This window comes from Cetorhinus maximus, chromosome 10 (genome assembly GCF_964194155.1).
Source record: "Cetorhinus maximus chromosome 10, sCetMax3.hap1.1, whole genome shotgun sequence".
Taxonomy (NCBI): domain Eukaryota; kingdom Metazoa; phylum Chordata; class Chondrichthyes; order Lamniformes; family Cetorhinidae; genus Cetorhinus; species Cetorhinus maximus.
The window spans coordinates 96,274,873-96,346,961 of record NC_135888.1 but is presented as its reverse complement, the minus strand read 5'-3'; the positions used below and the strand labels follow the sequence as shown (position 1 = coordinate 96,346,961).

At 43.2% G+C, this 72,089-nt stretch overlaps 1 long non-coding RNA gene across 3 annotated transcripts; it reads right to left on the bottom strand.

The window, feature by feature from the left end:
• Positions 1 to 46,792: 46,792 nt before the first annotated feature.
• LOC144685854 (uncharacterized) lies at positions 46,793 to 70,665 on the bottom strand. 3 transcript variants are annotated; one of them, XR_013577795.1, is made up of 6 exons: positions 70,492 to 70,665; positions 66,179 to 66,270; positions 65,906 to 66,060; positions 65,420 to 65,513; positions 61,051 to 61,234; positions 46,793 to 46,883 (listed from the first exon to the last, which is right to left on the bottom strand). It is a non-coding gene; the product is annotated as an uncharacterized LOC144685854 (long non-coding RNA). The 3 variants fall into 3 exon arrangements; XR_013577794.1 differs by lacking the exon at positions 46,793 to 46,883 and having other exon boundaries at positions 58,913 to 61,234; XR_013577796.1 differs by lacking the exons at positions 46,793 to 46,883; positions 61,051 to 61,234 and adding an exon at positions 64,351 to 65,155.
• Positions 70,666 to 72,089: the final 1,424 nt, after the last annotated feature.

Sequence of the window (72,089 nt, the reverse complement as noted above, 5' to 3'; positions counted from 1 at the left end):
TGAACAATGGGGGAGACTGGTCCAAACCGGGATGACGACATTGCAGGGGCTGTGAGCACCTCCAGCAGTGACTGCTCCATGACCAGCTTTAGCAAGGAGATTGTACAACATGCCGAGTCATCCAACTGTTCTGCAGTCCACTAAGACATTCATTAGTTTCTACCCCCTTAATCCGCACGTGCTTTTGCGCTATCTTCAACCATAGGGCAGCCTATGCCACCCTTCCCAAGGTCGCCTCAATTTGCCCCCCCAACGCACCTCAATGAGCAACCCTCGCGAGTGCTCCACATTACTGTGTACTCACCTCTGAGTTCCTCTGAAAGTGCAGCCCGCCAAGTGCACGCCTTTTATATGCTGTTGTGAAACATGTTGGTGTGCCATCACGCCGACATCGGTGGACGGGGTGGGGGCTGGAGGAACGAGTCCTGTGGGCTGGCCTTATAATGATATGCAGATGTATTACAATGACGTTCCCAAAATCCGATGTTGGGAAATGCGGCCCACCATTGACTGGCTGAGTGGATGATCGTAAACTGGTTTCACGACATCGTGAAACTGGTTTTTAAGCCTTCTCAGCATGTCGTCCACTCACACCATTGAACACGCTTGACACCAGGGGGCACGGAGAATTCCGCCCTTTAGCTTGCTGAATGTCAAGAATTGAAGAAGATACAAAGAGGTATCATTAACTGCTTTGTTTCACTACTTCTATAGATGCAAGAATAATATATTATGTAACCACAATAGGTACAATGACATGGTTTCACAATGACAACAGCACAGTGTTTGCTATCTGTGTTCAGCACAGAGCCTTCAGCACAGTGAGCTGTGGCATTTTGATGCAGCCTCCTAATTTAAATGGAACTTCTGAGTTTGGTGTTGAATGTGTAGTGGGCGTGGGGCATGGCATGATCGCAACTGGTGTAATTAAAAGACCAATCCAAAATTGGATATTAGATGCATTAGGAGTTTGAATCAAGAGAGGGTGCGGTCTCAGAATGGATGCAGGATGCTCAATTTTTGCTTCTCGGATTAATAATGCATCACTTGATGCATTGCTGTTTGCAGTGAAAAGTCAAAGTGAGATAATCTTCCTCAAGAGCAGGAGGAAGAAGCTTGTTTTTGCAACAAAGAAGGCATGGCTGGCAGTTGAGGAAACCAGCAGCAGGAGCATTGTGGCTTGCTCTTGATATCAGTGCAGGAAGTGCTTTAATAAGTCCCTTCACCACTGATGAACAGTGGCAGAAGTGTGTACCATCTACAAGATGCACTGCAGAAACTCACCAAGGCTCCTTTGACAGCTTGGGCTGACAAGTGGCAAGTAACATTTGCGCCAGTGCCAGGCAATGACCATCACCAACAGGAGAGAATCTAACCATTGCCCTTTGACATTCAATGGCATTAGCATTGCTGAATCCCCCACTATCAACATCCTGGGGTGGTGGGGGGGGTTACCATTGACCAGAAACTGAACTGGACTAGCCATATATAAATACTGTGCCAATGAGAGCAGGTCAGGGGCTAGGAATCCTGCAACGAGTAACTCGCCTCCTGACTCCCCAAAGCCTGTCCACCATCAGAGGTGCAGACATTAGGACCTCTCAGTACCTGGTGACAATTAAATATCAATGACCCACATGTCCACAACATCATGTTGGTTTGATTTCAGCAGTTTCATGATGATGGGTTGCAATATTCTTGTCAGTACTAATTGATATCTTTTTTCTCTTCATATGTACAGCAACAGTCAGTGGATCTTGTGAATGATGAATCCTCAGAGGAGCTGATTCTTTCTGAGGATGCACCATCACAGGAGTTATACTTACCATACACTATCATTTTACATAATATAATTTAGTTTAAAATTGCATCATATGTCATGATATATTTATTAATTGTAGTTCAGGTATTTGCCTATTATGTATTCCACTAGCTCTTTTAGTAAGGTTTTAGATGTGATTATACAATCTCTTTGCTTAAGTGTTGCTTAAGCGCCAGGTTGAAATATTCAATGTTTTTTCCCTGTATTGGGTCCATCTTTCACGGAATGAGCTGGCTCTGGCATCTAGATTGTGCTTTCAAGTTGGCAGCATAATCTTCTGATTCACTGGATGTCTCTCCCATTTTTTTCTGGTTGGCATTTTATATATATTTATCAATAGTGTTCCTGTTAAACTAAGGCCAGGATATTTCGGATGGTGGGGTTTCCCATCCTGCCATCCAAAGAGTTGGCGGGGAACACGTCCCTGCCGATACTGCCTGTCTCACAGTGATTTCACGCTCGAATGAGCACTTAGTGGCTGCAGGCAGGACTTCCGCTCCTCATTTGGGAGGAAGTCCCACCTTAGAGAGCCGCCGGCCAATCTGATTGACCGGCAGCTCTCTGGTCCCTGCAGTGGCAGAAGCTGCGGTAGACAGAAGTGGAACTTCATGAATTCGACAGACCTAAGTCCTGGAAGTGCATGAAAAGGTGAGTTTTCGGAATCTGAGAGTGGGAAGGGTAGGGAAGGTCTGGGGGTTGGATTTTGCCAGATTGGGGTGTCAGGGGAAAGGCTGGCGGTTGGTGGGGTGGGGGGGGGTCCAGAGGCCACTGGACCTTATAGGGGGAGCCTGAAGTTAGAAGGGAGCTTCTGATGGAGGCGCCCCCTCCCCCCAACCTTCCCGCCCAAGACCTAAACCCAATCGTTTTCTGGCTTCCCCCCACATCCAGGAAACCCTCCCGCCAGCCTAAAAATTGAAGCTGGGTAGGAAATGGCTCTTAAGTTGTCAATAATTGGCCACACAAGGGCCTCAGCTGGAGCAAGGGTGGGCAGCCCATCCAAAGCCTCGCCTGCCCCAGCGTAAAATTGCTGAGAGGTCGGGAACCCAGCGGGAAATCCATTCATCCTATTTCATGCTCCCCGCCACCTAAAAACCCACCGGCCGGGGAGTGTGGAATTCAGGCCTAAGTTTTTGAGAATTTGGAACTGTCACAACCCTGTTTTACTCCTCCCTTTGCTCATCTGAAATCTATTGATTTCTTTCCTAAAGCTTCCTTACATTTGCAATCTCTGAAAAGAACCTTTCCTTATTGTCCTCACTTCTTTCAAATGATTGCTCTTTGTGCCTCTCATTGACTGAATGATTTTTTCAAACAATCAATCCAATTACACTTTTCCATGGAAACAATCAACAATCTTTGTGTATGCTGAGGAAAGCTTGACTCTGTTTAATGGATCTTCTCAGCCTCTTGTTTCTTCATCTTTGTAAGTCTCTGTTTCTTGATCAATTTTACATTGAGTACAAAAGTTTTAGCTAGTCTTAGAGTGTCAAACACTAGAATTTTAATTACATTTACATGGATCCATTAATAAATTTGTTTTTCCTTGATTTATAAGTTAAATTTCAGTAAAACGATTGCTGGAAAAATGCTAAGGATTTGTTGCTCATGTTGTAGCAATGCTGTCCAGGCCAACGAATCACTGATTATGTTTCTTTTTGAAATTTAAGCCCTTCATATATTTGGAGCATTCTGAAACACTGCAAAAACCTAGCTTAAATAATTGGATTAAGATACTTACTCCAAACAGATCGATTAATCAGCCTTTGTACCAAGTTAAATGCTATCAAACATCCCATTGTCTGGTACATGTTCTTATTTGTTGCTTCAGTACAGATATGAGAGTGTTTCCAGTTGTTTTAATCAGCATCTGCCCTGTGTCAATGTCATTCTAAAATGAAGTTAGCTGCATCTTATCAAAATTAACAAAGTCCATTCTATCTTTATACTGTTGCAGATTCCAATGTTCCTGTCTTGTGATAGAAGACCCCACTCTGCACAGTCTGTTCAAACAGTTCAAAAAAAATCAGAGAGCACACTTTTCGCCCCATATTTTAACTCATATAACCAGAATGTAATTTACTTAACTAATGGGCATGATGATACAGTGAATTCAGTCAGTAGCTGATTATCACCACCACTGTAGTAAGTTGCTAGTTCTGAGCTCTCCTCTTTACATGTAGAAGTTCAAATATAGACTTAACTCAGACATGTGCAAGTGTGATTATTAGAAATTACATTAGGCTATGAAGCCTCCTGTTTGCCTTATAGGGTTTCAGTACAAATTCTCCAGGAACTGAGAAGCCTTGGGCTATGATCGTATCAGTCATACTGGGATTATGCTGGTTAGTGTCTATGAGCATTGGCATACAAAAATGCAAAACCAATGGTCCATCAGGCCTGCTCCATGGTCATGATAGCCAGAGCATCATAACTAAGCACTTCCTTTCTTCTTCCCTTCCCCAGTTTCTGCCCTCGCCATTCCCCCTCCCCCCACAACCATGTAATCTCTTAGGAGGGCTAGAGTACAGAGGGGTCAGTGGGATGTGTAAACTGTGAACTGGCACCAGAAAATGGCTATGAAATGTGCTGGATTGATAGTTAATCCCCAATTAGTTAAATAATATCCTTCAGAAAAGGAAACCTGCCACCTCTATCTGGTCTGGCCTATACGTGATTTCAAACCCACACTACATGATTGACTATTAATGCTTTAGAGGCAATTAGGGAAGACCATGGCCCATGAATAAACTAAACAACTCCACTCCCATAAGCCTTTTGTGGCACCTTTTGTGATATTTTTCATCAGCTTTCATCTAAGAGATGCACTTGAACAGTAGAAATACATATTTAGCTATATGTTTAGACGGTTGGAGTATAAGAGCAAGGAGGTTTTGCTGCAATTATGTAGGGTTTTCACGAGACCCCACCTGGAATTCTGTGCACATTGATTTCCTTAACTAGGGAAGGATATACATACTTTGGAGGTGGTGTAACAAAGATTCACTAGATTGATTCCTGGGATGACAGGGTTGTCCTATAAGGACACATTGAATAGAATGGGCCTATATTCTCTGGAGATTAGAAGAATGATATATGATATCATTAAAATATATAAAATTCTTAAGGGACTTTTCAGTATAGGTGCTGGTAGGCTATTTACCCTTTCTAGAGAGTCTAGAACTAGTGGTCATAGTCTCAGGATAATGGGTTGACCCATTCTCAGGACTCATGAGGAGAAATTTCTTCAGTTAGATGGTTATGAATTTTTGGGATTCTTGATTGCAGACAGCTGTGGATGCTCAGTCAATCAGTATATTTAAGAATAAGATCAATAATTTTTTTGGCAACAAGGAAATGAAGGGAAATAAGAGATATGGGGATAGGACAGGAAAGCTGTAGAAGTTCTCCTATTTCTTATGTCCTTCTGTACCCTGGGGAAACATAGGTTGGACTTTTACATGGAGGTAGTGGCCTTGCCACCTTAACTCAAACCCCCTCCGCCCATCACCACCCCCAACCGGCTGAAAAGTCAGGGGAGCGCCTGCTGCTGCTTGGCCAGGTCGCCCTTCAACCATTTTCTGGTTGTGGGCCCTTAAGTTGGCTCAAGGCAGGATTTCTGCCCCATCTGGAAGGAAATCCCATCCCCAAGAGCTGTCGGCCAATCAAATGGCAGATTCCAAAGAAGAGTCACCATGGACTTTGTAACAATTTAATCCCTTACTGGCACAGGATCGGACAAAACAATGAAAGTTCCATTATGAAGCAACTTTATTATGAGATGTAAAATTCAGGCAGCGATGAACAACATGAGCCATATACTTCCTGTGTCAAAACCGTACAGAGGAGCGCCATTCTTCTCTCATTTTGGTCTTCAGTTCTTCTTGCTTCTTTCTTCTTGTTCTTATGTCTTCTTTCTTCTGTTCCTTCTCCACTTACCAGACACCGGACAGAGAGCCTTTTATTATGCTGGAGTTTCTCCAGCAAACACCCCTGAGACTGCAAACTAGATTGTCCCTGTTTGGTCCACTACACAAGCAGGCAGTTTTTGTCCAATTATAGGTGAGTTCACATGAACAGCACTCACCTGTGCATGAGCACAAACAGTCATTCCTTAGTAATAACATACAGCTTCTGTAACTTCATTATCTCACATTACTAAACTAATACAAGCAGGTTTAAAGCATGACAATTTCACCTGATTCTTTCACTATGTAGATAAATGCACAGCCAAAAATACATGATTCTGACAAACTGGACTTAAAGGTAAGCCAAGGTTTTGCTGGGACCAGGCTGGGAATCCCTGGTGATGGGATGGGGGTAGTTTTTCAGGGCGGAGGGGTGGAATGCAAGGAGTGGGAACTATCTTGAGGGCATCCAACGTTGGCACAGGGTCCCCTCCATCTGCAAAAAGGTCACCAGGCGTGGCGAGGGCACCTCCCACTGTGGGTAAACTCCCAGCGTAGTGGCAGGAGGCCCTTGCGTGTGCATTAATTGACCATTAATTAATTCCCTTAAGAACTAATTCCCTTAAGAAAGTCCCTTAAGAATTGGCCATTAATTAAAAGTGACAGACATGGTGCTGCCACCATGGTGCCTAATTTTACATCCCCTCCCCAGCTAACCTACCGTTTAGGGGCTGTGGGGGAGTAAAATTCCAGCCATAAAATCAGAAAAGAGTGGGTTGGCTAGCATTCACTTTAGTGTTTATTGTTTTAAAATTTAAAATGTTGTCTTGTTGGAGATGATCATTGCCTGGCACTTGTGTGGCATGAATGTTACTTGTCACTTGTCAGCCCGAACCTGGATATTGTCCAGGGCTTGCTGCATATGGACATGGACTGCAGCCTTCCAGCTGCTTTTCCCTCACCTGAACTTCTGTTGTTAAGTTACACAGTTAAATTAAACAAAAGAACCTTCCAACCAAGGGTCCACCCTTTTTGCCTTCAACACAACTCTTTGCTTCTGCAACCCTATGAATAATTCATATTGCTAACAGAGTTTTATGACTCTTTCTCCAGACTCCCTTGCTCAATTCCTAGCTTAGAGATTGGTCGTTCATTGTTCAAGTTTTTTCACTATCAACTTGGACCTCGCAAGATAAACACAAGTTAGATTTAAGTGTAATTAACTTCAAGCTTTTTTGAATTGCATCATTGGTTTCGCAATCAGATGCCTCCATTTTTCTACAGTTAAAACTTTGATTCCTAACTAAAAGTTATATTCTAAAACATATGAATTATGAACTAGATATTCATAACAGTTATCATGTTCTCAGATGGGTACTGCTTGCAAGGTATGGTCTGCTTTTGAAGTTGAAGGAGGAAGAACTAAGATAATCATGGCCAAACCAGACAGCATTAAAACAATGAGGAACCTCAGTAATCAGTTGCGCTCCGAAGTCCTTTGCGGCAGTCATCGAGGAGTCCTCTGATTGACGGTCATCCTGGTGCTATCCTCCACGTATTTCTGCCTCCAAACTGCTAGGGTTTCCCTCTGAGGATATCCAAGTTGAGGCTTTTTTGTATGGAAAGATTTTGCATGGCAATGAGCCACTATACATTGCTGATATTGATCGGAAAAAATGCTTTTGACGGACTGAGTAGAGAAAGCCTAGTACATAAGTGGCCAAGTCTGTATTAATAGAAAACTTTCCATGCCTTTTGAATTTAATACCAGAGAGTGTCACAGCCGTGTCCTTTCATAATCTTATTCTTGACAGGCGTTGACTGTATCTTGGTCAAAAACAGAAAAAATGTTGCTGTGGGACCAGCCAAGGTAAAGTCTATGTGGACAGATCTGGACATTTGCACCAATACAAATGGCCTTGACTGAAACTATGGGCACCTTCACAAAGCCCTGTTGACCCTTAAATAAGGGGCATTTAGCCTTAGCCTTCAGGGCATCTGGGACAAAAAGAAAGTGCAATTGCTAGGACATAATATAATTCCAGTTATCTTCATAACTCTTGAAAATCCATCCAAGACAGTGGAATCAGTGACATAATCACTCACTTGGATAGCATGATTTTTAAAAATTCATTGGCAGGATGTGGAAGTTGTTGTGGTCAGCAGTAACTGGCCATCCCTAATTGCCTTGGGAAGGTAGTGGAGGGTTGTCTTTTTCAGCTGCTGCAGTCTGAGGATTCCCACGGTGCTGTTAGGGAGGGAGGTCCAGGATTTTGACCCAGTAACGATGAGGATTGTTTTCCTGACTGCCCTAGGCACATTGTACTTGCATGTTTTACAATGAACTCTCTATCCCATATATGGAAATCAAATATAAAACACAATTTTAAAGTACAGCTCTACTACACATTTTTATGTCTATATTAAAATATGGCTCACGAATATGAGTATGCATCAAAGTAATGAACTGGCAGATTTATAGATTTTATTTTATATTAATTCAAACACTGCTAAAAGCCTGAAAATAAAATCTTAAACAAGACTGTACACATCCTGACCAATTAACCACCACTGACCTGGTTGTTTGATTGTCACGAACTCTGGTATGGACACCTCATGCTCCATTCCAAGTCTGACCCTTCCCAGAGCATTTACCACCAAAGTACCACCAATATAGGAGGAGAGGCCACAAGGCAAATCCAGACTAAGAAGGGATGACAGCATAAAAGTGCTCCCTAACAGCAAGGATTTTACAGTCAATGAGACACAAGTGAGAGCCCTGAGCCCTAATGACTGGAAGAAGACGGAAAAGCCCTGAGATGACAAAACCTGCCACTAACTATGTAGGACACGTGAGCCAGAGCACACTGCAGAGTTTCTCCCAAACAGTTAAACCGTGAAAGCATCCTTTTTAAACCCTGTTGGTAGAGACATTGCGCTTCATTGTAATTGTCCTCTGCGGCTCTTTGGGGAAACATTTTTTTTTAATTCATTCGTGAGAGTCGCTAGGCCAGCATTTGTTGCCCATCCTTAATTGCCCTTGAGAAGGTGGTGGTGAGCTGCCGTCTTGAACTGCTACAGCCCAGGTGGTGTAGGTACACACACAGTGCTGTTAGGAAGGGAGTTCTAGGGTTTTAACTCAGTGACAGTGAAAGAGCAGCAATATATTTCCAAGTCAGGATGGTATGTGGTTTGGAAGGGAACTTGCAGGTTGTGATGTTCCTATGTGTTTGCTGCCCTTGTCCTTTGAGGTGGAGAGGGTTTTGAAAGTGCAGTCGAAGGAGAATTCACAAGTTATGGCAGTGCATCTTGTAGATGATGCACACTGCTGCTATTGTGCCCCAGTGGTGGAGGCCATGGTTGTTTAAGGGGATGGGGTGTTTATCTGTCCTGGTTTGTCCTGGATTGTCCTCATCCAGGGAAATGGAGGGTATTCCATTATGCTCCTGACTTGTGCCTTTTGATGACAGACAGGCTATGAGAAGTCAGCAGATGAGTTTGGTGCAACATAATTCCCAATCTCTGACCTGCTCTCATAGCCACAATATTTATATGGCTGGTTTAGTTCAGTTCCTTGTCAATGGTAACTCTCAGGGTGTTGATGGTCGGTGGGTGCATCAATAGTAATGCTGTTGAACATCAAAGGGAGATGAGAGTTAGATTCTCTCTTGTTGGAGATGGTCATTGCCTGTGTAGCATGAATGTTACTTGCCACTGATCGGTCCAGGCCTGAACATTATCCAGGTCTTGCTGCATGTGGACACAGGCTGCTTCAGTATCTGAAAGGATGCAAATGCTCTGAACATTGTGCAATCATCAATGACTCTTCTGACCTTATGTTGGGGGGAAGGTTATTGATAAAGCAGCTGAAGATGGTTGCGCCTAGGACACTACCCTGAGGAACTCCTGGAGTGATGGCCTGGGCTGAGATGATTGGCCTTCAACAACCACAACCATCTTCCTTTGTGCTAGGTATGACTCCAACCGGTGGAGAGTTTACCCCCTGATTCCCATTGATTTTTATTTTGCTAGGGCTCTTTGCTGTGACACCCAGTCAGACGCTGCCTTGATGGCAGGGGCAGTCATTTCCATCTCCCCTTTTGAATTCAGCTCTTTTGTCCATTCTTGGACATGGCTGTAATGAGGTCTGGAGCCTAATGATCCTCGTGGAACCCAAACTAAGCATTGGTGAGCAGGTAATTGCTGAGCCACTTGGTAGCACTGTCAACTACCCCTTCCACCACTCTGCTGCTGATTGAGAATAGGCTGATGGGGTGGTAATTGGCCAGTTTGGATTTGTCCTGCTTTTTGTGGACAGGACATACCTGGGTAATTTTCCACATTGTTGTGAAGATCCAAGTGTTGTAGCTGAACTTGAATATCTTACCTAGGGGTGCAGCTAGTTTTGAAGCACAAGTCTTCAGTACTATAGGTGAGATGTTGTCAGGGCGCATAGCCTTTGTGGGGGCCATTATTCATGGCATCAAGAGGCACAGCCTGTCACCCAGAAATCAACTGTTGAAGTGATTTTCTTTCTTGAAGAGATCAAGGAAGGAGGAATTTTGAATTGTGACAGACTTTTTGCAAATTTCGTGTTGACATACATGATCTTTTGTATGTTGTCAGTTATAAGTCAACCACCTGGCAAGCATTCTTTAGTTTTGGTTGCAGGCCACCTAGCTGAAGGAAGCCTGGAGATAGAAACTGTGAAGAAGTGAACAGCAAAGCACCTCAGTAACTTTCTTAGTAAATGTCAGAAAAATATCATGTACATGAGACTTGCCTAGAGGAACAAAAACTTGAAGGTGAGACACTTTAGCTATGATTTAACACAGAGCAGTCAGGAATGCATCAGTGTTAATTTGTGAAGCATTTGAAAATCAAATGAGTTTCTAGGCACATGTGATATTTGAGAACAATTCTGTATTTATTACTCCACAATTTATGGCTTCACCAAAAGCAAGCGGCCTCTTTTATTTCTTTCCCCAGGGAAGAAAAGACCATGAGATCATAAACCAAAATTAGTATCAACAAATTTATGCTTACATTCCTGAAACTGAGTCTGTAGTTTATGTTTCCAAAGCACTTCCTGCCTATTTCAACCAGCTGGCTAACCATTTTTGATATCATGAAGATGGATTTTTCTCGTTATTTTCATTTTAAATGAAAAAAAGGTGAAGGATCAAGGCAAAAACAAAATTAACTTCTTCCTCTTTTTGCACGTTTTGGGTGGGCAACTGACTGGCTTAGAGCAAGTTAAAACTGTGGGTTCAGGATGAGTTGCAAAGAGGGATTGGGTCTATTCGTGGGTGGATACAGGGAGAATTCAAGGCAGTAGAAACCATGCCTTGTCTTGTGAAACCAGAAGAAGCATTCTTTTTGATTTACATTAGAAGGCCTCCTCTTCTTCCTTGCCAAGTTTTACTGAGCAGGCCATCCATGACAGGCACCCCGCTCAGTTGGCAGCTGAAATGCGTTACAGACAGGGAGAGATGTAGGATAATTACCCCCTTTTCTCACACCTTGGCTGATTGCAACAAGATGTATTTTTGAGATGGAGTGTTTTAACTCTTTGAGTGCTGTGACTTTAAAGAACAGACAAGAAACAGGCTTTCTTTAAGTTTAAATCAAAAGGGTAAATGCTTATTTCTCAAAACACCTGAAATGTAATTGCAACAAACACTCACTCCTCACACATACCATGTACATATACACACAAGAAAAGATGAGTTCTAAAGTTGTAACATGCACTTAACTTACTTAAATGAGTAAAAGAAACAGGTCACTTCTTTAAATGGTCCTTAAGATGGTAGTTAAAAATATTGCAGGCATGAAGGATTTTCGCTTGGTTCCCTGAAGACAATGGAGGTTGGAAGTTTCTGGCTTTTCAATCAAAATTATGGTCAAACTCCTGTAGTGAAGAAACATAATTTTGCAGGTAAAACAAATTAGCAGCACTTCACTGCCTGAGAAGACTTTCTTTTTGAGGCAGGGACCAATCTAATGCGGGACGAGACATGGCTTCCCTCTGGTCTTCATATCCTAGGCTGACTCACTGGGCTGCCCTTGTGGATTAATAAGATATTGGCTATTTCCAGACAGTTTCAGTCAGGTCACAACAGTATTGATATATTCCATTATCTACAGACTAGGTTGATGGAAGATGTTGACACACAATGGAGAATGAATGATATCCCATCAACATTCCAGCCAGGAATGGATGCCTGTATTTGAAACCTCATCTTCATGGGGCCAGCAAATCTAACAGTCATTGTTACTTTAAGTCTCTTCAAGCGAAATGGAGAGGGTGGTCTTCGGCACTTGGGAAGGCCATTTACATTTTAATGACTTTCTAGAGACATGTCCAGACATGAAGTTAGTCCTTGTTTGGAGTCCATCTTGCCAAGGTACAGTGCCCATATTCCATGCTGCTTTTTAAAAGTAAAGTGTCCATCTTCCAAAAAGCTTTTACGGGCATATGATGTGACCGTGACAAATGTCATCAGGATCCTATGGACGTTATAGGACCTGATTAGCATCTGTAAATGAGGCTCCCACCTGAGGCAGGTTAGCACCTTTGTGATAATAAAAGAGACCAATTAAGATGGTAGTGGATGGGAATTGAGTGAGAACAAAAAGATATGTTTTTGCATAGGTATTCCAATTGTGCAACTGTGCCATTCCCAGAATGGGTTAACATTACCTCCCGCCTGCCAATAATATTTGTTGTGTGTATCCACATGTAAATTGGTAGACAATAAAATCCAATGCTTAACTTTAAAAAAAAAATGAATAATAGGCAAAATGGGATGTGAATTATTCCATTTAGGTAATTAGCCTGAGGTTTCAATGGAATTATATCAGGTTAATGATAGCATAAATTCCACATCCCAGGGAATGAAGCTCTTTCTGTCCCCATTTGCAAATACTTAAGACATTCAAATATAAGTTTGAAGTAGACTACTGCATAAACTCAAAACTGAATATCTTTTGGGGATAATATATTCTAAAATTTAATTGGAGCAGAACATGAAATATTCTGTACTCGGGGAAACCCCCTGGGAGTGGGATTGAAGTTGGAAAACATCAATTTTTGTGACGCATTATTTATTGACATTGAGAAAGAATTTTATGAGCTTTGAAGGTGCTATGGCAAGGGTCAATGCAGAAAATACTGAACAATATGGAATGGAAACTCTGCTGCAGCATAAATTTATATCACAGTTATTCATCACAAAGTAAATGAAAAAAAAACCTCTGAGGCAGTGTTTGCTGTACTGCAATAACAATAACTTGTACATGTACAGTAGTTTAAAATTAAAAGCATTCTTCACAGAGCATGAAATGGATTCAGAATCTTAGTGGGAGCGTTAAAAGAATCATAGAATAGCTACAACACAGGACAAGGCCATTCAGCCTGTTGTGTACTTGCCAGCTCTCTGTTAAAGTTACTCAGATAGTCCAACTCACCAGTGTTTTCCCCATAGGCCTGTAATTATTTTCCCTTCAGATAATTATCCAATTTCCTTTTGAAAGCTATGATTGAATCTGCCTCCACCACAGTCTAAAGGTAGTGCATTTTAGATCCTAACCACCCACTGCTCTATGAGAGACAGTTGAAAAAAATGGGATTTTAACAGCGTTTTAAAGGTGTAGAGAGGAACAAAGAGATGTAGATTCAAGGAAGAAATTCCAGAGTAGGCCTAAAATAGCTGACGGTTTAACCACAATGATAGAAGATGGGGTTGGGGGTGTTATGGATGGTGGGGCTGGGAAGATGAAATGATAGTAAAGTCAGGGGACCAAAGGGCATGAGGGAGTTTCCTTTGTGATGGATATAGGGCTTCAATTTCAGCCCTGGGCCAAATAGGATGTTGAGAATGTGAAGGCTCTTGTTTAACCTGAGGAAGCAGCCAGGGAAGTGTCGCATCAATTGTAATAATAGAATCATAGAAATTGGGCCCATCGGGTCTGTGCACGTGAAAAAGTGCTAGCTACACCAATCCTAACTTTCAGCTCTTGGTCTGTCATCTTGTAGGTTATGGCACTTCAACTGCATATTCAAGTACCTTTAAAACATAATGATCGTCTCTACCATCCTTTCAGGCAATGGGTTTGAGATCTCCACCACTCTCTGGATGAAAAATGTTCTCCCCAATTTGCCTCCAGTCTTCCTACAAATTATTTAAAATCTATGCTCCCTGCTTTTGACCTCTGTTAAGCAAAATAGGTCCTTCCTATCAACTCTATGTAGGCCCCTCATAATTTTATACATCTCACTTAAATCTTCCCTCAGCCACTTGTATTCCAAAGAAAACAACTCCAGTCTATTCAATCTTTCCTCACAGCTAAAATTCCCTAATCCTCGCAACACCCTCATAAATCTCTGTATTCTCTCTAGTCCGATCAGATCCTTCCTGCAATGTAGTATGTAGAACTGGATAGTACTTTAACAGCGGCTTATCTAATGTTTTATAAAGTTCTAGCATGATATCTCTGCTCTCATATTCTATGCCCCAGATAATAAAGGAAAGTATCCTATATGCCTTCTTAGCCATCTTAACTGCATGTCCTGTTACTTCAGGGACTTATGGACATATACTCCATTATCCCTCTGTTCCTCTACACTTCTCTGTATTCTATTATTTATTGTGGATTCCCTAGCCTCGTTTGCCTCCCAAAAATGCATTACCTCATGCTTCTCTGGATTTAATTCCATTTACCAATATTTTTTGCCCACATTACCAATCCATTGATATCTTCCTGCATTCTACAGCTTCTTTCCTCACCATCAAACAAACAGTCAATCTTTGGATTATCCGTAAACTTTTAATCATACCGCCTACACATTTGTCTAAATCATTGATACATACCATGAAAAGCAAGGGACCTAGGACTGAGTCTTCCAGTTCATAAAACCACCCATCAACTGTTACCCTTTGCTTCCTGTCAGAGCCAATTTTGGATCCAACTTGCCACTTTCCCTTGGATCCCATGCACTTTTACTTTTCTGACCACTCTATCATATGAAACCTTGTCAAAAGCATTGCGAAAATCAATATAGACTTCATGAAGCACATTACCCTCATTGACCATCCTTGTTACCACTTCAAAAAATAAAGTCTAGTTAGAGATAAGCTCTCCTTAACAAATCCATGCTGATGCTCCCTAACTAATTGGTGCTTTTCTATGACAATTAGTACTGTTGGACATATTTTTTCCAATAATTTCCCCACCAGCAGTGTGTAGTGGGCTAGCCATATAAATACTGTGGCTACAAGAGCAGGTCAGAGGCTAGGAATCCTGCAGTGAATAATTCACCTCCTGACTCCCCAAAGTTTGTCCACCATCTGCAAGGTCCAAGTCAGGAGTGTGATGGAATACTCTCCACTTGCCTGGATGAGTGCAGCTCCCGCAACACTCAAGAAGCTTGACACCATCCAGGACAAAGCAGCCTGCTTGATTGACACCCCATCCACAAACATTCACTCCTCCACCATTGACACACAGCAGCAGCGAATACCATCTACAAGGCTCCTTAGGCAGCACCTTCCAAACCCATGACCACTACCACCTAGAAGGACAAGGGCAGCGGATAGATGGGAACACCACCACCTGCAAGTTCCCCTCCAAGTCACTCACCATCCTGACTTGGAAATATATTGCCATTCCTTCAATGTTGCTGGGTCAAAATCCTGGAACTCCCTCCCTAACAGCACTGTGGGCGTACCTACACCACATGGACTGCAGCGGTTCAAGAAGACAGCTCACCACCACCTTCTCAAGGGAACCTAAAGATGGGCAATAAATGCAGGCCTAGCCAGCGGTTCAAGAAGACAGTGCACCATCTCCTTGTCAAGGGCAATTAGGGATGGGCAATAAATGCTGGCCTAGCCAGTGACGCCCACAACCCATGAAGAATTTTTTTTTAAAGCACAGTTAGGCTGATTGGCCTGCAATTTCTTGGTCTATCCCTTCCTCCCTTTTTAAACAATGGTACAACATTACCAGGTCCTCGGCACTATACCTGCAATCAGAGAGGGCTGGGAAATGATGGTCAGAGTCTTCGCTATTTCCTCCCTTCATTCTCTTAACAGCCTGGGATACATTTCATCCATGCCTGGCAATTTATCCACTTTCAATAATACTATTTCCTCTCTCACTATACTCATCCCACCCTATATTTCACATTCCTCTTCCTCAACTACTATGTCTGCATTGTGTTCCTCTACTGTGAAGACAGAGGCAAAGTATTCATTAAGAACCTTTCCTGTTTTCCTTGCCAATATTTTTGTGTGCCCGCTCTTTGCTTTCCAAATGTCATTTTTAACATCATCCCTGCACGTTCTGCACTTATCTAAATTTGTGCAGTATTGAACTCTTGAAATAGTATTATTGAAAGTGGATAAATTGCCAGGCATGGATGAAATGTATCCCAGGCTGCTAAGAGAATGAAGGGAGGAAATAGCGAAGACTCTGACCATCATTTCCCAGCCCTCTAACATGTGCTTTCCCTTTTAGTCTCATCCTACAATGTATGCTCCTAGAAATCCAAGGCGCTCTGGATTTGTGAGTTCCACATCTTTTACTTTGAGGGAACATATTTGTTCTGAATCCTCACTATCTCCATCTTGAACACCTCCTCCTTCTTTGCCACATGTAAAGTGCAGCCATGCGCACACCTGTCAGTGCTTCCAGTCCAGGACTGCCAGAAGACATGGCCCCATAAGGCAAAAAGACTGCAGCCTCCTGATTCAGTGACATGTTCCTAGAATGTTTTTTCAATGCTGTGGAGGGCTGCTGTAATGTCCTGTACCTCTACTCTGGCCACAGGAGGTCCAGCAACCTCACCACTCCGGCTTGGTAGGCAATGGCAGTGGTGATCACTGCCAATGTTGCACAGAGGAGGTTGGCCATCCAGTGCAGATAGAGGATGAATGATTTCATCAGTGCCGCCAGGTAAGACAGCCATCTTATCACTCTAAACACACACACCCCACAAGGCCATCACACATTCACTGGCATCTCAGTCACTGCTAGCTCAAGCGACATCAACACTCACTCTCTCACACACACCCTCAAATCTTCATCTGGCCTCACCTCCTCTGGAGACTGCCTCCTCAGCCCTCACCATCTTGAGGCCACTTGCACAGATTAACATGCGCCCCCACACACACCCTGGTTCCCAAGTACAGTACTCGTCCTGCAGCCGCTTCCCTTGCCTGAGGACATTTCTCTCCCTTCCTCAAGCAAGCCCTAGCCCTGAAGCTGCCGAAAAGCCAACCCACATTATGGCTTGTCTAGTAGGTGGAGACCAGCCAGTGAGCCCCACTAAAACTGATGTGGTGCTGCCTGTGAAGCCTGGTGAGTGGTGCCTGAAACAAGGTAGGCAAACAAACCTCAAAGTCCCGAGCGAAGTGCCGCCCACCAAGTACACATCTTATAAATGCTGTTGTGAAACACACTGGCGTGCAACCTTGCTGACGTGCTCAGATGATCCAGCATGGGGGGATGATTCCAGCAAGCTGGGCTTATAATGATATGCAGATGTATTACAATGAGCTTCCTGATGTCCGACGGCGGGAAACAAGGCCCACCATTGACGGGCAGAGCAGATGTTTGCAAACTGGTTTCACGATGTCATGAAACCAATTTTTGGCCTTCTCACTGTATTGTCCCCTCATCCCGCCAAACACGCCCAACGGCAGCGGGCATGTAAAATTCTGCCCCTAGTCTATCTTTGTCCTTTTCTATAACTATACTAAATCTAAGTAAAATATGATCACTACAAACAAAATGGTCTCCCACTGATACCCTTTTTACCCACCCAGTCAAATTCCAGGGAACTAAATCCAAAACTGCCCGTTTTCTTGTCGGACAAGATAGAATCAGCATAAAAGGTATAGAGGATGTAGATTTATTAAAATGCAATAAGGAGAATATTTTTAGCTAGTACGTAAGAAGTCCAACAAGAAAAGGGGCAATTCTGGATTCAGTTTTCTAGAATGAAATTGAGCAGGTGAAAAGGATATCAGTGGAAGAGCATTTTGTTTGCAGTTATCACAATTTATTTAGATTTAGTGTATACTGATTCGGTCCTGTTTAATATCGACATAATCAAAATCCTGTCCTATTGCTGTACTTCTGTTTTTGTGTTTCTCAGAAATTTGGCTACATCTTCTATCTATTTGCTCTTCTACTCTCTTTAACTCATTGGGTACCTATAGTATGCTCCCAGTAGCGTGATTGCCTCTTTTTTGTCCTTCAGTTCAACCCATATTGCCTGTGTTGATGATCTTTCTACCATCTTTTATCCATATAAAGAAACTGGATCTTTAACCAATATTGTGACACCCCTTTTTATCCCCCTTCCCCCTTTTCATTGCATCTGAAAACCCTGTAACCAGGAAATTTGAGCTGCCATTCCTGCTCTTCTTTAAGCTGTGTTTCAGTAATAGCTATATCATACTTACAAGTGTCAGTTCATTTGCCTAATTAGCTAGACTCCTTGCTTTGACTTACATTCCATTAATCCCTGAATGACTCCTTTGTTGTCTATTTTCAAAACTTTGTTTCCTACACTATCCATACTCGTTTACTAAATTTCTGCCTTCCATTTCCAGCATGGCTTCCCTTCCTCCTGAATCTATGGTTAGATTCTTATCCCCCTGCCTAACTTAAATCCTCCCCAAAAGCACTAGCAAACCTCCCTATGATGATATTGGTTTTGTTCCTTTTGAGGTGCAATCTATCTGGCTTGTCACAACTCCTCCACAACTGGTCCAATGTCCTAGGAAACTAAAGCACTCCCTCCTGCACAATCTTTCCAGTCACACATTCATCTGCTCTATCCTCCGATTTCTGTACTCATTAGTGCAAGGCAGTAGAAGTATTCTGAGGGTTACTACCTTTCAGGTTATGCTTACTAATTTTTCTCAGCTCCCTAAAATCTGTCTCCAGGACCTCATCTCTATTTCTTCCTATGCAACTGATACTGAAATGGACCTTTATGTCTGGCTGTTCACCTTTCCGCCTCAGAATGCTCTGCAGCCATTCAAGTGATATCCTTGACCCTGGAACCAGGAGGCAACATACCATCCTATAGTAACGTCTGCAGCCGTAAAAATGCCCACCTGTTTCCCTATCAAATCCCCTATCGCTATTGCTTTTCTGAACTTCCTCCTCCCCTCTTGTACACCTGAGCCATGCATGGCACTGTGGACTTGACTCTGGCTGTAAAGCCCACAGGAATCATCATTTTCACCAGTGTTCAGGACTGAATACCAGTTAGAGAGCAAAATGGACTCAGGGTCTCCTGTTCTACCTGCCTGGTCCTCTTCGTCTGTCTGGCTGTCACCCATTCCCTCCCTGCTTGCACACTCTTAAACTGAGGGGTGATCATCTCTCGACTTACGCTATTCATATAGATCTAAGTATATTGGAAGCACTGTAGTGATGCCAGCCACTGCTCAAGCTCTTCCAGCTGATGACACTGGCCGGGATTTTCCAACCCCGTCATGTTGGGACCCATCATGGGAGATTTGGTGGCCCAGCCAAAAGTCCATTGACTTTCGGTGGGATTGGACAATCCCAGAGGCGGGTGAGGCCAGCAAATCCCATCCACTGTGTCCAGGATATGACAAGCATCCTGGGATATTGCACAGAATGTGCATTTGATGACACTGAGGTGCCCTGCCATGCCTCTAATTACAATCCAAACATACCAGAAATAAAGTTAATAGTGTCACTGATCTGGAGAAGGGAATGGAGATTTTCATGGGAGCTTGAAAACCATAGTCCTGCTTTTAACTCAGGATCGGAATTGGGCAGGCTGAGCAGCAAGCTAGCATAATGTCATCACAATACCAAAATGTCAGCTGGACCACACTGCCTTGGCAATACCCTAAGTGCATTAATCTGCAGTCGAGCCTTCATGGGTTTGAGCACGCAGAAGTCACTGGCTGTGAGCAACACAAGGGTCCCCACATAAGCAACAATAGCCTTTCACTAGCCTTGCCAAGGCTACTCACTGTACCTAATATGAGTAATAGATTAGGAAACCATCTTATAAGAAAGGAACTATGGGTTGACACTGAGTAAGAAATGAATTGAAGGCAATTCTTGAATTGGGAATTTAATTCATCACCTTTATCACATTTAGCACCTTGGCCTGCAATGTAGTTTCATAGCAGTTTCTGGAACTACATTTTTCACTTATTCATTCTGTGGGCATTGCTGGCAAGCATAGAATTTATTTCCCATCCCCTGTTAGCCTTGAGCTGGTGGTGATGAACCACCTTCTTGAACCATGCAGTCTGTGTGGTGAAGGTCCTGCTAAGTCCTGGTAGGTAGGGAGTTCCACAGTTTTGATCTAGCGATGATGCAGGATTTCCAAGTCAGAATGGTGTGTGACTTAGAGGGGGACTGGAGGTAGGAATGTGCCTGCTGCCCTTATCTTTCTCAGTAGCAGAGGTCACAGATTTTGGAGGCGCTGTTGAAGAAGCCTTAGTGCATCTGTTAAGGATATGAATGGGGTGCCAATCAAGCAGGCTGCTTTGTCCTGGATGATGTCAAACTTCTTGTTGGATCTGCACACATTCAGGCAGGTGGAGAGTATTCCATCACACTCATGTAGCTAGTGGAAAGGCTTCGGGAGTCATGTCAGTAACTTAGTACAGAATGCTCAGCCTCTGACCTATCCTTGTAGAGTTATAACAAAATTCCATTCAGCCACTGGGAATAAGATTCTAGTTGCCAGTGATCTGCCACAGAAGGGCTCACATAAAATCAAGAAGTTACCACATTCTTCATAGAGAGTTAACTGAATATTCTTCAGCCTCTCTGTTCTGCTGTGCCATACGCATTGCATTCTGGCTGATGTTGACCTTTCTAAATGACCCCCAAGATCTGCAATCCTCCAATCTGTGCCATGACATTGAGTTGACTGACCTGCCTGGATTTCTCATAAAGTGGGGGAGGTTTGGAAATGCTGCTGCAACTACAACTTTCTCTAGTTTGTCCTGCAATGAACTGAAGCCCTTGGAGTTGTTGGTGCACAGCAGAGCAGGAGGTTCCAGGTATCCCAGGCATGTGTTGCATGTCTTGGGGGAAATCACACAGCAGCACCAAATGCATTCTTCTCTTCATGACAGAACCTCTGAGATCATCATCAACACACTTTCCAGCCTGCGACTGACAAATCTTGTATTTTCCCTCAGCTACATCAGTTTCTACTACATCCTTGTGACTCACCACATGGGGATTCTCAGCTAAACCATTGGTAGTCCCTTTTGTGGATGTCACTGGGCTGATGAGTGCATGGGATAGGGTGAATGATAGCGACGGTGAGTGGCCACCTACATTGGCATAGGTAGAGGGGGTTGCTCTTCAGCATCCTTCATATCTATCTCCTGGCTTGTCACCCTCAAAGGGAAGAACAGTGCTGTTAAACTAGCTGTTTGAGCAGCATTCTGTCTTGGTTGGCTACTTTGTGGATCTTCTATAATGAAACTAGTAGCTGGTGAACAGATTGAAGAATATATAGAAATATTAAATAAGAAAAGTTTTACATTCCCACACACACACCAAAGGCTGTCATATCTCCAACCCCAACTCCCAGAGTTGAATTAAATCATTTCCAGTGTTTTCTCCTCTTGTAGCAGATTGGTACAAATTCTCCCCCAGTGGCCTATAGCTCCCTGGCATGATGTGCTGTCTTCCCCTGCAGGAGAAATATGTTAAATTTATTGGGTACTGCAGTCTTCAGACCCTTCAGTTACAATCTGTCAGGATTTGTGGAATGGCTGCTATAACATTAGGCGATAGAAAGCAAGAACCTAAAATGAGAGACTCCAATGAGTAACTATAGGATTTGAAAATTGATATCACTTACAAGTCTTACTTATTCTGTAATAATAAACAAGGTGCTACACGATACCCCAAGCAGCATTGCTTGACTGTAGTTCTACAAAATATGCTTCTCTGTGTTTCAGTAAGGTACTTTATTATTTAGCTGGCTGTACACTTATCTTTGCTGACCTTGTGAAGGCATTAGACTAGTTCCAACATTGTAAGTAATCCTGGTGATTATGGAGGTCCCATCCACAGCTGTCCACATGTGCCACATTTCGGTATGTGATTGCCTCTTTTGTTTCTTTCTCTAATTTGGCAGAGCAGCACTTCCACATTGGACTCTAAGAAGGTAAGATGCTCTCCTTTTCACTTCTGCTGCAGCAGTCATTTTATTTCCTCTTGCAAAAGTTTGCATATTCATTTAATTGCATGCTGTCCCTTAAAAGCATATGGAAATTACGTCAGGGGATTATCAGCTGGTCCATCAAGCCTATCCTATACAGTAAAGGTGAAACTGAGCATCATGATCCCCAATGCCCCTTATCCAATAGCAACCACATCATTCCCTGGAAGGAACTATAAATGACAACATTACACCTTTGTTCCACTCCTTTCCAGAATATCAGGCTTAGGATTTCCCCTGCTACATTATGGAAACCATTACTTCCTAACAGTTTCAGACAAGGGAAAAGTCCATCTAACCCACCCATTCACAGCATTTCATAAGTGTCAGCCATGGCTCCATTGGTAGTACTCTTGCCTCAGTTGGTTGTACTCTTGCCTCTAAGTCAGAAAGTTGTGAATTCAAGTCCCAATCCAGCATCTAGGCTGACACTCTAATGCAGTACTGAGGGAGTGCTGCACAGTTGGTGATGTTGTCTTTGAAATGAGGTGTTAAACTAAAGCCCTGTCTGCTTTCCCATGCGGATACAAAAGATTACATGGTTCCATTCAAAGAATGGCATCATGGCCAATATTTATCCTGTCGGAGATCCTGTATTTTGGATTTGTTTGCTCTGCCAGGTGGATGCAAAAGATCCCACAACAATATTTTGAAGAACAGCGGAGTCTTCCCCAGTGTACCGGCCAACATTTATCCCTCAATCAACATCATTATTGTCATTGTGTCTACATAAAAAAGTAAAAGTCATTAAGATACATGCACTGTCAACTCTAGTACTGATTATTTGGTCATTATCATGTTGTTGTTGGAAGCTTGCTGTGCACAAATTGGCTGCCGCCTTTCCTACATTACAACAGGGACTACACTTCAAAAAGTAATGCATAGTCTGCAAAACGCTTTGGGGCATCTGATGGTTGTAAAAGGCACTATATAAACGTAAGCTTTTCTTTCTTTTTTCCATTGGTGCATAATTAGTAACTCAGAATGCCATTTGTTAACAAGGACATGTTTAGTTCCTTCTTGAAATCCACTAAGGTTTCTTATTGCACCACCAATGCCGGCAATATGTTTCATGTTCTTGCCACCATTTTAGTATAAAAAGCATGCTTCCTGCATTTCCTATTCTTTTTGTGCTTAATTTGTGAATATCATCTGTTGTACTTAAATTCAAAAATGTTAAAAAGATTACTTGGATACAATTTGTGCAAAACTTTCACAGCTTTAAACACTTGTATCATATCCTCTTTCAGTTTTCTCTTTTCAAGAGTAGTCAACCTTTCCTCATATATCACTCCCTTTAGTCAGTGTTTCCCAAACTATTTTCCAATGTGACCCCATATTAGAGCTTGAAAATTAACGTGATCCTATACATCAACAAAAACAAAACAGCAACTTAGTAATTTTCAGTATTTAATTATTAAAGGCCGCAGATTGAAGATAAATATACAATACACCATATACATATGAAAATCTGTGTTTTAAAACTATTTTGTTAAAATGTTACTTTATGTACTCATTGGGCCTAATGAAACGTCTCAAAACCTGGCAATGTATTGGTAATGCACATCTAATCACCGATGTAATATCAAGGGTTGTTTGGTATCGAAATTTGATGCAGACAAGTGTACTAAATCCAGCTTCACCCAAATATGTGCTGGCAAAAGGAACCGTCACTTTCAATGCATTCAGTTCAATGTCAGGATAGTTAATCGTCACTCAACCAGAATTCTGACAGGCTCTGGAAATTGTTTCTTGTACAAATCGATTGCATGAAATTTCAATAAGCCGTTCAATTTCAGCTGTGGGCAAATCCTGCTCTTCAGGCAGTCATTGAAAAGGCTTTTGGACCCAATCGAATTTTGTCACATCCATATCGGGGAAAAGGATGCAAAGTGCGCCTCCAGGCAGCTGGGATGGTCAGTCATCATGAGTCATCACTGTTTGATTTCATTGTCAGACAGAAACTTGGAAAGTTGGGGGAAAGGATCATAGCTCAAATTCAGCATACTACTTTTCCAAAGTGCAATTTGCTTCATGAATGCTGTGATTCAATCACCCAGTTGAAGAATGTTTGTGTTCTTTCCTTGCATATTTGCAATCTGTTCATTTAGTTTCCCAAATATATTTGTGACGTAGGCAAGGAAGCAAATCTGGTTTTGGTCACAGAGAAAATGAGTGAATTCGGCTTTTTGCAGTCCATTGCAAAAGCAAGTAGCTGATCCCTCAGTTCAAAAAACCTTTACAGTACCCTTCCTCTTGACAGCCAGCAGAGCTCAGTGTGAAACAACAACACATCATGGTCAGACCTCATGTCTTCACACAGGTTTGCAAACAGAGGCACACGAAGTGGGTGAGGTTTAATGTAGTTCACAATTAATGTGATGCTTCACTTAGCTCTGTGCTCAGTTCTTTAGTTGCTAGTTGTTTGCTGTGAATCATGCAGTTAGTCTAAGCAGCAGACAAACTCTCTTCACCAAGGCAAACAGACCTGACATGTGGCCTGTCATAGCTGAAGCGTCATCAGTATAAAATCTAACCATGCAATCCCATGAAACATTTTTGCAATCTATGTACCCCTGTAACACAATGAATATTCCCTGTGCTGTTTCATGGTCAGGAGGCAGCAGACAGAACAGAATGTCTTCAAGGATACTATTCTCCCACATGTAGCGCACCTTTCAGTGCTCCCATCAAAAGCAGACGTACAGTTCAGGTGCTCCACAGCATGGTTTCCTGATCGGCTGCAATTGCCTCAATTCTTTGATTCACTGTGCTGTTTGAGAGGGGCACAGATGCAAGTCTAGCTGCCTCTTCCTCCCCACACATTATTTTAACCATATCGATTGCAGCAAGTATAATCAAAGTTTATGCAATCATCTGAGGCTTCTTTTCCTGTGCAATCTGATAGCTCACCTCAAAAAATGTCCTTTGAGCTGTTCCAAGATAGTTAAAGCCCTCTCAAACTGAACTTGTTGCTGCGAAAGCTCCTCATTTCGGTGTTGAAAAAGTGATTGTGGTTTTCTGATGTATTCCTTGTAAACGCTGTCCAAGTGTCACTTAAGTTTCTTAAGCTTTCAAGCTTTCGTTAGACAACGCTTGGAACCAAATTTTGCTTCTTCTTCGGATTTGGCAAAAATTCTCGTGAACTCATACTCAAGGAAAGTCTCACCGTATTTACGAACACATTTCTTACCTTGGATGGGATTTTCCAGCCTCGTCCACTGCTGAGATCGTCCAGTCCTGCCGGAAGTCATTGGACTTTTGGCTGGGCTGCTGAATCTTCCGCGGCAGGTCCCACCATGAAAGGGCCGGAAAATCCCAGCCCTTGTTTTTCATTTGCAATTGGCTACTGGCTCTCTAATTGGCTGGCAGTTCTTGGAGGTGGGTTCTTCACCTTTGAAGGCACAGAAGTCCTATTGGCAGACAGGTAACTGTCTGATTACCATGCAGCCCCGCCGGGCTTCTGAAAGCGGGTGCCCCCTCAGCTTTCCAAGTTCCTAGTTGATCTTCCATCCTCCTCCTTAAACTTGAATTTGTCAAAAGCTCAGCTGCCTGTGTCCTAACTTGCTTCAAGTTCCATTCACCCATCACCCCTGTGCTTACTGACCTATGTTAGCTTCTGGTTAAGCAATATCTCAAGTTTAAAATTCAAATTCTTATTTTCAAATTGCTCCATAGCTTTGCCCCACCCCATCCCAGTTCTGTAATCTTTTCCAGCCCCACAACTTTCCGAGGTATCTGCGCTCATCTAATTCTGCCCTCTTGAGCATCACTGATTTTAATTGCTCAGTCACCTAGGACCCAAGTTCTGGAATTCCCTCTCAATCTCCCTACCTCTGTTTGCTACTCTAAGACCCTCCTTAAAATCTACCGCTTTTGATCGTCTGCCCTAATAATCCTTATGTTGTTTGGCATCAAATTTTGCTTTATAATCTTCCTGTGAAGCACCTTGGGATGTTTTATTACCTTCGAGCCACTATATAAATAAAGTTGTTGTTGATGGTTTTAGTAACCTGTCCACTGCATATCAGCAAAGAATTGGAAATATATTTTCTTAATGAGGTAAATGGGGTCCACACTTATCAAGATAGCCTTCATCAATTCTCAACATCTAGACTTCCATGAAAATCCAACCAGTTCAGCAGAGACATAGCCATGAATTTTCTGGCAAGAAATAAAAAAGCTTTTCTATTGAAATAATGACAGGACTGTCAAGCTTCCTCTTCACAAATACTGGCAAGATATCAATGTACATTCATCCATGTATCCAAATTGTTTTGGAGGAAACAATAAATCCAATTTTCTAATTTAACAACAGCCAATATCACTTCAAGTCTGTACAGGGCTATTTTCTTGCAGTGAAGTAATGATTACAAAATTGTCATGCAGGCGAAACGATAAGGAGACTGCTGTAAGCAAGTATAAATACAGCAGCTTAATATCAATCTCAAAACCTCTGAAAATGCATCACATGTAATGAATTACAGTAGCACAAAAGCAAAATACAGCGGATGCTGGAAATCTGAAATAAACCCCACAAGACCTGAAACATTAACTCTGTTGTTGTCTCGACAGATGCTGCCTGACCTAAGTATTTCCAGCATTTTCTATTTTTAGTAGTGAATTTTGGACTGTTCTTATATAAACAAAATGGAAACCATGCATGCAGACAACAATTGGATCAAAGGCCACTTAACTTGGTAGCTTGGTTGAGGGAGGAGTATTGCCCACAACATGAAGAAAACTGCTCTAGAGACAGTATGTGAAATATTTAGCATTCACTTAGGTAGGCAAACTAAGTGTTGATTTTGATGTTTCAACTGATGGATAAGGCTCGCTCTAGAATTGAACTAAATTATTTGTAGTTAGACTTGAACCCAAAAGCTTCTGGCTCTGAAGAGAAGTTATCAATTAAACCAAGCTGTTCAAAATGTATGTAATATGGAACAAATTAAAATAAAAATTAAAAATTCTGAAAATACACAGAATTTCCTTCAGCACTTGTAAAGATGAAATAAGCTTGACCCTTTGCTTTAAGCTAAGTCAGTATTTTGATGGGGTTCAAAATATGGGTTATAAAAACAACAGGTATTCCAATCAAAGAGAGGATGTTAATGTTAAAAATCCTGCAACGAGCTTCATAGAAAAGAAGAAATTGTTACATGAAATAAAAGATCATCTCAGTTGTGCAATGAAGACATTAAACAACCAAAAGTAAGGACAAATAGCTAAGATGGTGTTATGTTCTACTATGGGGTCACTTTGCTCGCGAACTGGTTGCATGCTTATCTGTCGGCAGGTAAGTTGATTACAATATTCTGCAGACGCAGAGACCAATGTGAAATGAAACACAAACAACAGAGCACGAACATGATGTGTGCTTCTCCAACCAGACCCTACTCTAGACTAATGTTAACAAGGTAGCCCACGCTACACAGCTATTGGGTCTTACAGTCACATGGTCAATCTGCCCATATTCTCTTAAAGGTGTATTACACCTCAGATTACCACAGATGGTGAGAAGAGGACATTTGGCCCATCAATTCACTAAGTCCCACTCCCTCGCTCTTTCCCCATATCCCTGTAATTATTTCTCCTTGAAATATTTATCCAATTCCTTTTGAAAGCTGCTACTGAATCTGTCAGGCAGTGCATTCTCGATCCTAACCACTTGCTGCGTAATAAAACCTTTTCACCACGCCATCTCTGATTCTTTTGCCAATCACCTTCAATTATCAACCAGTCAGCCATTGGATTAGTTTTTTCTTTAGTTACTCTATATAAACCCTTCATGATTTTCAACAACTCTTTCAAATTTCCTCTTAGCCTCCTTGTTGGAGGCTGTTCAGCTGGACGCAGATGCTGAGCCTCGGTGGTCATAAGCGAAAGGAGTACTTGCGAAGCAGTAATGGGCAATGGGTGTGCTTCTGTCAGAATTTCCAGAGTGATCTTAATGGAAAGCCTGTAGTGCTGCAAGTGAAGCATGCCTGGATGAAGCTATCTTGGGCTGTTCTGCAGGCAATTCTGCAGCTGCAGTCACCAATGGTACATCAGGATGCTCCTCCTTATCTTCATCCTTCACCTCCTGCAAGGATGCTGGGCCCTCTCCACCTTCCTCTTGCCCCAGCTCCAGTCCTCTCTGCAGTGCCGTGCTGTGAAGAGAACAGCAGACCACACAATCCTGGATACACTTGCTGGAGCATACTAAAGGGAATCTCCAGGTCATCCAAGGCAGTGGAACCTCATTTTGACCAAGCTAATAGCTCGCTTGATTATGGCCCTGGTGGTGACATGGCTCCTGTTGTACCTCTCCTTGGGTGGGGTTTCTCACTGGTATTATCGGCTTGGTCTTGAGTGAGTGTCTCTTTTCCCTCAGATGCAACCACTGAGGCTGTCTGGTGGAGAAAACACCTGCAGAACTTGAGACCGATGAAAGAGTCATGTCAGTTTCTTGAATATATGCCACTGATTTCATTAGGTCATAACTTCCTCACAGTGGCAATCAGTGTCGGATTGCCACTCCATGTCCAATTACTTACTCTAAATTTGTTCTGTGCCTGTCTAACCCGACCTTCCGACTCAGGCCGGGCAAGGTCCAGGCAGCACAGCTGTCTCCAAGGCCCAGCGTCGCAGTCCAGCAGAGTCGGATTGAAGAAGGACACACCCGCTTTTTTATGGCCCTAGCTGTGGACAAGGGGGTGTCGGACATCAGGGGGGTGGAGGGGGGATGGGGGTGACGACCTCGGTGGGGTATGGGGGCCGACATCAGGGGGATTGGGAGGGGCTTGGACGTCGGGGAGCTGGGGGTGCTGATTTCAGGGGAAGTTTTCGGACCTTGGAGAGGGATGTAGGGTGTCGGATATCGGGGGTTGGTGTCGGAGGTCAGGAGGGAGGACCAGTCAAGGCAGGAGGGGGTTAGAGCCTGCGGTTGTCGGGGAGGTGGGTTTCCGGTTGGGTCGGGTGGGGGGTGGTGGGGGGGGAGGGGAATGAGTTGGCGGTGAGGGGGTGTCGGTCAGTACTGCAGGGGGTGAGGGGATCAAGCCAGTCGGATTGGGGGTATCCCATGGGGAGTTGGGTGGGTGGGGAATATAGGGGGGTGTGGGGGGTTAGTCGGCGGGTAGGGGAAACCCTGGGGGTCGGGGGTGTGAGGGTAGTCCTGTGGGGGGTTGGGGGGGGGGGTGCTGCTCTGTGTCTTTACAGTAGTTACCCAGAAGTTAGAAGAGGCTTTAATTCTTCTAACTTTCTCTGAGTCACCATTTATGTAACACAGCCGGAACCATCCAAAGTTTGCGATTTAAATTGCATTTTCGGATGCTTTCCAGAGCAGGGCAATTGCCCAGAGCAAGTTTGCACTTCTGGGCAATTGCTGTACAAACCCTGACCTTTGAAGTTCTGAGAGGGGTTCCCCACTGCATCTTTGGGGTGCTCCCCAAATCCAATGCTGGGGAGCTCGGAAGTTACGGCCCATTATGTTCTTGCGGCGATCAAAGACAAGCTGAACATAAAATCAGTGGAAGGCCTTCTGATTGGCTGGTCTGATGGCGCCTTCATTGCCACACGGGCTCAGTCTATGACCCCCTGGACCTGTGGAATTTCCACAATGGAAGCAAAGCCCTTTGGGTTTGATGGACTCAAAGTTAATATATTTGGAAGCCCTCACAAACGCTACATTATTAAGCTAGCCGATGCAACTGTGGGCAGCCAATTGCATGATCCTACTGATAACACCAGCAGGCCCTGGAAGAACCGGGATGTGAAGAAGTCGAGGGCTGTGGACACCTTGACAGCCATGGGCAATGGGTGACTACTTGTTTCGCTTGGCTGGAGGTCCAGTCCAAAAGGTTCCAGTTGTTTGCGGCTAGCTGTCGTGAGAAACTGCTGTTCAGAGAGTTCGAGGAAGCTGACCGACCCTTAGTCTATAGACCCAATGCTGAGGGTATTATCTCCTTGAGTTACAGTCCTGTGGACATCTCCTCTGTTTCATCTGGCTGCATGTGGCTACAGGGAAGGCTGCTGCTGCTGCTGGAGTTGCTACCACTATCACTGTGGCTGCTGAGTTGGAGCACACTGCACTGCTCAGGGATCCAGCCAATTGCAGAATATGCAAACCCCCATGCTGCAGGGAAGTCTCACAGCAAGATATTGAGACTGACTTCAGTGAACATGCATACATACATGCATACAAACATACGACTTAGGAGCAGAAGTAGGCCATTCAGCCCTTCGAGCCTGCTCCACCATTCAATAAGATAATGGCTGATCTGATTGTAATCTTCTGCCTATCCCCAATAACCTTTCACCCCCCGCCCCCCACCCCACCCCCCCTTGTCTATCAAAGATCTATCTTCCTCTGCCTTAAAAATATTCAAAGGCTGCTTCCATTCCCTTTTGAGGAAGAGAGTTCTAAAGACTCACTACCTTCTGAGGGAAAAATGTTCTCCTCATCTCCATCTTAAATGGGCAACCCCTTATTTTTAAACAGTGGCCCTTGTTCTAGATTCTCCCACAAGAGGAAACATCCTCTTCACATCCACCCTGTCAAGACCCCTCAGGATCTTAAAGGTTTTAATCAAGTCGCCTCTTACTGTTCTAAACTCCAATCGATACAAGCCCAGCCTGTCCAACCTTTCCTCATAAGACAACCCGCCCATTCCTGGTATTAGGGGAGGTAGTGGCATAGTGGTGCTGTCACTATATTGGTAATCCAGAGACCGAGGGTAATGCTCTGAGGACCCAAATTCAATAAAAGTCTGGAATTAAAAGTCTAATGATGAAACCATTGTTGATTGTTGTAAAACCCATCCGGTTCACTAATGTCCTTACCTGGTCTGGCCTACATATGACTCCAGGCCCACAGCAATGTAGTTGACTCTTAAATACCCTCTAGGGCAATAAATGATGGCCTAACCAGTGATGTCCACATCCCAAGAACAAATAAATAAAAAAACCTTCTCTAAACTGTTTCTAATGCATTTACATCCTTCCTTAAATAAGGAGACCAATACTGTACACAATGTGGTCTCAACTGTACAACTGGAGCATAACTTCCAAATGATAACATCCTATTAGCTTTTCAAATTACTTGCTGTACCTATAGCCTTTTGTGATTCATCCATCGTAATCTTAGAGCTCTGTTATCTCTCACCATTTAGATAATATGCTTATTTTTTATTCTTCCTGCCAAAATGGATAATTTCACATTTGCTACATTATACTCCATTTACCAGGTCTTGGCCCACTCATTTAACCTATCTATGTCCCTTTGTAGCCTCCTTATGTCCTTTTCACAACATAATTTCCTATCTATCTTGGTGTCATCAGTAAAATTAGCAACAATAGATTTGGTCCCTTCATCCAAGTCATTCATATAAATTGTAAAAAGTCCAGATCCCAGCACTGATCCCTGTGGCATGCCACTCATTACATCCTGCCAACCAGAAAAAGACCCATTTATGTCTACTCTCTATTTCCTGTTAGCTAGCCAATCCTCTGTCCGTGCCAATATATTACCCACTACACCATGGGCTTTTATTTTCCGCAATAACCTTTGATGTGGTACCTTATCAAATGTCTTCTGGAAGTCTAAGTACAGTACATCCACTGGTTCCCCTTTATCTACAGCACATGTGGCTTCTTCAAAGAATGCCAATAAATTGTTAAACATGATTTCCCTTTCACAAAACCATATTGACTGCCTGATTGCTTTGATTTTTTCTAAGTGCCCTGCCATGACATCTTTAGTAACTGGCTTGTAGTTTCTTGCTTTCTGTCTCTCTCCCTTTTTGGATAAAGGAGTTACATTTGTTATTTTCCAATCTAATGGAACCCAAATTTAGAAAATTAAAACCAACACATTGACTATTTCACTAGCCACTTCTTTTAAGACCCTAAGATGAAGTCCATCAGGATCCGGTGATTTGTCAGCCTGCAGCTCCAACAATGCGGTAAGTATCACTTCCTTAGTGATTGTAATTTTCCTGAGTTCCTCCCTTTCAATTCCTGATTTACAGCTATTTCTGGGATGTTACTTGTATCCCCTATAGTGAAGGCCGATGCAAAATACCTGTTCAATTCATCTGCCATCTCCTTATTTTCCATTGTTAATTCTCCAGTCTCATTTTCTGTAGGACCAATACTCATTTTGTTGACTCTTCTTTAAATTTAAACATCTATAGAAACTCTTACTATCCATTTTTATATTTCTAGCTAGCTTTCTCTTGCACTCTAATTTTTCCTCCTTATTAATCTTTTAGACTTTCTTTGCTGTGGCTTATATTCTGTCCAGTCTTCTGACCTGCCACCTATCCTTGCTCAGTTATATGCTTCTTCTTTAAGTTTGATACTATCTTTAAAATTTTTGGTTAACCATGGTTGGTGGGTCCCCACTTGGAATTTTCCTTTCTCGTTGGAATGTATTCTGAAATATCCCTTTAAATGTCTGCCACATCTCTATTGACCTATCCCTCAACCTAATTTGCCAGTTCACTTTAGCTAGTTCTGCTTTCATGCCCTCATAATTGCCCCTATTTAAGTTTAAAATACTAGTTTTGGACCCACTCTTCTCTCCCTTAACCTGAATGTAAAATTCAATCATATCATGATCACTGCTACACAGGGTCACCTTAACTATGAGATCATTAATGAATCCTGTCTCGTTGCACAATACTAGGGGCAGAATTTTTTGTCCAGTGGGCGCCCGACCCAAATGGAAGTGAAATAGTGCATGATGACATTGTGCGAGCGTCCCGACGCCATCATGCACTCGCGATCTTTTGGTCGGTGGGCGTGCATGAGAGGTAGCAGCTTGCCCGACAATTAAGAGGCCTATTACAGCCCTTAAGTAATAATTTAAGCTGCAGTTTTCACTGCCTGCTCAACCGTTCGGTTGGCAGGTGGGCGAATAGGCCAGGCAGCCTTTGCATTTTTAACAAAACCTCATCCATGGGCAGGATGAGGTTTCCAGTGCTTACTAAAAAAACAATAAAAAATTTTTAACATCCTTTTTTTCATGTCCCTCATCATGTGACTGAGTCACATGTGTGGACATGTTTATCTCATATGTTAAAAGTTTATTTTTGTATTTAAAATTCGTCAGCTCCCTGAGGCAGCTCTGAGGGATCTTTCACTGAGTGCACCCCCCCCAGCATGCGCACACTTCAGCGCTCGCCCTCCTCTCGCCCCCATCCTGGCAGCGCTGAGGCTTCCAGCGTGCTCAGCCCGTTAACTGGCCAGCCAGCGTGAAATCGCAGTCAGTTTCGCAGCTGCTCCTGGACCCGCTCGCTGCGCATGCCTAACAAGGTAAAAATTGTGCCCCAGGTCTGGTATAGCCTGTTCTCTGGTAGACTTCAGAACATTCTGTTCTAAGAAACTATCCCTAAAACACTCTGTGAACTATTCATCTGATTTATCCAGTCTATATGTAGATAAAAATCCTCCTTGACTATTGCCATACCTTTCTGACAAACTTGCATTATTTCTTCCTTTATACTCTGCCCTACCATTTGGTTACCTTTGGGTGTCTATGCACCACTTCCCATAAGTGACTTCTTGCTTTTATAATTTTTCATCTCTACCCAAAGCATTTCTACATCCTGGTTTCCGGAACTTAGGCCATCCCTTTCTATTGTGTCACTAATTAACAGAGCCACCCCTCCACCTTTCTCCCAACTTCTTGTCCTTCCTAAATGTCATGTACCCTTCAATATTTAGGTCCTAATCTATATCATCCTGCAGCCATGTCTCTAAATAGCTAGCAGATCTTACTTATTTATTTCTATTTGTGCTATCAGTTCTTCTGTTTTGTTATGAATGCTACGTGCATTCAGATAGAAAGGAATCTAAGGCACGTGATTGTAGCAGGACAAAGTTGCTGATCTGAAAGAAATCAGTGAATTTTGTCTGAAAGAACTGCCCCTTGTCAATGCTTGTCTTTCACTGTGGCTGTTCACAGGTTTGCTGAATAAATGCTGATTTAAGCCTTTATTCTGTTGCTGTCAGGTCAGGTGTGTTTCACTCAGCAGTGAGCTTCTGCTGTGTACTCGTCTTCTCCTTTCTTGTGTAGACATAGCCAGGAGCCCTTGTGTGAAAGGACAAATGCAGGGTTAAAAAGGCTCCGAATGGCCTTTCAAATTTTCTCTTATTCTTTCATGGGATGTGGGCATTCATTGCAAGGCCAGCATTTATTGCCCATCCCTATTTACCCTTGAGAAGATGGTAGTGAGCCATCTTCTTGAACTGCTACAGTCCATCTGGTACATACAAACATATGAAATAGGAGCAGAAGTAGGCCAATTGGCCCCTTGAGCCTGCTCCACCATTCAATAAGATCATTTTTGTGTTTCGAGTTCCACATTCCCATCTAACCCCAATAAGCTTTGATTCCCTTGCCTAACAAGAATCTTTCTACCTCTGCCTTAAAAAATATTCAATGACCCCACCTCCATTGCCTTCTGAGGCAGAGAGTTCCAAAGTCACATGACCCTCAGAGAAAAAAATTCTCCTCATCTCTGTCCTATAAGGGCAGCCCCTAATTTTAAAACAGTGCCCCCTAGTTCTGGACTCACCCACAAGAGGAAACATCCTTTCCGCGTCCACCTTGTCAAGACCATTCAGGGTCTTATATACTTCAATCAGGTCACCCCTCACTCTTCTAAACTCCAGTGAAAACAAGTCCAGCCTGTCCAACCTCATAAGGACTCATTGTCCTCATAAGACAATCTGCTCAGTCCAGTTATCAATCTAGTAAACCTCCTCTGAACCGCCTCCAACGCATTTACATCCTTCCTAAAATAAGGGGGAGAAGTTTCCCCCATTGGAGGAGTTGTGCAGGGGCGGCCGATCGGGTCCGCGCCGCCATTTTATGTGCGCGAAAGAGCACAGAAATCTCCCTGAGGCACAGAGGTGCCTCAAGGAGATAAGCTTTAAGTTTGAAAAATTTTAATAAAGAAAAAAAATTAAGACGTGTCCCCTCATGTGACAGTGTCGCATGAGCTGGGACATGTCAATGAACTTTAATGAAAAAATTTATTTAATTTATCAACCCTTCACGAAACCTCATCCCGCCCGTGGATGAGGTTCCATGAAAAATGTGAAGGCCGCCTGGGCTCTTCGCCTGCCCGTCACCCTTAAGGTTGGACGGGTAGCTTTCTCAATAGGGTTAATTAGTTAATTAATGGCCTTAACAGGCTTTTGACAGTTTGGCAGGCGTGCAGCCGAGTCTGAAAATCTAAATGACATGCGGTGACATCACCCCGCGTCATTTTACGCCTCGGTGAGCGGGCCCCGCCCCCGCTCACCGAGCTGAAAATTCTCGCCAAGGAGACCAAAACTGCACACAGTATTCGAGATGTGGTCTCACCAATTCCCTGTAAAACTGAAGCATAACATCCTCACTTTTATGTTCAATTCCTCTTGTAATAAAGGATAGCATTCCATTAGCCTTCTTAATTATTTGCTGTACCTGCATACTAACTTTTTGTGACTCGTGCCCTAGAACACCTAGATCCCTTTGCACCTCGGAATTCTACAGTCATTCCCCAATGAATTAATACTCTGCCTGTTTATTCTTCCTGCCAAAGTGAAGAACTTCATATTTTCCTACATTATACTCCATCTGCCAGATTTTTGCCCACTCACTCAACTTATCTATATTTATCTGGAAACTCCTGTTTTCCTCACAACACACTTTCCTACCTATCTTTGTGTCATCTGCAAATTTAGCTACCATGCCTTCGCTCCCCTCATCTAAGTCAATGATGTAAATTGTAAAAGTTGAGACCCCAGCACAGACCCATGCGGGATTCCACCCATCACATCCTGCCAGTCAGACAAAGACCAATTATGCATACTCTCTGTTTTCTATCAGCCAACCATTCTTCTATCCATGCTAATATGTTACCCCCTACACCATGAGCTTTTATTTTCCGCAATAACCTTTGATGTGTCACCTGATCAAATGCCTTCTGGAAATCTAAGTACAGTGTGTCTACAGGCTCCCCTTTATCCACGGCACATGTTAGTCCTTCAAAGAACTCTAATAAATTGGTTAAACATGATTTTCCTTTCACAAAACCATGCTGACTCTTTCCTATTACCTTGCATTTTTCTAAGTACCCAGCTATAACCTCTTTAATGATCATTTCTAACACCTTCCCCACAACAGACATCAAGCTAACTGGCTTATAGTTTCCTGCTTTCTGCTTCCCTCCCTTCTTGAATAGAGGGGTTATATTTGCTAATTTCCAGTCTGATTGAGCTTTTCCAGAATCTAGCGAATTTTGGAAAATTAACACCAACACATCTACTACCTCATTAGCCACCTCTTTTAAGACCCTATGATGAAGTCCATTAGGACCCGGAGACTTGTCAGCCCTCAGCTCCATCAGTTTGCTCGGTACCACTTCCCTAGTGTTTGTAATTTCACAAAGTTCCCCTCTTCCCTCCACCTCCCAATTTACAGCTATTACTGGAATATTTTTGTATCCTCTATAGTGAAGACAGAAGCAAAATATTTGTTCATTTCATCTGCCATTTCCTTATTACCTACTATTAACTCCCCATTCTCACTCTCTAGAGGACCAACATTCACTTCACTTACTCTTTTCTTTTTTAAATACCTGTAGAAAATCTTGATATCCATTTTTACATTGCTAGCTAGCTTCCTCTCATACTCCAATTTCTTTCTCCTGACAAACCTTTTAGTCATCCTGTGCCATTTTGTATATTCTGACCAATCATCTGATCTGCCACTCATCTTTGTGCAGTTATATGCTTTTTCCTTAAGTTTGATGCTTTCCTTAACTCCTTTAGCTAACCGCAAATGGTGGGTCCTCCCTTTAGAATTTTGTTTTAATAGTAGGAGTCTACTTATTCTGAGTATTCTGAAATAGCCCCTTAAATGTCTTCCGATGCTTTTCTATTGATCTGTCCCCTAGCCTAGTATCCCAGTTCACTTCAGCTTGCTCAGCTTTCATGCCAACATAGTTGCCCTTGTTTAAGTTTAAAATACTAGTCTTAGACCCACTACTCTCCCTTTCAAACTGGATGTAAAATTCAATCATATTGTGGTCACTGCTACCTAGGGGTGCCTTTACTTTGAGATCATTAATTAACCATGTCATATTACACAATACCAAGTCCAAAATAACCTGCTCTCTGGTTGGTTCCAGAACATGCTGCTCTAAGAAACTATCTCAAAAGCATCTCAAACTCCTCATCCAGTCTACTACTGCCAATCTGATTTTTCCAATTTATATGTAGATTAAAGTCACCCATGATTATCGCCATCCCTTTATCACAAGCATCCAATATTTCTTCTTGTATACTTTGTCCGACATTGTGGGTACTGTTAGGGGGCCTGTAGACCACTCATACTAGTGACTTCTTTCCCCTCCTATTCCTCATCTCCACCCAAACTGATTCTACATCTTGATCTGCTGAAACAAGGTCATCTCTAACTATTGCACCAATGGCATCCTTGTGATGTGGTGTAGGTACACCCACAGTGCAGTTAGGAAGGGAGTTCCAAGATTTTGACCCAGCGACAGTGAAGGAACAGCAATATAGTTCCAAGTCAGGATGGTGTGTGGCCTGGAGGAAAACCTGCAGATAGTGGTGTTCCCATACGACTGCTGCCCTTGTCCTTCCAGGTGGTAGAGGTTGTGGCTTGGAAGGTGCTGTCGAAGGTGCCTTGGTGAGTTTCTGTAGTGCATCTTGTAATGGTACACACTGCTGCTACTGCACATTGGTGGTGGAGGGAGTGAATGTTCAAGGTGGTGGGTCGGGTGTCCTGGATAGCGGCGAGCTTCTTGGGTGTTGGATCTGCACTCATCCAGGCAAGTGAAGAGTATTCCATCACACTCCTGACTTGTGCCTTGTAGATTGGAGAGAGGCTTTGGTGAGTCAGGAGGCAAGTTACTTGCCGCAGAATTTCCAGCCCCTGACCTGCTCTTGGAGCCACAGTGTGACCACAGGCTGGTCCAGTTCAGTTTCTGGTCAATGGTAGCCCCAGGATGTTGATAGTAGGGGATTCAGTGATGGTAATGCCATTGAAAGCCAAAGGGAGATGGTTGGATTCTCTCTTGCTGGAGATGGTCATTGCCTGGCACTTATCTGGCACAAATGCTATTTGCCACTAATTGGCCTGACCATTAATATTGTCCAGGTCTGCTGCATCTGGGCATGACTGCTTCAGCAATTAGCTCAATTGTTTCCTGCTAGACCCAAGGTCTTTCCCCACTGGCCTATGAGCTCACACTGGGCGCCGAAACCTACCTCCACTTGCTGCCCCATGCCTCTATTTAAAAAAGCCCAGGATCCTAAACTGCAATGACATGGGCTGTAGGAAGTAGCTCCAACCCAGTGAACTCCTGATCTTTTGTATCTCATTGAATATGTGCTGAGAAGCCTAAGCTGTTCTTCACAGGCTGGGTAACTCACTACAGCTGTTCTCACACACGTTCCCAAAGTTAACTGGAAAATGGAAATAGCAGAGACCTGTTAGTAGGTTTGTCAACCTGTCATCTTAGGGAACGTAAACTGGTACATAGTGGTAAAACTTCTCTTGTGCTCTGTTATTTTGCTGTAACCATTCATACATCATTTGGGCACATCTTTTGTTTTTCGAATTTGTCTGATTATCACTTCCTTTTGCTTTGCACCATCACCATGTGGTCATTTAGTTATCTCCTGCCCTTCACCCATCACAGACCTCTCCGTTTTGCTTTTCCTGCCCTCTCTTCCCTTTATATCTTCTTACAATCATCTGTAACATCAACCAGTTCTAATGAAAGGCTAGTGGTCTGGAATGTTAACCATGCAGGGGTAATTTTAAACTAGGCACTGGTTAGGAGATTGACAGAATCAGGTGCAATGCAGAGTTTTATATACTACCCAATTTTTGTAATATTGTTCCAGCTGTGAAACCAATATTCCGCCAATCCCACAGGATTCCCTTGATGAGTTAGGTTAAAATTATGCCAAATGTTTCTCTGTCTACAGATACTGCCTGAACTGTTTCATGTTTCTAGCATTTTCTGTTTTACTTTAAGAATATTGCGCTGGATACAAATGGATAATTTACCACTGTGTATTGTATTCCCCTTAATTTTGGACAGGTTTATAGATTCCTAAAAGTCTCACTTGTACACACAGGTCAATATGCATATTTGTAATTCATTACTCATCATCTCATACTTCATACAGAGACTGAGTTTTAGGTTGGTGATCTAACTCATTGGCCTGAAATGTTAAGCTTTCAAACTTGCTCAGTATTTCATGTATTTCATGTTTTTAATTTCGTAATATTAACCTAACTCACCTGACAGGAAGCTGACAGGATTGGAGCAGCGCCCGTTTACACCCCACCTTCAACCGAAAGTCAAACTGAGTGGCTTGTAAAACAGGATACTGACCCTATCCCGTCAGTTCAGTTAAAATTAACCCTCAGGGACAAGATTACAAACTAGACAGCAAGTTGTCTGATGATATCTGATCTGCCAAGTCCCTTACTTCTGCGTTTCAGTCCTGCAATATCGATACTTCCCTCTGACTTACTTTCAGCTGGATCTTTTCATGCCTTTTGTTGCAGAAATCTAACCCAGCTGTCTATTCAATGGTACAGGAAATCTATTTATTCTAGATTTCCCTGAATATATCAATGACACTATTATACTGTCTTTTTTCAAGTTTATATTCATATTATCCAATTTGTTTCTAGAAAATATTTTAACAAGTTCACACAGTATCCAGTAGCTATGAATGCCAAACTAAAGGTCAATCTACAATCTTTTATGTCAGGTATATAAATATGAAACAAAATTCAAAGTTTAGTAAAAAAGAAATGGAATGTCCAGAGGGTACCATGAGCATATTTTGCCTCTTAAAGGAACACTTTCATAGTATGTTTGTCCATAAACTGACCCTGATTATCTCCAGCAGCTTTAATCATTCTTGTTATGAATAGTCAAACATGTTGTCATTCATTTAATGGCAACAGCAGAGGATATGAGTAATATTAATAATTTTCAAGAAATTGTATTTGTGATCTGATTTAGGAATCTGGATCATTATTTTCATTACAATTGGCTCCCCTACAGGCTTCTACATAAGTTGCACTTTCAAAAGATTCTTGCCTATGAGTAACTTTACATTCTAGACATGCAATGAGAAGAAAGGGACAGATTTCAAAAGATTGGATTTCTGCCACCTTGTGGCCTGAACAGGACTTCCAACTAAAAGGGAAGGTAAAAACAAAAAGCTAAAAGCTACTGCGGATGCTGGAAATCCAAAACAAAACAAAAACAGAATTACCTGGAAAAACTCAGCAAGTCTGGCAGCATCGGCGGAGAAGAAATCAGTTAACGTTTCGAGCCTTCATGGCCCTTCGGCAGAACTGCAGCGTAGTTTCAACAAGGGAGAAATATAAATTGGTTTAAGGTGGGTGGGGGGGGGGGGGGGGGGGGGGGCGGGGAAAGAGACACATTGAGGGTGTGGTGTGAGCAGATAATCCAAAGATGTCACAGACAAAAGGGTCAAAGAGGTGTTGAAGGTGGTGGTCTTTGTCTGAGAAAAGTGCTAATTAAGAATGGAAAACAGGATATTCAAAGTACAGCTCTAGTGGGGGTGGGGTGGAAAGACTAAAGGTTTTAGTTTTAGATTTAAAAATAATGGAAATAGGTGGGGAAAGAAGAATCTATATAAATTATTGAAAAAAAAAGCGGGTGGGGGGGGGAAAGAAATGGGGTGGGGATGGGGGGAGGGGGAGTTTAAGATCTAAAGTTGTTGAATTCAATATTCAGCCCAGAGGGCTGTAAAGTGCCTAGTCGGAAGATGAGGTGCTGTTCCTCCAGTTTGCGTTGGGCTTCACTGAAACAATGCAGCAAGCCAAGGACAGACATGTTGGCAAGAGAACAGGGTGGAGTGTTAAAATGGCAAGCGACAGGGAGGTTTGGGTCTTTCTTGCGGACAGACCGCAGGTGTTCCGCAAAACGGTCGCCCAGTTTGCGTTTGGTCTCTCCAATGTAGAGGAGACCGCATTGGGAGCAACGAATGCAGTAGACTAAGTTAGGGGAAATGCAAGTGAAATGCTGCTTCACTTGAAAGGAGTGTTTGGGCCCTTGGACGGTGAGGAGAGAGGAAGTGAAGGGGCAGGTGTTGCATCTTCTGCGTGGGCATGGGGAGGTGCCATAAGTGGGGGTTGAGGAGTAGGGGGTGATGGAGGAGTGGACCAGGGTGTCCCGGAGGGAACGATCCCTACGGAATGCCGTCAAGGGGGGGTGAAGGGAAGATGTGTTTGGTGGTGGCATCATGCTGGAGTTGGCGGAAATGGCGGAGGATGATCCTTTGAATGCGGAGGCTGGTGGGGTGATAAGTGAGGACAAGGGGGACCCTATCATGTTTCTGGGAAGGAGGAGAAGGCGTGAGGGAGGATGCGCGGGATATGGGCCGGACACGGTTGAGGGCCCTGTCAACGACCGTGGATGGAAAACCGAGGTCCGGCCCATATCCCGCGCATCCTCCCTCACGCCTTCTCCTCCTTCCCAGAAATATGATAGGGTCCCCCTTGTCCTCACTTATCACCCCACCAGCCTCCGCATTCAAAGGATCATCCTCCGCCATTTCCGCCAACTCCAGCATGATGCCACCACCAAACACATCTTCCCTTCACCCCCCCTTGACGGCATTCCGTAGGGATCGTTCCCTCCGGGACACCCTGGTCCACTCCTCCATCACCCCCTACTCCTCAACCCCCACTTATGGCACCTCCCCATGCCCACGCAGAAGATGCAACACCTGCCCCTTCACTTCCTCTCTCCTCACCGTCCAAGGGCCCAAACACTCCTTTCAAGTGAAGCAGCATTTCACTTGCATTTCCCCTAACTTAGTCTACTGCATTCGTTGCTCCCAATGCGGTCTCCTCTACATTGGAGAGACCAAACGCAAACTGGGCGACCGTTTTGCGGAACACCTGCGGTCTGTCCGCAAGAAAGACCCAAACCTCCCTGTCGCTTGCCATTTTAACACTCCACCCTGTTCTCTTGCCAACATGTCTGTCCTTGGCTTGCTGCATTGTTTCAGTGAAGCCCAACGCAAACTGGAGGAACAGCACCTCATCTTCCGACTAGGCACTTTACAGCCCTCTGGGCTGAATATTGAATTCAACAACTTCAGATCTTAAACTCCCCCTCCCCCCATCCCCACCCCATTTCTTTCCCCCCCCCACCCGCTTTTTTTTTCAATAATTTATATAGATTCTTCTTTCCCCACCTATTTCCATTATTTTTAAATCTAAAACTAAAACCTTTAGTCTTTCCACCCCACCCCCACTAGAGCTGTACTTTGAATATCCTGTTTTCCATTCTTAATTAGCACTTTTCTCAGACAAAGACCACCACCTTCAACACCTCTTTGACCCTTTTGTCTGTGACATCTTTGGATTATCTGCTCACACCACACCCTCAATGTGTCTCTTTCCCCGCACCCCCCCACCCACCTTAAACCAATTTATATTTCTCCTTTGTTGAAACTATGCTGTAGTTCTGCCGAAGGGCCATGAAGGCTCGAAACGTTAACTGATTTCTTCTCCGCCGATGCTGCCAGACTTGCTGAGTTTTTCCAGGTAATTCTGTTTTTGTTTTGTAAAAGGGAAGGTAGCTTTGCAGAAAACAGATCTACGAGTGCCACCAGCCACAAAACTCATGATCACTGCTGCCACATGGCATTTTATATGAATATCTTGGTTTGGAATTAATATCTCAGGTCTTTAGTTAAGAATCAACATGTTGCTAGGCAGATTCACACTTCCTGTGTTCTGTTGATCTACTCCATTAGCCTACCTGGTTCAATTTTTAAAACATGTGCTGCTGCCTCATGTGGCTCCTTTCTGTGTTGGGACAAAATAGAGCCAGAGTGGGTAGATGGGCAAGTGGATAGGTGGGTACATAGGTGTGTGAGCTGAGGAGGTGGGTGAGTGGGTAGTCGGGCGGGTGGAAGTCTGGTCAGGGAGCCAGGTCATGGTAAACTGCAGAAATGCATGTTCCCAGAACATGATAAAATGAGGCAAACACAACACCATGAGCCAAATCTCCCAGTCTCTGGATCGTTGGAGAATGGGCATATGACGAAGATGCGCATTGGGACCCTATGGAAGTCCTGACACATGTACCTTCCTGGGAATTGCCTGTGAATTTTAAATTTCCGATGGGCAATTTCCCCTGCTGCCTGGGATCCTCCACGAATCTCTTTGGCTCTGAGCTACAGGCTAGAGTTGGAGGCTTGGGACAGATCTGTGATACTTACCTGGATAGTCACCTGTTAGAAATGTTAGATTGAAACCTGGCCTAACACCTGGGTAACTCCACATCTGACCATCCCCCCTTCCCCCACAAATCACTCCTCCCGACCCCCTGACTAGTCCCCTGATCATTCGATTGCCTCCGACCAGCCTACCCCATCACTTGGCCTGACCTGACTACCCTCCCAACCCGACTACAGCCCCTACCCCCCCAACCCCCCGCACCCCCAATCTGACCTGATTAGCCCCTGAACTGATCAGACTATGCCTCAGCTGGACCCGATGCCCCCATGACCCGACTATCCCCATCAGAACCACTGATTACTCCCCAGACCTGACCCGACTACCACCTAACCAGAGCTGCCTACACCCCCGACTGGACCTGACTACCCACCCCCAAACCGGATCTGCCTACCCCTCCTGATCCGACTACCCATCTAACCACCCTGCCATCCCCTGACCCAACTACCTGCCTGATACGACTGCATCCCCTTGACTGGACCTGACTACCACCCCAAAATGACTACACACCCTCCATCCCGACCAGACACACTACCCTCCAAATGACCAGACCCATATACAGCCCCCGGACCCAACTACCCCCCGACCTGACCAGACTTCCACCAGCCCGACTACCCACTCGTCCACCTACCCAACTCATGCATTTATCCCACCTCACCCACTCATCCACTCACCCAATCAGTTCGCCATTCACTAACTCACACTCAAAGACTGGACCTTTAAACTTAGTGGACAGGATATAACAACTAGGGACGTAAAATGAGGGCACGTCCACTCGTTCCTGACTGGAGTTAGAGGGGACGCTGTCCTGCGCCTTTCTTTGACAGCTGGGATTGGAAATGCGCAGCAGAACTGAGTCGGCTGAACCTTTGTGCGCAGCAGGATTGCATGCAGCATTACCGCTGCTTGGAAGATTCAGGCACATGTTCCTGTTTTCGCACAGCCTTGTTAGGGTTTACATAGGTTTAACATATAAACTCTAAGCTAAGATTTTAAGCTTTAAATTGGTCTACATCATGGTCAGCTAGTGATAACAATATTCACATGACATAATTTACTACTACTTTATTTTCATATTCAATATATCTGATTTGTAGCTTTTTGAATAAGTTACATGATCTGACAGAAAGAAAGGAAAATAAATGCATTTATATAGCACTTTTCATGACCAAAGTATTTCACAGCCAATGAAAATATTTTAGAAATGTCGTCACTCATAATGCAGGAAATCTAAAACAACTTATATTTATATAGCACCATTAACATCATAAAATGTCCAGAGGTGCTTCACAGGAATATTATAAAACATTCCTTGCATCATAAGGTCAGAAGTGGGGATGTTCGCTGATGATTGCACAATGTTCAGCACCATTCGCGACCCCTCAGATGCTGAAGCGGTCCATATCCAAATACAGCAAGACTTGGACAATATCCAGGCTTGGGCTGACAAGTGACATTCGCCAGGCAATGACCATCTCCAACAAGAGCGAATCTAACCATCACCCCTTGACGTTCAATGGCATTACCATCACTGAAACCCTACTATCAACATCCTAGGAGTTACCATTGACCAGAAACTGAAATGGACAGGCCATATAAATACTGCGGCTACAAGAGCAGGTCAGAGGCTAGGAATCTTGCGATGAGTAATTTACCTCCTGACTCCCCAAATCCTGTCCACCATCTACAAGGCACAGGTCAGGAGTGTGATGGAATACCATCCACTTGCTTCGATGAGTGCAGCTCCCACAACACTCAAGAAGCTTGGCACCGTCCAGGGCAAAGCAGCCCGCTTGATTGGCACCACATCCACAAACATTCACTCCCTCCACCACCGACGCACAGTAGCAGCAGTGTGTACCATCTACAAGATGCACTGCAGGAATTCACCAGGGCTTCTTAGACAGCACCTTCCAAATGCACGACTACTACCATCTAGAAGGACAAGGGCAGCAGATAGATGGGAACACCACTACCTAGAAGTTCCGCTCCAAGTCACTCACCATCCTGACTTGGAAATATATTGTCATTCCTTCACTGTCGCTGGGCCAAAATCCTGGAACTCCCTCCCTAACTGCACCATGGGTGTACCTACACCACATGGACTGCAGCAGTTCAAGGAGACAGTTCACCGCCACCTTCTCGAGGGCAATTAGGGATGAGCAATAAATGCTGACCCAGCCAGCGAAGCCCACATCCTGTGAATGAATAGAAAAAATTACAAAACAAAATATGACACTGAGCCACATAAAGAGCTATTAGGAAAGATGACAAAATCTTTGATCAAGCAGGTTCTAACAAGTGGCTTAAAGGAGGAAAGTGAGGTAGGGAGGTTGAGAAGTGTAGGGAGGGTATTCCAGAACTTAGGGCCAAGGCAACTGAAGGTGCAGACACCAATGGTGGAGCAATTAAAATGGGGGATTCTCATGAGACCAGAATTATGGAACACAGATATCTTGGAGGGTTGTGGGGCTGAAGAAAGGGAGGGGTAAGGTCATGGTATTTGAAAACAAGGATGAGAATTTCAAAATCAAAATGTTGCTCTACTGGCCGATGAAAGTCAGCGAGCTCAGGGGTGATAGCTGAATAGCACTTCCTGATCTTAAGACACAGGCAGCTGAGTTTTGGATGACCTCAAGTTTATGGAGGGTAGAATGTGGGAAACCAGCCAGGAGCGCTTTGGAAGTCAGGTCCAGAGGTAACAAAGGCATGAATCAGGGTTTCAGCAGCAGATGAGCTGAGCCGGTGGGTGCATGCAAAATTGGGAGATGTTATGGAGGTGGAAATAGGTGGTCTTAGTAATGGTGTGAATGTGAGGTAATTTTAATGCCAGCTGCCTCCATGAATCACACATGCGCGAACTCCCGTCCAATTCTAGGCCCACCCCCATGAGGGTGGGGAATGCCGTGTTCAGGGGAGGGACTTAGAATTTTCAGTCATTTTTGGGATTTTCACCATGATGCAAAGCCTCTCTGTTGTGGCAAAAATCCAGGCCCAAGGTTGCAAACAGACTAGTTAAATCTCGATCTGTTGCCAGGGAGAGGGATGGAGTCAGTGACTAGGGAACGGAGTTTGGAGTGGCGATTGAAACGACTATTACATTAAGGGGAGCAAAAACTAATTAGTATTTAGAGTGCACAGTAAATTTATATCAATTAGTTACTTTATCTCACTATAATATCTGTATCTGATACTTGATCTGCAGCAACCCTGGTTGGGTCATGTGTCTCAAAAGTGTTTGGGGAGACACAGCTGAGCCAGAAGGAAAGACCTTGGGAAACTGCCATCTATTCCATCACTGGCACACTGTAGTTACAGGATACATTATTCAAAGGGTGCACTGGAGCAATTGCAGCTAACTTCAACACCACCTTTCAGCTCAGCGACTTCTAATGTGAAGAAAGATTAGAGCAGCTATGTCATGGAAGCACCATCACCTCCTAATTTCTGACCTGGACATCATCATTATTCCTTCATTGTTGTTGGGCCAAAAATCATGGAATTCCCTACCTGACTGTAATTGTGGAGCATCATCATTACAAAGACTGCCGCAGCTCAAGAATGCCCACCACCACCTTCCCAGGGTACCTAAGGAAAGGCAATAAAAAAAGAAAGACTTGCATTTATATATCACCTTTCACAACCGCAGGGTGTCCAAAGCATTTTATGGCCAATAATGTACTTTTGACATCTCATTAATGTTGTAATGTAGGCAAGATGGCAGCTAATTTGTGCACAGCAAACTCTCACAAATAGCAACATGATAATGATCAGGTAATCTGTTTTTGTAATGTTAACTGAGGGATAAACATTGGTCAGGGCACCAGGGATATTTCCCTAGCTTTTATAGTGCAATGGGATTATTTTATGTCCATCTGAGAGGGTGTACTGGGCCTTGGTTTAATATCTCATCCAAAAGATAGCACCTTCAACAGTGTAACACTCCCTCTGTACTGCACTGGAGTGTCAGCCCGGAGTTTTGTTTTCAAGTCCTGGATTTGGACTTAAAGCCAGAATCTTTTGACTCAGGCAAGGGTGGTACCAACTGAGACCATGGCTGATACTCATACGAAAGAAATATGATTATGGCAGTGTCTTCTACATCCAGAAAACAAAACAAAAAAAATCTCCTGGGAATTAAAACAGAATCTGCAATATTTTCAACTGCATCTACTGACATTTAATGTTGCTTCCCTGAAACCTGAACAAACATAGCACCATCTGTTGGTGGAAATATCTGTAGACAAAATTCAATATCCATATTGCTAGGCAGATAATTCGGCTGGATCTTGCTTGAAAATAACATTGTGCGCCATTACCTTATTAATGTGCAAATTGGTCAGCAAATTCAGGGCATTGAGAGATCAAGGGATATGCTGAGAGTTGCAAATGATAAGCGTGTTCTCCAGGACGTGCTTATTGATTTACACCATTCTGCCCTTAGCCTCAAGCAAAAGGCATCTTGCCCTTAGCCTCCTTGTTATTTTTAAGAATTTACTGGATTTGCACATTGATTGCCCATAAAATCTGCCAAAGTTAGTTAAATCTTGCTATTAAGTGTTTAAGCAACATTCCCTTCAAAGCTTTCTTGTGCATGGTCAATGTTTTCTATGTGTCTTCACAGGCAAAGTGTTTAACATGGAACAAGGCCTGCGTGGCACCTTCCAGGCTACTGCATGACCATGCAAGCTGGTTGATTAATGGGAACATTGAGTGTAAGTATCTTAACCTGAGAAAATTATCAATGACTGCCAATCAATCTCTCTGACTCAGAAATTGAACAACTTAAACTGAGGGGTTGCATTCCTTCATTGTTCTTTTTGTATTTTAAAAATGCAAAATTTTACGTCTTTTTTTGTGTTTCTTTTTTATTTTCTCCGTCTTTTAGTCCAACCTTTCTGTCCCTCTCCATTTCTCGGTCAATTTCTGATTTGACTCCAATTCACCCTCCTTCTCTATTTCTTTCTCATCCTTCAATCTGATTGTTTAAGGAGAGACATAGTTGGTCCCAACATTCAGGAGGTACCAAATGCTGTGTTGCCCTCGTCACATGGTTAACAATCTGCACTTGCAGAAAATTAGGATGCAAAAAAATTGTTGGGCTGAAGGCCACGGAAAAATATCTAACTAATGGGGCATGTCATGAGAGGCACTGACCCAGCAAGATCCTGAGCAATCTTGCAGCTGAATCTGCCATGCCAGCATAACTTCATTGAAAGTGCAGCAAAAACCCCATTTAGTCAAGTAAAAAGGGTTTCTGCTGCAGGACCAGCAAAGTTACGCCTGGTCAGCTCTGAGGAAATGTCCAGCTTTTTAAAAAATCTAGTTCAGTCAACTATCTAGCATTTGGATCTCTGTTCACCACAACATGTCTACAGCTACTGATTTACTCAACCATGCCCTCACCTCCAACTTGGATGCCCTTGTCCCCAGTGAAACCATTACTCTCTCTAACACTGGCTGTTCGCCCGGTACGGCCATAATCTCTGCTCATTCAAGACCCTGGGATGCAGACCAGAAAGGATATGGTGGACAATTGGTTTAGCCATCCAACTCCAGATCTGGCTGGACCACTTAAAACACTACCGGGTTCTATTCTCATCTGCTAAAACTGCTCACTATTCCAGAATCAATGAAAAGTTAATCCCCAGCTTCTTTTCTCTACTGCAGACTATTTTCTTAAATCCCTTATCCCTCCAACCTCACCTCCAACAATAAGTGCAAGTTCATGAGCTTCTTTGTCACAAAGATTGGGACAATTGAACAGCTGTCTCTGCCACATTACTCCGTTTACTCACCCACCTGGTCAAACTATTTTTTCATTCATTCATTGGGTCAGGGCATCATTGGCTAGGCCACAATTTATTGCCCATCCCTAATTGCCCTGGTGAAGCTGGTGGTGAGTTGCCTTTTTGAACCGCTGCAGTCCCTTTGTTGTAGGTACATCCACAGTGCTGTTAGGGAGGGAGTTCCAGGATTTTGACCCAGCAACAGTGAAGCATCGGTGATATATTTCCAAGTCATGATGGCGAGTGGTTTGGAGGGGAACTTCCAGGTGGTGGTGTTCCCGTGTGTCCTAGATGGTAGTAGTTGTAGGTTTGGAAGGTGCTGTCTCAGGGGACTTGGTGAGTTCCTTCAGCACATCTTGTAGATGGTACATACTGTTGCCACTGTGCACCAGTGGTGAAGGGGGTGAATGTTTGTGGGTGGGGTGCCAATCAAGCAGACTGCTTTGTCCTGGATGGTGTCAAGCTTCTTGAGTGTTGTGGGAGCTGCACTCATCCAGGCAAGTGGAGAGCATTCCATTACACTCCTGACTTGTGATTTGTAGATGGTGGACAGGCTTTGGGGAGTCAGGAGATGAGTTACTCACTGCAGGATTCCAAGCCTCTGACCTGTTCTTGTAGCCACAGTATTTATGTGGCTAGTCCATTTCAGTTTCTGGTCAATGATAACCCCTAGAATGTTGATAATGGGGGATTCAGTGATGGTAATGACATTGAATGACAACAGGTGATGGTTAGATTCTCTCTTGGTGGAGATGGTCATTGCCTGACACTTGTGTGGTGTGAATATTCCTTGTAACTTGTCAGCAAAAGCCTGGATATTGTACAGGCCTTGCTGCATTTGGACATGGACTGCTTCAGCATCTGAGGAGTCATGAATGGTGCTGAACATTGTGCAATCATCAGCGAACATCCCCACTTCTGACCTTATGAAGGAAGGTCATTTATGAAGCAGCTGAAGATGGTTGGGCCTAGGACACTACCCTGAGGAACCACTGCAGTGATGTCCTGGAACTGAGGTGATTGACCTCCAACAACCACAACCATCTTCCTTTCTGCTAGGTATGAGTCCAACCAGTGGAGAGTTTTCTCCCTGATTCCCATTGACTCCGGTTTTGCTGAGCTCCTTGATGCCATATAGTCAAATGCTGCCTTGATGTAAAAGGCAATCACTCTCACCGCACCTCTGAAGTTCACCTCTTTTGCCCATGTTTGAACCAAGGCCGTAATGAGGTCAGGAGCTGAGTGGACCTGCTGGAACCTAAACTGAGCATCAGTGAATGGGTATTGCTAAGCAAGTGCCACTTGACAGCACTGATGCCCCTTCCATCACTTTACTGACGATCAAGAGTAGACTGATGGGGCAGTAGTTGGCTGGGTTGGATTTGTCTTGGTTTTTGTGTGCAGGACATACCTGGGCAATTTTCCACATTGCCGGGTAGATACCAGTGTTGTAGCTGTACTGGAATATCTTGGCTAGGGGTGCAGCAAGCTCTGGAGCACAAGTCTTCAGCACTATTGCTGGAATATTGTCAGGGCACATAGCCTTTGCAGTATCCAGTGCCTTTACCCATTTCTTGATATTGGAGTGAATTGAATTGACTGAAGACTGGCATCTGTGATGCTGGGGACCTCCAGAAGAGACCGAGATGGATCATCCACTTGGCACTTCTGGCTGAAGATTGTTGCGAATGCTTCAGTCTTGTCCATTGCACTGATGTGCTGGGCTCCTCCATCATTGAGGATGGGGATATTTGTGGAGTCTCCTCCTCCAGTGAGTTCTTTAATTGTCCACCACCATTCACAACTGGAAGTGGCAGGACTGCAAGGCTTAGATCTGATCCGTTGGATTATTTAGCTCTGTCTATCGCATGCTGCTTACGCTGTTTGGCATGCAGGTAATCCTGTGTTGTAGCTTCATCAGGTTGACATCTCAGTTTTAGGTATGCCCGGTGCTGCTCCTGGCATGCCCTCCCGCACTCTTCATTGAACCAGGGTTGATCCCCTGGCTTGGTGGTAATGGTAGAGTGGAGGATATGCCGGGCCATGAGGTTACAGGTTGTGGTTGAGTACAATACTGCTGCTGATGGCCCATAGCACCTCATAGATGCCCAGTCTTGAGTTGCTAGATCTGTTCAAAATCTGTCTCGTTTAGCATGATGGAGGGTATCCTCAATGTGAAGATGGGACATTGTTTTTGCAAGAACTGTATGATGGTCAGTCCTACCGATACTGTCATGGACAAATGCATCTGCGGTACGCAGATTGGTGAGGATGAGGTCAAGTATGCTTTTCCATCTTGTTGGTTCCCTCACCACCTACAGCGGACCCAGTCCAGCAGCTATGTCCTTTTTGACTTGCCACCTCGGGCAGTAGTGGTGCTACAGAGCCACTCTTGGTGATGGGCATTGAAGTCCCCCACCCAGAGTACATTTTGCACCCTTGCCACCCTCAGTTTTCCTTCCAAATGGTGTTGAACATGGAGGAGTTCTGATTCATCAGCTGAGGAGAGGGGGGTGCGAGGGGGGCGGGGGGGGCGGGGTGTACGTGATAATCGGGAGGAAGTTTCCTTGCCCATGTTTGACCTGATGCCATGAGACTTCATGAGGTCAGGAGTCAATGTTGAAGACTCCCAGGACAACTCCCTCCTGACTGTATAGCACTGTGCCACCAACTCTGCTGTGTCTGTCCTGGGATGTTGATTGTAGTTTCCAGGACATTATCTGTAAGGTGTGAGTATGACTATGTCAGGTTGTTGCTTGACTAGTCTGTGAGACAGCTCTCTCAATTTTGGCATAAGCCCTCAATTTTAGTTTGGAGGGCTTTGCAGGGTTGACAGGGCTGAGTTTGCCATTACTGCTTCTAGTGCCTAAATTGAGGCCGAGTGGTCTGTCTGGTTCCATTCCTTATAGACTTTGGAGCAGTTGGACACAACTGAGTGGCTGAGAGGCCATTTCAGAGGGCATTTAACAGTCAACCACATTGCTGTGGGTCTGGAGTCACAGGTAAGGACGGCAGATTTCCTTCCCATCGGTGAACCAGATGGGTTTCTTTACCATCAACAATGTTGTCATGGTCATCATTGGACTTTTAATTCCAGATTTTTATTGAATTCAAATTCTGCCATTGGCCATGGTGGGTTTCAAACTCAGGTCCCCAGAGCATTGTTCTGTCTGGTTTATTACTCCAGTGACAATACCACTATGCCACTGCCACCATTTCCCTCCTTCCTTTAATGCTTCTCCATGCCTGAGCTCTGAACACAACATCTTTCTCTGGTTTCTTTCCTATCTCCCCTCATGCCCTCTCTGAACTTATCTTGTCCATGAGTCCCATCTCCTGTTCTCTCTATCCTATTCTCACTAATCTGATCACCCAACTTCTGCTCCTAGCCCCTATGTTAGCCAATACTGTAAATGGTTTTCTTTCTTCAAGTGTTGTCCCTCTCGCTTTTAAATCTGCTATCTGCTCCTCAAAAAACTAATCCTTGATCCACCACTCTTGCAAACTACCATCCCATCTTCAACCTCACATTCCTCCCCAAAGTCCTTGAACATGTTGTTGTCTCCAAAATCTGGTCCCATCTTTGCCAGAAGTCTATATTTGAAACCCTCCAATCAGGCTTCTGTTCCTGCTACAGCACCAAAATGGCTCTTGTCAAAGTCACACATGACGCCCTATGTGACTGTGACAGAGGTAAACTTTCCTTCCTCATCCTTCTCAATTTCTCTGCAACCTTTGACATGGTTGACTACCATCCTCCTCTAATGCCTTTCCACTGTCATCTAACTGGGTGGGTCTGCTCTCACTTGGTTCCATTCTTATTTATCTGATCGTAGCCAGAGAATCACTTGCAATGGCTTCTCCTCCTGCTCCCACATCGTTACCTCTGGTAATCCCCAAGGATCTATCCTTGGCCTCTTCTTATTTCTCATACATGCTGCTTCTTGGTAACATCATCCAAAGGCTCAGTGTTAGCTTTCACATGCACGCTGACAATACCCAGCTCTATTTCACCACCATCTCTCCTGACTTCTCCACTGCTGCTAAATTATCAGACTGTATAACAGACATCCAGTACCTGATGAGCATAAATTTGCTCCAATTACATTTTGGGAGAATGAAGCCATCAATTTTGGTTTCCATGCCAAGCTTCATTCCCTAGTTACCAACTCCATTCCTCTCCCTCGCAACAGTCTTGAGATTAAGCCAGTCTCAAATGGTGTCACATTTGATCCTGAAATGAGCTTTCAACCTCATATTTGTGCCCTCACTAATGACCATCTATTTCCACCTCCATAACATCGCTCAATTTCGCCCCTGTGTCAGCTCATCTGCTGCTGAAACCCTCATCCATGCCTTTGTTACTCTTGACTTGACTATTTCAATACACTCTTGGCTGGTCTCCTACATTCTACCCTCTGTAAACTTGAGGTCCTCCAAAACTCTGCTGCTCATGTCTTAACTCACAGCAAGCCCCATTCTCCGATCATCCCTGTGCTCTCTGACCTATAATGGCTGTTAGTCGTGCAACATCTTGATTTCAAAATTCTCATCCTGATTTCAAATTCCTCCATGGCCTCATCCCTCCACATCCCTGTAATCTCCTCCAACCTTACAACCCTCCAAAATATCTACAGTCCTTGAATTCTAGCCTCTTATGCATTTCTAATGATAATTTCTCCACTGTTGGTGGCCTTTAGCTGCCTAGGCCCCAAACTCTGGAATTCCCTCCCTGCACTTCATTGTCTCTCTATCTTGCTTTTGTCCTTTAAGACACTTCTCAAAACCTACTTTTTTGACTAAGCTTTTGGTTACCTCCTTATCTGGTTCGGTGCCATACTTTGCTTTATTATGCTCCTGTGAACGCCTTTGGACATTTCATTATGTTAAAAGCATATTGATATGTGGTTTTTAAGGTTAACCTCACGTTTTATGCATATTGGTATGAACTTTGCATATTTTAAAATATGATAATTCCCACAATATGCTGATTATAAAAAATGTAAACAAAATTAACAAAGGTAAGCACATTTCTAAAAAAATTATCCTATATTTGTATTGTCCAGAAGTTTTTTTTATATACTGTCTTTAAAAATAGGTATCTATCCAGAAAAGTATGGGCCAGAACTTCTGAGGAGTGGCAATCACAGTCCCTTTCTTCCTACCTCAGTCGAGGGCTGCACCTTCCTTACCCGGCTTTCTGACTCAGACTGGATGAGAAATGTGTCGTGCAGCGGCTTCCCTAGGCCCCCTGTGCAGTGTAGCAGAGTCGGAGGAAAGGAAGTCACGCCCCCTTTTTACAGCGCTAGCTGCTGTAAAGCTGGTAAATGTAAAGGCCCTAGCCACTTTGAGACGCCAAGGAGAAGGTAAGTGGATAACGTAAGTGGGTGAGTTGAGGGAGGGGTGCAGGTGGTCAGTGGGGGGGGTAGTCAGGTGGTCAGTGACAGAGGCAGGCTGATCGTGAGGAATAGGGAGGGTAGGAAGGTTCGGTGGGGTCGAGTGGTCAGTGCGAGGTTGGGAGCAGTCAGGGAGTTGGGGGATGGGGTAATTGGGGAGTATTTGGGGGTTCAGAAGGGTAGTCAGGAGGTGGGGTGGGAGTTTGGGGGAGTCAGTACTACAGTTACCCAGGAGTTAGAAGTGGTTTTAATTCTTCTAACTTTTCCTGGGTAACTATTCCTGTAAGACAATTGGAACCATCCAACCTCTGCAATTTAAATCGGAGTATCGGATGGTTCCAAATGCAGGGTAATTGTTCATCAGAAGTTTAAACTTCCCAGGCAATTCCCATGCAGTACTTGTGTGGGGACTTTCAGGGGGACTTCAGTGCATCTTCTGTGGTACCTCCTGGGTACGACCCCCACCCTTCCCCCCGCCGCCCCAAGATTGGGAGTTATGAGCCTACATGCTTGCTCTCCTCCATTATTTGGATGTATAGAGATGGCAAAATGTAACCCATCCACCAATTCACTTTCAATCTATCACAAACTAAAAGCTACCCCAGTGGTTACAGAGAAAACCATGTGCAAAGATTTAATGTAACTGTTTTTTACCTTGAACAATATGACGCAGAAACAAACATTAATATTAGACCAACACTGATATTTTAAATGCCATAAAAAATTATAACTAGCATAAACCTACAGATATAAACCAAAAAATATGAATTTCAAACAATGCCTCTGCTTCCGTTGAGCTCCCATTTTCCCCATTATTTTTCTTAATTTTACATATTTTTTCAAGTTAGTAAAACTCATCCTAGTTTTTCTACAACTATTTTCCTTAACAGCACCTCATATACATGTTTTTTTTCTGTATCTTGGGACTTATTGCCATTTTAAAAAGGCCACATCTGCAAACATTGGTCTCAGATTGAAAAACAGTTCCAAAGTTCATTTTTTTTTCCAATCAATTAATAGAAACATCTTGACCTAGTTTAGTCAGAGTTCAGGTTTTTTCTCATTGTTTTTAACTTGTGTGGTCATGGCAAACATGTAACTTTCATAACCAGAGCAAGTCTTGCATAAACCAATCACTGCATCTTCATATGCTATGAGTTGAAAACACTCCATGGAGCCAAGAATTACCCTGCAACAATGGCATAATAAACTAGAGATTATGTGTCACTCCCACCATATTCTTTTGTCTACTCCAAAGGGCAGTAAATATGATATTGCTGAAAAGAGACATGTTGCTACAGCTTTACGTCTTGCACTCATTACTACAAACACAAGAAAGCCAAATTTCAAATGATCAAAATAATTTATACTACAGGAGAAAAGGGTGTTGATTGGTTGGCAAGTCAACTCTGATTGGCCAGCAAGTCAACTCTGCTTGGCCGAGGCGTTGCCATAGTGCAAGCAATGGGGAGCCATTTCACAGTTACTATGAAGTGGCTACACAAGTGGTACTTTCTGCTAACAGGATGCTGCCATCAGTCCAAAAAGACATTATGCTTGCCACACAATTGAGCAACATTATGTATGAATTTCAGTGCTGGTGCAATGTCAGGTATGTAGCTGTACATCCCAATGATTGGCTGATCGTATCAAACAACATGTTCCTTTGGTTGTTTGTAATAGGCAAAGTACAGACTGTACTCAAGTGGCCTGCGCTTCCAAAACCCAAATCAAAATGTCTACTGTTAGATGTGATTCTGCAATTGGGCAGCCCCTTCTGAACAATCCCGAGTGCACTAATAGCTACAGTAAGAACCAGTTTTAGATAATCAGTCAAGATTATAACGTGGCTCATTTATGCTTGCTAGAAGCGACATACATTCATATCCAGGGACCCATTCTCTGCAAACTAAAGGACTATGTTCAAGTCTTGCACTTTTTTGGAATTACCCAGAAGCTTAAGGAACCTACAGTTCCCTGTTGCTTTCTCCATCACAACGCCTTGACCAATCAGTCAACTTACCAACCAATCAGCACCATTTTCGCCTATGGTATAAATTGTTGTGAATGTTTGAATTTGGCTTTCTTGCATTTGTCCTGATGAGTGCAAGACAAAAAGCTTTGGTAACGTCTCTCTTTTCAGCAATATTCAAGTTACTAACAAGCGAAATATATTGTTATACTAATGCCTACAGGCTAAATCAAGGAGTTCATTTATATGTAAGCTAATAGCCCAGATCTTCTGAAGTGGCAATCATTGTTGGATTTTCACTCTGCTCTAACTTTTCAATACCCTCGACGCTGCTCTGCAATTCTTGCCAGATCTCCCGCGCTCGGCTTCTCCAGATATGTGGAGCACAGCATCCCTCAAAGAACTCCATTTATCTATCTTGAACTTCATTTGCCAATTATTTGTCCATTCTGCAAGTTTATTAATGTCCTCCTGTAATTTGTTGCATTCTTCCTCAAAATTTACGATCCTCCCCAATTTGGTGTCACCCGCAAATTTAGAAATTGTACTTTTGATTCCAAGGTCCAAATCATTAACGTAAATTGTGAGCAGCAATGGTCCCAGTACTGATCCCTGTGAAAAATCGCTTCCCACCTTCTGTCACTCTAAATAACTACCCTTTATTCCCACTCTCCGCTTTCTGTCTTGAAGACAGCTGGTAATCCATTTTGCCATTTTTCCCCTGACTACACATTCTCTGACCTTATTCATTAATCTGTTATGGGCATTAAAAGGCATTTTGAAAATCTGGATAAATTATCTCTACTACATTACCAGTGTCTACTCTCTCTGTTAACTCCTTCAAAAATTCAATAAGGTTGGTCAAACAAAATTTTTGCTTTTGAAATCAATGCTGACTATTCATTATTATATTTTTCATTGTTAGATGTTCTTATATTCTCTCCCTGTGATATTAGAAATAGATGGCCAAAAAGTTCATAAAACTAGTGTTATAAGCTAAGGGTCTGCTTTGGACAGTCTTTCAGATAAAACTTTGCCGGTTGCTCTCATAAATAACCTGAGTGTCTTACATTCAGGATTGTGCTTGTGCTACCCAAAATCTAACTATACAACAACATAACCCAGGGGCTAACAACAGTGTCCATTTGTGATCTGAATTAGATATTTGTTTATTTCGCATGCCACTTCAATGCTTGCTAAGGCAGACCTGGTGAGGCCAAGCCAGATAGAAATTGTTATGCCGTTTAATGACTGTAAAGGGCAAGTTATTGATTGATTTTAAATGAATCCAATCAATATTTGCCCTCACATAACAGTACACTTCTCTTAGCCAGTCGATTGCTTTGTTTGACAACTCCTGCATACCCCTGAGCCTGGCAAAAGCTTATCCATACAGTTTTCCATTTAATATAAAAGATGGCAGCCTTTGCTGGTGCTGACTGTCTCTTGTCTTTGTTTTTATCTCCATGCATTCAATACTAGAAGAGAAGGCTTACCAGAACAGTTCTGAAGGGTCATCGGCCGGAAAGGTTAACTCTCCCTCTCTCCACGGACGCTGCCTGGCCTGCTGACTATTTCCAGCATTTTCTGTTTTTATATCAGATTTCCAGCATCTGCAGTATTTTGCTTTTGTACTTAGGAGCAGAAACTTGCCAACATAATGAGTGCAAGGTGATTATTGATTACAAAGACAAGTTAATCCATTCTTTATTTGTTATTTGGGGGAATTAGCATTTTAACCACAGGGTGTCTGTTTTATTTTTAAAACTAGCAATATATTTTACTGTAAAAATCCAAATTTTACTAGTAACTTTTTTTTCTCCAAACTTGTGGGAAAATGGACAAAAACTCCAGAAATGTGACATTTAAGCATAGGGACTAAGATTTGGGGAGACTTCATACATTTGATTATTGAAAAGTGCTGGAAACACGATGTTTCAGGGATAACTCCCACTAAGAGACCTGACTCCTGCTCAATCTTAAATATTTGTATACAGTGATATTCATTCATTTGAATCTGTGAATATCTCATTAATAATTTGAAAAAATGGCTAATTTTAAGATGGCATTTTAAAGTTATGAATGAAATGCCACAGACAAACTAATGTAAATTGTTTATCATAATTGTCCAATTTCTGCCCTTCCTTACCGAGAATGGGCTTTTAGGCTGGAACAACAATAATATTCACCATCTGCTATACTTCAGATTCAGCAGGCGCGGATTGGCTTTTTCAGCAAGAATCTGGTTGGGGACAACATCTCATCAACCAAAACCCAACATAAATCTGAGATTACATCTACAGGTACTTATTTGAAATTTGAAATTATGCCGTTTTGTACAATATACTGTAGGTCTGAATGAGAGTCCAGGGCTCACTTGCTGCACAAACTAGACACTCACTCTTCATGGCATTATATTAGAAATTCTTTTCAATGCCCATTAAGGCAATCATAGTCCTTTTCAAGGCATTTTTCCTCTCCATATTACCTTTATGCACATTTGTGATTGAAGCAATACCCAAATAGCTCTGGATTTTTTTTTTTTATTATTCGTTCACAGGATGTGGGCTTGGCTGGCTGGGCCAGCATTTATTGCCCATCCCTAGTTGCTCTTGAGAAGGTGGTGGTGAGCTGCCTTTTTGAACTGCTGCAGTCCATGTGGTGTAGATACACCCACAGTGCTGTTAGGGAGTTCCAGGGTTTTGACCCAGCGACAGTGAAGGAATGGCGATATAGTTCCAAGTCAGGATGGTGAGTGACTTGGAGGGGAACTTCCAGGTGGTGGTGTTCCCATCTATCTGCTGCCCTTGTCCTTCTAGGTGGTAGTGGTCCTGGGTTTGGAAGGTGCTGTCTAAGGAACCTTGGTGAATTCCTTGGTGAATTGGAATTTTGGGTCAGATGTGCACCTTCTAACCATTTGGTTCTTCAGTTTACCCACATCTACATTGTTATTACTTTACCACCCGAGGAAAATATTCCACTTACAGCAACCCTGTCAAGACTAATGAATTCAGCATAATCAAATGAGGTGAAATTTTCTGGTGTCTTCAGTGCATTAGCATATATAAATCACACAAGAGGTTTTATTTTAAAGACAGGACAATTGGATGGAAACTGTTATTAGCTGATTTCCATTATTAAATGGCTAATCTACAGCTTCTTCACCTTTTTTGAGTATTCTTGTAAGTTGCTGAGAGACCTGGGTGATCTAATTTGTGTAGGTGTAAGGACCAGGGTTGCTCCAGCTCCCAGTTTCCTGGTTTTACACTTGCAATGCACACTGGGGGGACAGACTAAGATGTTTAAGGTGCAACAACCGCCAGAAACAGTGGGTCAAGGCACAAATGGGGAGTTCCTGATACAGAGAAGTCAGCAGATTTTGAACACAAATTTCTGCAGCCAGGAAATGCTTTTTAAATTGCATTCTGAGTCCACACACCTGGAATTTTATCAAGGGATCAAAGCACTAACAGATTTGCAGCCTCACCCTGTTCCCATCTGGAGTACTGCAACCAATTTTGAGTACCTAACTTCAACCAAAAATGCCCAAGAGTATTGTGGACCTGCCTGGCTCAAGTATTGGATTATTGACTTTGCAACAGAAGATCGAGTTGTTTCCAAACTGCCACTTCAAATATGTAATCTTCAAGTTACTTGCAAGATTGTAAGTGTCATTCCAGATAGGTCTACCAAAAAAATAGGCTACAACTGCAATGCCAGAGACTGTACAATGACTTGACATACTGAACACCATCCTTTTATGCTTTTATTTAATCCTTAAGAGGCTGGGGTATTGTACAGAGGCACCAGGGTGGTGCAGCAAAAACTGGCAGGAGCATATAGCCATGGCGTAACAGAAACTGGGTATGTGGGAGTGATGCTGCCTCTCCATTGCAGCTAAGAACTTGTCCCTCAGGGGCAAGGCACTCTCGGTGTTGCTCTACGTGCAGTGATAAGCACTTAACTTCCTTGAGGACCTGTGGGAAAAGGAGATGCTAGATCCTGTTGGATGGTTCCCTGAGCAGACTGTCAAAGTCATTTCTAGTACTTTCAAACAAGCACCAAGATGTAGCATGGCTGATGGTAAAAAGGGCCCTCCCCATCAGATCCTTCCTGCACGCCTGGAGTGTCACCGCCTCTGCACACTGCCTTTGAGGCAGCTGAGATGGGGTACAGACTATCACCCATCTCCTTCTGGAATGTGCTTTTGCAAATCAAGGCTCGAAAGAGATGCAATGGTTTTTGTCAAAACTCATTCAGCGCAGCTCTGTAACACAGGATTCTGTTTTCTGCAGGCTGTTCACACCGAGCCAAGCATCAACTGCCATTGGAGGACAATCAGCTTGGTGAAAGACTCTCTTTGGTCTGCCGGGAACTCAATGTTTGACATGAAACGTATATGTACATTGTAAATATAACCTGTAATGGCAAGTGTAGTGAGGCACCTCATGTGCTCTATTGAAAGAAACTGAACTGTGTTGCACTTTATGTAATTTCAAATTTGAACTGTTACATAATGTACTTTTACAACTTTAATGAATAAAGTATATTTTTGGGAAAAATAAATAATTCTTCAAAATGCAGCATTAAACAAATACCATATTTTGTTCTGAGTCTCCAATCTTTCTTCCTGAGATAATTATATTTCATTCATGACAAATAGAGAAATGAGTATTTCGTTGAGGTTGCTCAGGATTTCCTTTTGAGATTGATACGCTTAGTAGAGTATGCAGGTCCATAGTGTTTGATGTGGCAAGTAAGCTCCATAGACGAAATCCAGGGCTTTAAAGTAAAAAAAATTAGCTTTCTTTCCACAAAAGAATCCACACTCTCTTCAGCGGGTGAAATTACACTTTTGAACAAGCGGAAACCAAATGTTAACATTTACAGCTGAACATAATTTCCATTTATGAAACGCCTACAGTGTTGTTTCTATTGAGTCTTGTGTAATGCATCAACTGAAGCATTACATATAATATTTGGAGAGAGTGTTTTCTTGGAGTATGTGCTCTTAAGGATAATATCCATTAAGGTATCACTTGTGTATTGTAATCAGCAAAGAGGACAACTACTATATTTGTTAGTGTGTATTAAACTTATGTTCTGAGCAGATCTGGATTACTACAGAATGGATATTTCTTATAAGCAAACATAGCTCCTACATGTCCAAAGATAAGTGAAAGGTCACTTACTGATTTCAGTAATGGAACAAGCTATTTGCACAATAGTTCAGCCCATGGAAATAATAAGGAAATAGAAAACTGAATACAGTGGCAGACTCAGATTGCTGATGGATTTTCAATCGCTGTTATGATCTAATTAAATTGTGTTTAAATTAATCTGCTTATTAAAAGAGGTCCAATGATGTGTCATTTGTCGCATAATTTTAATTTTGTGCCATCAAATAAATCTTTGCTGAGCGGAGGAAATCTTCCAAACAAAATACACTATACTGTTTCTTGCATATTTACATATTTCAGCTGGAGTGTTTAACTTGACATACCCCTAGTGAAACACTTATTTTACCATCAACCAAGGTGTCAGACTGTGCTCCATTGAGTCAGATAGATTCATACAATAACTTTTTCAGAGCTGAAAAGAGAAATTCATGATATGATAAATTCCATTACCAGTGAACTTAGTTACAAGGCTCCATGGGACCTACTGAAAACGACATAATTTAGTAACAGAAGGCAATGAGGTCTCCCGCTGATGGGGTCTAGCCAAACAATCCTATTAAGGATTCTATAATGTTTCTACAGCTGGTTTCTTCCAAGATGCCCATAAACCCTTCCTAGAAAAATAGCCACTCCCACATCCTTGGCAACCTGTGAGGACTAGAGTACCACCAAAACTGTGCATGCTTAATATTATGAGGAGCTTTGTCCTTCACGTATATCAATTGTATTAAATTATTTACCAGGAGCAAAAGAGATATTACAGCAGCAAGATTTCAGGTCTTAACATTTCTGATAGGAATGTGGTTGGTATACAAAAATATTGAAAAGATAAAGTGCATTCAAGTACAGATTGGTATCCTGAAAAGTTTTTAAAATGAAGTTTTGGTCTTGGATTTATATGCTCAGTATATAATAATTGTAATGGTGTTTCTCATTTACTGCAACAGAAAATTGACCTGGAAGACATTTTTGTTAAACAACTGTTATAAACTAGCCACAGGCTCATTATATATTCATGGCACACCATTAAGGAATTTGTAGCAGGACACAAAGCAATTTATTCAGTTCCATGCTTCTTGTTTGCTCAAGTCTGCCTCAAGCTATTAGGAGTAATAAAGAAATGCAGCATTATGCATGATTTTTAATTGATCATAAATCATTTCTGTATATGGGTGATAAAATCTGAAATGTTAACTCTGAAATTATTACACAATATCCAACAGTGGCATTCCATTTAAATGCTCAAAGATAGTTACATAAAAAAGGTTTCTAATTTTTACCACGTAAATTTCACTCACAATGGAAAAACTAACCTAATTACTGGATACACTATTTTGCTGTTTACTGAAGTTGACAGTTATGTTCTGAGTTAATCTGATTAAGGATGCATTTGCCCAGCAAATTGAATGATGTTTAAGATTGAAGTGCAAACATTGATCAAATTAGCCATCTGACTCCTGATGGTACGAGGACCTAGAAATGCCTCTTCCTACATCCAACCATGTTCCAAACTCTTCTTTCCTATGATGGACAGTGCTGCTGATATCATAGTACACAGCATGAAAATTAGCTTCTGAAAGAGAAGTTTAAATTAGGCTTGTAAAAATAGAGGAAAGTCTGAATGTAGCGAGGAACCCTAATCCTTCCAGACGGATCGGGAACTTGCCGGAATCGGGATGTCTCTACCAAGTGCAGCTTTAAGCAGGCCAGGAGATCAATGATATTTATTTCCTGGCACTGCGCACCACTCCATGACCATCACTGGTTGTTGTTGGAGAAGCCTCCGGCTCAATGATCCCATCCAACCACGTCTGCAAAGAGCCGCAGCTGTGTGAAATTCCATCTGGAGGGGAAGTCAGGAATCGTGGTAGCATTCTGAAATGGTGAGTGGAGAATGGGGTGTTGTAGAGAGGGAGACACAGGAACTGGGAGTTTGGGAGACTGGGGATCAGAGGTTGAGATGGAGATGCAGAAATGGGGTGTACATGAGATGCAACATTTCCCACAAAGCCAGGAGCAGCACCTCAACGGGGTGAGGGGAAGTGTTACCAGGAAAGGAGCAGCCAGTAGAGGGGTGAGTGAATCCTGGAGACTTTACTGTGGGTAAATAGTGAATGACTGTTTCCACTGGTAGGCTGATGGGGAACTAGGGAATGGAATGGATTCCCACTGGGGAAAAAGGGACAAGAAGGGCAGAAGGCCCTTTTCAGCTTAGAGCTATCATACGTAGGATACTTCATCACATCTGGCATTTTAAAAAATTCATTCATGGATTGTGGGCTTCGCTGGCTGGGCCAGCATTTATTGCCTATCCCTAGTTGCCCTTGAGAAGGCAGTGGTGCGCTGTTTCTTGAACCACTGCAGTCCATGTGGTATAGGTACACCCACAAAGCTGTTAGGAAGGGAGTTCCAGGATTTTGACCCAGCAACAGTGAAGGTACGACAATAAATTTCCAAGTGAGGATGGTGAGTGATTTGGAGGGGAACTTATAGGTGGTAGTTTTCCCACGTGTCTGCTGCCCTTGTCCTTCTAGATGGTAGTGGTCATGGGTTTGGAAGGTGCTCTCAAAGGAGCCTTGGTGGATCTTTGCAGTGCATCTTGTAGATGCTGCCATTGTGCGTCGGTGGTGGAGGGAGTGAATGTTTTGTGGATGTGGTGCCAGTCAAGTGGGCTGCTTTGTCCTGGATGGTGTCAAGTTTCTTGAGTGTTATGGGAGCTGTACTCATCCAGGCAAGCAGAGAGTATTCCATCACACTCCTGACTTGTGCCTTGTAGATGGTGGTCAGGCTTTGGGGAGTCAGGAGGTGGGTTACTCATCGCATTAGTCCTAGCCTCTGGCCTACTCTTGTAGCCACAGTGTTTACATGGCTAGTCCAGTTCAGTTTCTGGTCAATGGTAATCCCCAGGATGTTGATAGTGGGGGATTCAGCGAAGATAATGACATAGAACATCAAGGGGCGATGGTTGGATTCTCTCTTGTTGGAAATGGTCATTGCCTGACACTTGTGGGGTGCGAATGCTACTTGCCACTTGTCAGCCCAAGCCTGAGTATTGTCCAGGTCTTGCTGCATTTGGACATGGACTGCTACAGTATCTGAGGAGTCGTGAGTGGTGCTGAACATCAGCGAATATCCCCATTTCTGACCTTATGATGGAAGGAAGGTCATTGATGAAGCAGCTGAAGGTGGTTGGGCCTAGGACACTACCCTGAGGAACTCCTGCAGTGATGTCCTGGAGCTGAGATGACTGACCTCCAACAACCACAACCATCTTCCTTTGTGCTAGGTGTGACTCCAACCAGCGGAGAGTTTTCCCCCTGATTCTGTGGTATACAGACTAAAATTTAATTTTGAAAGGAATGGAATAAATATTTGAAAAGAAAGAATGTAAAAAGATCTGGGGGAATAGCGCCAACACCAGTGGTCAAATGGCTTCTTCCTGGGTTGTAACTTCTATAATTCCATGAAAATTGTCCTTTATTGAGCTTATAAAACTGTCCACGGTCCTCCAATTTTCCAGAAACTGTAAAAAAAAATCAATCTGAGCATCTGTAACACTGGTAAACAATCGTAGGTAAACAGGTCTAGTAACACTGCCCAATTTAAGTTTATTTGTGGTCACCTCAAATGGAGCGGAGATAATTTTATTATAATTCTCTGGTGGGCTATGATAGAATGTTTTGACATCCAAACCTCTGGTTGCTGCTAAATCTCCTGCTTACGATCGATCACCTTGCTTTTCTGGCAACCGGCGGGCATTTTGCTAATCATAGTGAGTGTCACGTACCTGCAGTTGTAGGGAGCCCAGCTACATTGTGGGGCAGGAGCCAAGTCTTGACGGTCAACGGTGCAGTCTTCCCAACACAGAGGCTGGCAACATTCTGAAATAATCAGAGAATCGGAGCAAACGGAATGGCAAAAGTGGAGCAAGAGAATACAAACGAATAAAAGCAGATGGAGGACATTAAAATCTTGGAAAGATTATTGAGACACTGAAATAAAATAAACCAGGTTTACTATAAAACGTTCAAAATCTAGTGAACATCCCAAAAAGGAAATGGGAAAACAAGATGAAATGGTATATTAGGCATTCTGGTGGCGTAAAATGCCCTAGTGAAGCTGTATGTTAAATATAAATTAACATTAATACCTTTATCTTGAATATAACACATGAACGTCTTGGTGTCAGAGGATGCTTGAGAATGTTTCGTTATAGTAATTATTATTAGTGGTCTTTAGGCATTCTGCCGAAGACTCACTCTCCAAAACTAACCTTGTTAATTCTGATGATATTTAATAGATATGGGAAATAATTAAAAGTCATTCTTGAAAATGTGGGTCTTTGTCTGGTTTCATCAATTTTGGCTTAATCTCCATAATTGACAAACGTGTCTGCTGCTGATATGGCTAGGTTCCTTGAAGGTCAAGCTATATGATAAAAGAACACTTATATCGTTAATTATTGATTTCAACCCAAAGCTGAATCTTTTACACAGCCAACATCAAGTAAGAGTAAATGCAGCACAGATAAAGATAAAATACCTACCATAGCAGCTGTTGGTTGAGCACACACAGGAGTCTGCTTTAGCCAGTGTGACCCTTAGTAATACTGGAAATACTCAGCAGATCAGGCAGCATCTGTGGAGAGAGAAACAAGAGTTAACATTTCAGGAGTTCTGACCAGAGGTCATCTGAAACATTAACTCGGTTTCTCCCTCCACAGGTGCTGTGTGGCCGAGTATTTCCAGCATTTTCTATTTTTGTTTCACAGCATTTGGATTTAGGATAGCATGGTGGTGCAGTGCTGCCTCACAGCTCCAGGGACCTGGGTTCGATTCTGACCTCGGATGTGTGTTTGTGTGGAGTTTGCAAGTTCTTTCCGTGTATGCGTGGGTTTCCTCCTGGTGCTCTGGTTTCCACCTACTGTCCAAAGACGTGCTGGTTAAGTATGGTAAATTGTCCCTCAGTTTGTGTGCCCTGTGATGGCCTTGTGTCCCATCCTGGGTGTACCTTGGCTGTTGGGATAGGTTCTGACTCCCCATGGTTCTGGAGAAGTGAGTATTTTGATTTTCCATAATATTACTCTTGGAAAACTTTGGAGTCGATTTTAACTTTTTTCTGGTTGGAGACAACTGGGTGGTAAGGGATGCAAATTTGAGTTGGCAGTGTTTACCACCCCATTAACCAGGTCAATGTGGCTTTGGCCAGTTGAAAAGACTAGTACAGCCTGGCACCCAAAGCGCCAGCCAATTTCAGATGATAGGCATGTTTCAATATGCAAATCAGCCAGAAGACTTGAATTGCCATTCTGGGCTGAAAATAATCAGAGCAGATAATTTCCATGGGCTGAATAGGCTTAGTGTAGTTAAATGTAATTTAATCTTGTGGCCTGGAAAAACAGGAATACTCCTCTTATCCCCAGAGAGATAAACTGGCAACCCGGGATTCCTCCGCACCCCCATGATCAAAAACCCAACATACCTTCCTTTATGGTGGCCAAGGAAGTCCAGTATTGGCCAGCCTTAATCTGCCAAGCTGCAAGCAAACAGCCCTTTGGTACGCCACAGCTCTCTGACCAGATGTAAATGAGGCTGGGGCATTAAAACAGTGGCCATCTCTTTGCCATGACTGAATTAACAGAAAGGAAAATTGAGTGGCATATAAAACAGGCTGCCGTTTCGCTATCAGACATTTTTCACTAAAGCCAAAGACCAATCCCATCCCTTCGAATTTAGCAGAAATTGAGCTCTTTATGCTTGCACCAAGCTCTTTCCTGATCAGAGTCTCACTTGGAAACAGGCAATTTTAATTAAAGTACTAGGTTGATTTCTGGGAATGAAGGGATTGTCTTATGAGGAAAGATTGAGCAGGTTGGGCCTATACTCACTGGGGCTTAGAAAAATGAGTGCCAATCGCATTGAAACATATACGATTCTGAGGGACCTTGACAGGGTAGATGCTGAGAGGATGTTTCCCCTTGCAGGGAAATCTAGAACTCGGGGGCACCATTTCAAAATAAGGGGTCTCCCATTTAAGATGGGGTTGAGGAGGAATTTCTTCCCTCAGAGAGTTGTTAATCTTTGGAATTCTCTAACTCACAGAACAGGGGAGGCTGAATCATTGAACATATTCAAGACTGAGTTAGACAGATTTTTGATCTACAAGGGAGTCATGGGTTATGGGGATTATGCAGGAAAGTGGAGTTAAGGCCATAATCAGATCAGTCATGATTTTGTTGACTGGAGGAACAAGCTTGTGCCAAATGACCTACTCCTGCTCCTATTTCTCATGTTCTTATGTACTGTCCAGGCTGGAACTAACTTGACATCTGTTGTCGCAGACTGGCAGCTACATAAAACTGTATCCCAAGTGAACTCATTTCAGTGACAAACAACTTAGATAATGGCCTGGATTTCGCAGTCAGTGAAATGATGTTGCTTGGCACTGATAATGAAGAAAGTTGCCCACAAAGATCTAGTGTCCACTGTGGCATGGATTTCCCCTTTCTCAATGTCAGTTTGAATCTGGAGCCAAGCCAAAGTGTTCTTCAGGCATCCAACAACAGTGATATCATCAAGCAGGGTAAACAACCAAACGCACTGAAGTATTCTCACAGACAGTAAACCAGAAAGTAAACTGCACTGAATTTTTCACTTTGCATTAAAAGGTCACCAAGAGCACAATAAATGATTGGGACAGGTGGTCGAAGTGGAAGCTGAAATATCAAACTGAAAAAAATTAAAATGCACATGAGAAATTTGACATTCCACAAACATAAAATTAGTTTTTCAGACCTAGTGAAACTGTTTATCTATAATTATGAACTTAGTGTGATATTAAAAACCCGGTTACACCTCATTCAACAAGGTGTAATTTTTGAGGGGGGGTTACAGCGAGACTAATAAAGGGACGTTCTTGTCAATTGATGGGTTTCTCCTTGATTGCAGCATGGGCGGGGGAGGGCTTCAGGCATCTTATGGGGAAACATAGAATCACTGACCCCAGTTTCCGCTTTTAACTTACCTGTGTGGGCTGCAGCTGTTGTTGTCAGTTTCAGCGGAGTAAAGATGGCAAACGCTGTCGGTGTCATTACTACCCTAAAATTCGGGTCCATACAGAAACCTCCTGAAACTGTCAAATGCAACGTTCGTTTTTTTTTGTTCGATGTTTTGAATGCAGTTTCTTTCCCTTTGAACGATGTGAAATTTTAAACAAATGCGCGGCTCTTTTGGAGAGGGGAGTGATAGTTCTGGAGACCCCTTTACAAAGTTTCCAGTCGTCACCCGATTAGGCACAATTCCTAAAAGTGAGTTTATTCAAACCCTTTTTAAGCAACGAGATAAAAGTCCACAGCACGGTCAGTCAGTATCCTCTGATCCATGTCCCCTGCACCTTTATTATCCCTTTTGCTTCCCGTTGATATTTTGCTTTACTTTATATCCTTTTTCGATTTTTTATATTGCGGCATTGTCTCGTCACCTCCCCATGCCTTATAATACATAACTAGTTACTCTACATTTTTAGTCAGTGTTGATCTTACTAAATGCTTCTGAATGAATAAGCAGGCAGACAATTCGGCGAATGGCGCATTACCTGCCACTGATTTGCATGGGGCCAGTTATATCCGATTAAGAAATGACGATGAAATTATAAAGTGTTGCATTGTTGCAAAATTCTTATTAATTAAGACAGATGTAATAGAAGAACCGATTTTGTCTGAACCGAGAGTTACAAAACAACTGTTTTTGTCTGTTCTGGGTCAACAGGGTTAAATAAAGTAAAATTTAAGTAGAATTTTAAAGAGACTCCGCAGGAGGAAATGATGCCGAGGTCGCCGACTAAATAGAAGTTTAAAGTGTAAAAAAAAAAGCGTGTCTTCCTCTCCAGCTTATCGGAGATGTGGTGTTCCAGCCTCTGACAGCCCGAGAGCCGGGTTACACTTTGCAAGCTCCACAGGCTGAAGCTGTCTGCCCGGTGCTCATGGCGTGTGCACTCTCACTGCTGCTGCACCGAGTGAATAACACACACTAAACAAAAATCCACAAGATGGAGTCTAGTGAAAAACAGAGATTCAAAATGGACAGAATATAAATGGCACACACACACACAAAAAAAATCATGCCCATTCAGCTGGTCGGGGACTGCACTTCAGCGGAGGGCCGATTCGATCATCATATTCATTGTAAAGAGAACTCGGCTGAGATATTGGGGGATATTACTTCCCGCGGGACAGGACACATCTCGAACACTGATAACTGCTGTGATTTAATGGTTCCGAAACTCCATTCACCCACATTCCACTATCACGAGTCAACGTTATAAAGGGGAAGAATGATTTATGTTTAAAGCATCAACGGGTTGAAGGTTTCCAGAAGCCCGCTAATATGGGATGTATGTGCCAAATAACATTTTAAGCTACTCACACTGTGTCTGTGTAACTCACTACATCAGTCCGCACGTTTTTAACGTTTGTTTCCATGATGCATTAAGAACAATATCCTAGAGAGGATTTCCGATCTAATTTTAAAATCCTAACCTTGGTCTAATTTTCATTACGGAGGAACATGATTAGGCGGTTGTAGCGAAGAAACCTCCGAACTGCAGATGCTTAAAGAGCAATCCTCATCCAGCAAATTATTTTCAGGATATTCCGAGCTGTTTAGTTGCAGGGGCGACAATGGCAGTTCTGACGATGTTACCATGGTTCAATCAATAGTCAAGGAAGACTATGAAATGATCAAAAATTAAGGCTTGAAAACTTAATACATTGTGTAGAACGATTGTAAAAGAGGACAAGGGCAATTTAAATAAGGGCATGTAGTGGTGCAAAAGGATCACATCAAGGCAGTGTAGTTTTACCTGGCTGAGATCGCCAACACTGGCTGGGAGCATTCATATGCGACCCGCCGACTACATGACTGGATCACCTGACATGTGCAAATGTACATTTCCCATTCAAAGGCTGGGTCCCCAATGTCCGATATCTTCGCTTGTGGTTTCGCGTCACCGACTGTGATGCCAGTGGTCACGAAAACCAGGCCCCGAGTGCTCAAGAAGGGAAACCGAAATATGTAGGAGGGGTTTGCAGAGGGGAAAGCCGAGACAGGAAGAAATGATCGCACCGCCAGCTCACTGAAATTACACTGATAGGTAACAGTAAGACTGCTAACGCTCAGATTCCCTGCACTCCGCATGCCAAACCCAGCCTCACAATCTGAGCCAAACTGAGAGATCGCTCGAAGGACAGTATTTGGGACTTGCTCACAGGACTAAACTCAGCTCAAACTCAACAAATGGTAGAAATGGCAGCACTGGAGGAAGTCATCTGACCGCTGAGGCATATGCTCTTTCCTATAATCACTATCTATTCCTCCTTTTCAAACATTTATCATTCTATTTTACATGATGTTCGAGTCACTACCTCCAAGGTCACTTATGGTGAAGTACCCCATGGTATAGCGACTTTCAGTTCAAGAACCTTGTCTTCTCGGTTCTTCCAGTGAAAATCCACTGTCTCCATCTACTTGTTCCCCATTCACTCACAGTAAAGTCCCCAGGTTTCATTCACCTCTTTACTAGCTGCAACTCTCACCGCACTGCTCCCATTCACCATTTTGCTGCCGCAGCAGCGGCTGTTGTTCCCCCCCGCTTTAGAGAATACTGATGCCTATGTTCAATGCTCCCTGGGAGCTGTGCAGCCACCTGGAATATACTGTACAGTGCATCAAACAGGCCGCGCACAGCCCATAGTCCCATCAAGATGCGCATGTGTGTGGCTTCACAGCAATCTTAAAGGGACCGCACAATACAAACAGGCTGCGGACAGCAACAAAATTAAAAGGGGACTTTGATCAGGACATCCTTCCCAGTCGCCAGCGTTCCTCCCTCCCCAAACCCTCCGACCCTCAGCCGTCTTCTCTCCCCGAGCCTGCATTCAGTCTCCTACTTTCCCTGACCATTCCGGAGTCTCCCTCTGCCCCTGATCTTGTAAGTCTGATCTCCCATTCCCCAACTGGTCTTTTCTGTACTCCCTCAATTCCCAGTGACTCCTAATTGTTTCTTGCTCTGCAGTTGACCGACTCGGGGGGCTGGGCTGGGCGGGGGGTGGGGGGCGGTGCAGCGCGGTTACAGAACTCAGCCCAGCCTCGAGGTGTCCCCAGGTAGAGTGGAGAGGGGGCGGATATGGCTCTGGTCACAAATTTAAAGCAATTCCAGTAGGATACTCCTCGTCAATCAGGGAGGGTAGGCAACCCTAAGCTCTAACAATGAATTTGACAATTTTCAGCACTTTAAGTAACCCGAGGATACCAATACAGGATTACCAAACACAACTTAAATTTTTATGCTTTTTTTTGAGCGGAGGATACTTAAATATATCTATGTTTTAAAAATAATTCAAGTCAAAACAATCCAGTCATTCCTTTTGAGATTCATTTTTGGTCAAACTGTAAAAACTG